The sequence below is a fragment of the Panthera onca genome, chromosome F1, assembly GCF_046562875.1.
Source record: "Panthera onca isolate mPanOnc1 chromosome F1, mPanOnc1 haplotype 2, whole genome shotgun sequence".
NCBI lineage: Eukaryota > Metazoa > Chordata > Mammalia > Carnivora > Felidae > Panthera > Panthera onca.
In genome coordinates, this window is record NC_138355.1 from 34,435,367 (window position 1) to 34,506,832 (window position 71,466).

The 71,466-nt window shown below is 46.2% G+C and overlaps 1 protein-coding gene and 1 long non-coding RNA gene across 3 annotated transcripts; both read left to right on the top strand.

Moving 5' to 3' along the window:
• Window positions 1-1,219: 1,219 nt before the first annotated feature.
• SLC30A1 (solute carrier family 30 member 1) lies at window positions 1,220-9,113 on the top strand. The gene is made up of 2 exons (XM_060643902.3): window positions 1,220-2,589; window positions 4,254-9,113. Exons 1-2 carry the CDS (start codon window positions 1,980-1,982, stop codon window positions 5,153-5,155), a joined length of 1,512 nt encoding a protein of 503 aa, XP_060499885.1. The 5' UTR covers window positions 1,220-1,979; the 3' UTR covers window positions 5,156-9,113.
• A 9,691-nt stretch (window positions 9,114-18,804) lies between these two features.
• On the top strand, window positions 18,805-48,980 carry LOC132686244 (uncharacterized). 2 transcript variants are annotated; one of them, XR_013553256.2, is made up of 3 exons: window positions 18,805-19,638; window positions 39,025-40,938; window positions 43,115-48,980. It is a non-coding gene; the product is annotated as an uncharacterized LOC132686244 (long non-coding RNA). The 2 variants fall into 2 exon arrangements; XR_013553257.2 differs by having other exon boundaries at window positions 45,530-48,980.
• The last annotated feature ends 22,486 nt before the right edge of the window (window positions 48,981-71,466 follow it).

Sequence of the window (71,466 nt, forward strand, 5' to 3'; positions counted from 1 at the left end):
TGCTTGAGGTCTGTAGCCTAAACTGTCCTTAGATAATCAGTGACAGAAATATCTGCCTTTACACAAGGTCTCCTAGGGATGGTGGTGATAGGTGTAAATATTTACTGATATATTTACAAAGACTCAGTTCTCGCCGCTTGCGAGACTGCTCCTAAGGTCTAACTCCTCAGCTCGGTGTTGAGCAGTCCCAAGTTCATGCAGCACTCCTTTACGGATGCGGCCTCATCCCGGTTCTTTGACAGGACCCGCACCCCACCCCACCCCAACCCGGGAGTCCCGTACCCACGGGCTCCCCCTCTCGGCCCCTCCCTGGATGCAGTCTGTCACACAACGGGCGCGGTCTCTGGTCTCTTCTCCTGGATGCAGGCCGGTGGAAGCCCAGAGGGAGGGTCTCAGGCCACCCGCCAGGCGGGGTCTTGGCTTTGCGGAGACAAAATTACAGGGCAAGCCATTTAGAGAAAGGGACAAAGGTGTATCAAGCATAGAAGTGAGAAGGGAGCTACTCTCCGGACAAAGCAGCCGTCTCTCCTCCCAGGTGAGGAAGAGGACCCCCCCCCCCCCCTCCGACTCTAAAGAAAGGTTTTATAAGTTTTTCAAAATCAGCTAACGTACGGGAGGGGCTTATTCCTAAACTTCAAGTTTATCATTTACACCGAGCGGTTAGTTTCTCTGTTGTCTTAGGGTTGTGGAATTACCCACAGGGAGCAATTTTAAGAATGTCCAGCCTCTATGACTTTTACTGCCAGAGGGAGTCCGGTCTTGTGGTCTTCCATGAGTGGGATCTTGTGACTTTTTATGACCTGCTGACTTTTAGGTTAAGGGTCAGCCTAAATACCAAAATGGCTTTACTTAGGTCAACTTGTCTCCCCAGCCTCCCTTCCCTCCTGCCTCACCACGTGGACTCAGCTCGGAGGATCAAAGTCTGTTTGCTGCCCGGCCCCAGTAGGCGTGAGGGGTGCTGCGAGGACCCGCAGGGCCGAAGGAGCTGCCCCGCGGTGCTAGGGGACCCCGCCTGCCCTGCCCCTCCCCCTCTCCCCCACCCCCAGCTGCACGCGGCCCGCGCCCCCAACCCTCCCCCACGACGCCCGCCGCTGCACCCGGCCGCGGCCCCCGGCCCACGCCCGGCTCCCGGAGGGAAAGGCCCCGCCCCCATCTGTTGGAGCCTCGACACCGCCCCTTCCCGCCCCTCCGGGCCTCCATCCAATAGCGAGCGCAGATGGGCGGGGTGCGGAGGCTGTCGTGAGGGGGCCCTGGCCAATGGGGAAGCGTGCCGGGCCTGGTGGGCGGGGCGTCGAGGCCTTGTCACGCTCGGGTCCGTGTGAAAACGGGGGTTCCGAGTGCAAAGCAAAGTTTTTTTGTAAACCGTCTGCAAAGGAGGGGGGGCGAAGAAGGCGCCGGAGACCGGGCCGAGTGCAGCTGCCGTGGCCGCCGCCTTTTTAGCTCTTCAGGCGTCGGCTCCCGGGTCCGAGCCACAGCGGAGGAGACCAGCAAGGGAAAGACCTGCGCGGAGAGCCTGCAGATGCTCGGAGCCTTCGTAGCGCGGAGCTGCCCGTCGCCCGCCCCCGCCGCCCGCCTGCTCCTGCTCCTGCTCCGGCTCTTCGTCCCCGGGCTCCGGGAGCCCCAGCTCCCCGCCGCCGCCGCCGCCTCGGCCTCCGCCGCCCCTCTGTGGGTGTGGGGACTGCTGGGGCTGAGCCGGGCCTCCGCGCCGGCTCCGAGGACGGACGCCTGAGGAGCTGCGCGCCGCCGGCCCGCCGGGGACGGCCGCAGGCGCGGGGGCTCGGCGGCTTGACCCCCGGGCTCGCCCCCGTCCGGCCGCGGAGGCCCGTCAGCGGTTTCCCCAGCGGCCCGGTCGGGCGGCGAGAGACCCGCGCGGCCCTCCCGCCTCGGTCGCCCGGTCGCCGGTCGCCGGCCGCCGGCGACTCGCCGCCACCGCCAGTGTAGCCGCCGGGCCGCGCTCGGCGGGCCCCTGAGCCGCAGCCATGGGGTGCTGGGGTCGGAACCGGGGCCGGCTGCTGTGCATGCTGATGCTGACCTTCATGTTCATGGTGCTGGAGGTGGTGGTGAGCCGGGTGACCTCGTCCCTGGCGATGCTCTCCGACTCCTTCCACATGCTGTCGGACGTGCTGGCGCTGGTGGTGGCGCTGGTGGCTGAGCGCTTCGCCCGGCGGACCCACGCCACCCAGAAGAACACGTTCGGTTGGATCCGGGCCGAAGTGATGGGGGCTCTCGTGAACGCCATCTTCCTGACCGGCCTCTGCTTCGCCATCCTGCTGGAGGCCATCGAGCGCTTCATCGAGCCGCACGAGATGCAGCAGCCGCTGGTGGTCCTCGGGGTCGGCGTGGCCGGGCTGCTGGTCAACGTGATGGGGCTCTGCCTCTTCCACCATCACAGCGGCTTCGGCAACGATTCCGGCCACGGCCACTCGCACGGGGGTCACGGCCACCCCAAGGGGGCCCGCGGCAAGAGCAACCGCACCGGGAGCAGCGACAACAGCGTGACCCCAGGCGAGCAGAGGCCCGAACAGGAGGAGACCAACACCCTAGTGTCCAATAGCAGCAGCTCCAACGGGCTGAAACTGGACCGGCCAGGTGAGAGGAGAGAGTGGCCGCCGCAGGTGGTTGGGTCAGGGGAAACCGGGACCCTAGGCTGGCCCCGGGGCGGGATGGCCCGCACGCCCCCTGGTGCCCGAGCCGGCCGGCGCCGCGCCGCCTCCTCCCCTCGCCCTCCGGGTCCCACACCCGCGGGGCACACGAGGAAATAGGACCCCTCTCAGCCGGGTGCTGGGAGCCGGGGTGGGGGCGGGGGCGCGGCTGGGGTGTCGGTGGGGACTGTGGTTTGGGGAGTGGGAAAAGGGTCAGGAGGTGACCGTCAGCCCGCCGCAGTCCACAGCCGCACTTGGCCGCCCTTACAAGAGACTGCCTGCTTTTGGTTTTCACAGGATCAAAAGCGCTTCCTGATTAAATTTCTTGGCCCTCTTGGGAAACGGAGAGAACCCCCAGTTAGTTCATCCTTGGTCGGTGGCTACTTGAAACCTTGCCCTGCCCGAGCAGTTCTTAGGCCCTTTAAGCGAGTTTCTCAGTACGATATTCAGAGCCAGCTAGCCTTGGACTTTGCCGAGCTCCAAACCCTGGTTGGAGGTTTCTTTTATGAACAGCAGTGTGTGTTTCAGTTAGTTGTCTAAAATCGAAGCCTAATCCTGACAATCCTAGGTTTAGGACCTGTCTGGTCGTGTTTGACATTTCACTGAGGACTTTTCAAAATCATCCTAAAATAAAAGTGATGGCCACTTATTAATCTTATTTTTTACTGTATGCTTTTCATTCTAAACATTATTGCTCCTGAAGGTAATTTGGAAAATGTTGAAAGGCGATGGAAAAAGGAAATCAACCCAAGTCCAACTACCCAGGCTCAAAGACATTGACAATTTGGTGTATTTCCTTCCGATTTTTTTTTTTTTCATTTACATTTATTTGCTTGGTAGTATGATGCTACACAGACAATTGTTGCTGTTTTCAAGATGCAGGGTGTCGTGTTAATGACATTCAACTAGTACATTTGAAAAGGTTTAATAAACGATTGAATTTCCCCTCACCCATGCTCTTCCAGGTGTTATTGCAAAGAAAATTAAGCTGCTCTGGTGTGCATACAGTAATTCCTTTCAAAGATGGATACATTTGGTTTAAGAGCTAGTAGGGTTAGATAGTGGTCATTTATTGCGGCTTTTCCTGAAGTTTATGATTGTTGATGGGTTTGTGTTGTTGATTTTTTAGTTTCTGAACCCTCTCCACCAAGATACTCTATGGTTTACATTCATGATAAAAGTTTAAAAGTTAGCCACTACACCTCAGTGACAAAGAGTGACTAGAGCTGTGTGTCAGATCAGGCACCGTGGCATTTAATTTATGGGGGATCGCATTAAATTTTATATTTTCTGTTTATTTGTATATGCCAAAAAGTATAGTGGAATGTTCCCACCCCCACAGAAAAGATGAAATTTTGGGGGGAGGCGGGCAGATAGGAGAGTGGTTAGGAGGATGGGGAAATGTAGTGTCTTCTTAATAACTTGATTTAGCCCTGGCCATTTTGCCCTGGCTCATTCCCAGTATGTCAGTTTATATTAAACTGCCCTAGGCACATTTTTAAATCATATTTTATGAAAAATGTTCACCTCCTTGACTAAGATGGAGTTAGATGAGGATGTGTGTGTAAACACTTTAAATGTATTTGATACAGCAGTTTTCTTTCTTTGTAGATCCAGAAAAGTCCAGAAATGATGCAGTGGAAGTACAAGTGAATGGGAATCTTATCAGAGAACCTGACCATATGGAATTGGAAGATGATAATAAGGCTGGACAACTTAACATGCGTGGAGTTTTCCTGCATGTCTTTGGAGATGCTTTGGGTTCAGTGATTGTAGTAGTAAATGCCTTGGTCTTTTACTTTTCTTGGAAGGGTTGTCCTAAAGGGGAGTTTTGTGTGAATCCATGTATCCCTGACCCCTGCAAAACATTTGTAGAAATAATTAATAGTACTCATGCAACAGTTTATGAAGCTGGTCCTTGCTGGGTGCTATATTTAGATCCAACTCTTTGCATTGTAATGGTTTGTATACTTCTTTACACAACTTATCCGTTACTTAAGGAATCTGCTCTTATTCTTCTACAAACTGTTCCTAAACAAATTGATATCAAAAATTTGATAAAAGAACTTCGAGGTGTTGAAGGAGTTGAGGAAGTTCATGAATTACATGTTTGGCAACTGGCTGGAAGCAGAATCATTGCCACTGCTCACATAAAATGTGAAGACCCGGCATCATACATGCAGGTGGCCAAAATCATTAAGGACGTTTTTCATAATCACGGAATTCACGCTACTACCATCCAGCCTGAATTTGCTAGTGTAGGCTCTAAATCAAGTGTGGTCCCATGTGAACTTGCCTGCAGAACTCAGTGTGCTTTGAAGCAATGTTGTGGGACCCGGCCACAAGCCCCTTCTGGAAAGGATGCAGAAAAGGCCCCGACAGTTAGCATTTCCTGTTTAGAACTTAGCGACAATCTAGAGAAGAAGCCCAAGAGGACTAAAGCTGAAAGCATCCCTGCTGTTGTGATAGAGATTAAAAAAATGCCAAACAAACAACCTGAATCATCTTTGTGAGTCTTGAGAAAGATGTGGTATTTGACTTTTGCTTTAAACTGCAAGAGGAAAAAGACTCCATTGAAATTCTAAGTTTGCCAAGTAGTGTAATTGAAGTCCTTGTCTGGTCACACAGTTTAATTCTATTTTTGTAAGAACATAATGGGACTGCTTAACATAGTTCTATATTACAACTTTGTGATTATTAGTGCAGAGTACAGCTATGCTGTAACAATTTTGGAAAGCCAGTTTTAACACTATGTTACATTTTTGTTTAAAGTAAGTATAAACCTTATATAACATAATGACATTTGATTTCCAGTTTTTCCATGGTAAAAAATTAATTAGGGGGATAAATAAATTAAAATTGTTACTGGAATTTCTCTGCTTTTCTTTTCCCCCAGTATTATACTTTATTTATTAGAATTAGAATCACTAAACTTTGAAAATCATCAACAGGTTCGTTTCCTTTGATGTTTCGGGTAATATTTATTTGCCCTCTGAGATCATTACGTAGCATAATGGCAGCATGTTTTTAAGAATGACTCATGGATATTATTAGGAAAGGTTCCCCTTTTTCTTCACATGGGGTATTTACGATACTAAAGATCAGTTACTGTCCTGGATTCTGTCTTGCTGAGTATTATTCTAATAAACAATTGAAATAATTAACAAGTTGAACTATAGTTTACATATGATAGGGCATATGAGAGTAAGAGCAGGGAAGAAGGTTCACCAAATTAAATATATAGATTGTGGTAAGTTAATAGACTGCATTTCTAAATTATTCGGAGAATCTTAACTCCTATCTTCTTTTACCAAAGTTAGTCTAAAATGTGGACATGTTCACCAGCATCACTTTCTTTGAAAGATTGCCATTAGAACATTGAGCTGAAAGTTGGCTTACGAAATATATACAGTAAGTATTTTTAAGGCCGTTAAAGCTAACCTAATAATTACCTGTTAAATGGCAAGCTTATTCATGTAATCTTTTCAGTTGTAGATATTTACAAAAAACTTAACGTTAGTCGTTTCACGGTGACCAATCATGAATGGATCCAAACAGCTTTTTTCGAGCACAACCAGCAGTTCTTGTGCTTTGCCCAGAGCCACTGACTTAGGGGGGAGAGAAAAGAAATCTAAGGGTTAATGCAATTTGGATACTAAAGTCGTAGAAAGCAAAGTTAACGAAGGCAAAATTAATCATTAAGATTCTGTAGGTCATCCAATCTTGACCTATCTCGGATCTTCTAATAGTGGTCTATTTTGTAAGATTGCCACAGTATCTACACAGGATGTTCCTGGCTATGACATTGTTGCTGTGGGTTTCAAATCCATACACAAATATTATTTAAGGCTAGTTAAGTTATATTTTTCTTGACAGAGAGGGGCTATGCTTTGTGAAGAAACTAGAGTTTTGTCCTCAAAAGGATGAATAGGAGTGTCGGTTATCATGTATAGCTCTATTTTTCTAGAAATAAGGTATCCTGACTACTTCAGTAACTTTTATAGCTGACTACTTTTGGGGTGGCTGTCTTTTGGAATTTGAAATAATTCATTGTTGAATGGGTCTTAAGATGAAGGCATCGGCATTGGGCAGTTAACTTTTTAAAGGGATCTTTTGTGGTAGATGGTGTGTTTTTTTCTAGTATAAGCCTATTGCTGGCAATGGGCCTATTTAAGAACAGCCGATTTTTCCAATGAGAATGAGGTAATTTTAGGAACACCGTTTGTAAGTTCACATTTGCTATAATGGGCCAAAACCATAACCTGCCAATTTGCAATACATCTTGATCTTTTAATACTCTTATCTGATAATTGTGTAATTCAATTCCTAAACTGGAAGTTACTTTGAATTTTGCAAAACAGTTTTTTAAACATGAAATTTGGGAATCTCCTTATTTGGGTAAACGAGAAAGAAAGCTTGAAACTGTACTGTTGTCATGTACATTCCTGACTTAACACTTAAAACTACAAAACGTTTCATTAAGATCTTAAAACACTCTATGTTACAGAAACATTTTGGTAACAATGCATACAATAGGATAATTGGTAAAATACATTCAGTGGGGTTTTCTTTACAAATGCTCTATTGGGTCTTTCTTAAAGGTTGTACAACGTATAAGACATCAGCTAACTGAGTTTTTGTTTCTGTTTTTGTTTTAATGGTGTACAGGCATGGAACAAGGGCTTTTTTTTTTTTTTTTCCCCCAAAAGTGCTTTGGAGGTAAAAGCCTTTAGATTTCAGTTATTTCACTTTGCATAATTTTTAAGTAGCTTATATGTAACAAAGTGGTACCACAGAATTCTTTTTTCAGAGGACTTTGTCATAATAGCAAAATCAGTGGGCACTGACTCACCTTTTGAGTTTTAGCAGAGAATTATTTATTTCTTTACAATGCACTTTCTAACCCATTTTTAGCATTATCTTTTAAAAAATGCTTTTATATTTAAATATTGTGGAATTTAAGTGTCTTTTCCAAAATAGCTTATTCCTCCCTGAAAGAAAATGAGGGGAATACCCTGAATTATTAGGAGACTTAAACCCAATATTTAAATATGCTTTTTATAGCAATGCATCAATTTTAGGAGGTGCATCTCTCCTGCTGGCTCTTTTATATTTGAGCAAGATCAGTGTGTTTAGAATATGTGTTTAGAAACTTGTCTGTTGTCTCGGTTTCGTGAAAAGGAGGTGCTGCATGTGCCTGAATTAAAACCAACGCAAATTTTTCCAAGCCAAATGCCGCCTTAGTGATGAGAGTGATTTCATTCTCCACTGTCACCTTATAGCTTCTATGATTGTTTAAAGGTTTTTTTTGAAGGGCATCTGCATGGTAAAAATATGGACCAGGACCTTTTAAAAAAGTCAAAAAAGGACAAAAGCTTTGGTGTATGAATTTTAGCGTTTTAGAAAACAATGTCTGGATAACTAAGGTATGTAATTTGAATAGGAAAAATTTCCATCAAGAGCACCTTGAAAAATCTCAATAGGTAGAAGACTATGGTTATAACATGTTTGTATCTTGTTTAACATGCCCAGTTAATTTTGAATTTTTGAAAGTTTGGGGGGAAATGGCCTATGGAACCTAGTGTGAAGTATTTAGTAGGCTAACCGGTATTGAGTTGAAGATTTTCACTGTTTATAAGCAGATACCGTTTGAATGATATAAATGTCATTTACCTGCTGTCTTAAGATGTTCACACATACACAAATATGGAGAATAATTCTACAATATGGAAATATTTATTTTAATAGAGTTTCAGTTAAGTCCTAAAACAGTGTTAAAACTCTTGGGAAGGTGGAGGTTTTTTTGTTGTTTTTTTCAGTGGAAAACTGTCAAATACAGTGGCCACCTGAAATGGGAATTGTAATAGCACTATTTTCATGTAGCGCTACCAATATTATGTGGCAATGCTATTCTGTCGTACTAACAAGCTCTGGAATATTTAGCGGTCCTTTTCACCGGCACAGGAGCCTTTTGTATGTCATTCACTTTAAACTTTTAAACCAAAAATTTTGTGGTCCAGTGTCTTTGGCAAAAAGATGCTGAAGGGAATGTAACATACAATTGTTATGTGGCTATATATAAAAAGACACAAATTGCCCTGTTATGGTTCTGCCTTGAAACAGCACAATGAAGCGTATCGATGTATTCTGTGATTCTTTATGAAACTTCCATGTTGTGTCGTTTTGTGTCAACCATAGCCTGTCCTTTGGGCCAGATGTGGCACAGTTAAATGCAAGTATCATCTCATTAAATGCAGATGCAGATCAAATGTCCTTTAGTGCTGCAACATTTTACCTGACTTTTTGTATGTTTTATGACTGTGCGTTGTTTTCCAAAGCTGTTCCTACCTCACCATGAGGCTTTATGGATTGTTATGTATTATAAATGTTCTTTATGAGACAGACTACTGTGTTTCTTCTCATTTATTAAATGTCAAGTAGAAAAATAAACTAATTTTAATACCTACTTCATCATTTTGTGCATGTGGCCTCCCCTCCTATACTAGGCTGGGTTATGTAGACTTAAGGTGTTTCAAGGGAAATTGCAGCTTAACTTAAGTGTTGCTAGTGCACAGACCAGGTTATAGGATGGTAATGGGGAAGGAAAAAAAACGTGGGCAAAAATTGCAACCGAAATTGAAGGGCTAACACTGCAAAGGCTCACTAACATGAAATATTCAGTGGCTGTGAAATGTTTTTGTTACAAATATTAAGCTCACACGTTATATAATTATAGGTTAACCTGCCTCTTTTGGTACTTGCTATTTGTAAGCATAGTTACTAATATGGATTATTAAATGTTTTACTATTACATGATCATCCGGAACTACTAACCCAAGAGTACATTAGTACATTAGTTTGGTTATATGAGTTCAGGACTGTGATAAATGTAGTCTCTCATACAAAGAATTTCTTTAAAGAACTTGTGCTTCTGGCTGGGAGATAAACAGATGAAAGTTGCATAAGAAAAAATCAAATTGGCAATAAATGGCAATAGATCATAGAATTGGTAAATACAGTAATACTCCAAAGAAGGGATGAAGATCTTTGGGAAGGATTCATGTACATGGGGGCTGAGAGACAAGGGCATGAGATAGTACAGAGGGCTGAGGATCGAGAGGTAGGAACTTGCTAAAGGTTGAAGTGCCATGTGAACCAGTTTGAATTTGGTTTCTAGGAATGGAGGAAGCCATCAATATTTGGAGAAATGAGAAGGTGGAAAAGGACACAGATTAGCTTTGGCATGGCGAGTAGACAGTGTGAGACTGGAAGTCAAATCAGTTCATTAGGTATTCAATGCTAAGAGAATGAACTAGTTCCCAAATACCCTTGCCCGCATGTACGTATGCATACCACATTTCAGTTGATTTCCAAACACATCCTTTGTTTATACCTTAACTCAATTTCTGAAATCAAAATGCACAGATATAATCAGTAGTATCTTATAGCTGTTGGCCAACTTATTTTCTTATCTGAATGTCATCTATTAAGGGTTCAGGAAAGAATTCTCAGGCAATGTGGTCTTTCAAGAAGTATTTGCCAACATTCCCTACAACATAATTTCATGTACTATGCATTGCACATCTGGATGAAAGCTGTTGCTTTTGAGTTAAATGAAAATAAAAGTCATGGACATTTTTTAATGAATTTTGTAAACATTTCTGAGTCTTCAGAATTGACCATAATTTTTGCTCCCCCACTGTAGGCTATGTAGCTTTTTTTTTTTAAGTTTATTTATTCATTTTGAGAGAGAAAGAGTGTGAGTGGGGGAGAGGGCCAGAGAGAGGGAGAGAGAATCCCAAGCAGGCTCTGTGCTGTCAGTGCAGAGCCTGATATGGGGCTTAAACTCATGAACCATGAGATCATGGCCTCAGCTGAAGTCAAGAGTAGGCTTAACTGACAGCCACCTGAGCGCCCTGAGCCCTTTTTTCTTGTAAATCAAGGAATTTATGGCACTTTGTTGCATTTGCTTATTTATAAACTTGTTTACCTTTTAGATTACAAACTATGGTGTCAGAGCTGTCGTCTCTTTATCATCTATCTATATCATCTATCATCTGTAATTATTTATTATTTGAGAGAGAGAGTCCACAGGTGGTGGAGGGAAAGAGAATCTTAAGCAGGTTCCACACCCAGCCCAGAGCCCGATAGGGGGCTTGATCCCACAAAGTGTGAGATCATGACCTGAGCCAAAATCAAGAGTCCGAAGCTCAATTGACTGAGCCGCCCAGGTGCCCCTATCTTTATTTGCTCAGGATTTAGCACAGGGACTGGCACACTGTAGGAATTCAAAGGTGTTAAATGAATATTGAGGAATGGTGGGAGTGGAACAAAAGAATACTATTCATAGCTAAAATATACCTAGCACTGAAAATATAGTAATAATATTAATAGCTATAATATTCTGGGCTCTTATGAAAATATACAAAGCAACACATGGTTTCATTTAATTCTTTCAAACCATTAGGCATATTTCATTATTCCCATTTTACAGACATATTCAGCACCTTACCCAAAGTCCTCTAGCTAGTAAGTGATGGAGCCAGAACTGGAATTCTGCAAGGAATCCATCAAGTAGCTTGCTTTCCCATCACTTTGAATCACCAACAACTAAATAAGTAGATTCAAAATGAAGAGTTCTTTTTTTTTTTAATTTTAAAATAGTAAACACTACTAAGCATAAACCTTTATTGAATTAAGAAGATCTACTGCTTATAAGTGACCAAGTAATGCAAAAGAAATGAAAGCACACCAAGTAATTAATACTCATCCTATAATTCTGTTAAACTGTTTCTAAAATTTCTAGTGTGCACAGTGAGTGGACTATAAAAATAAACAATACTTATGTCACAATTGAGTAAAAATCAGTATGTCACAAATAATAATTTGAAACATTGTGACTCAAATATAAACTTCTGCAAAGATTTCTAGTCTTAAATCTGATATAATTTTATTGATTGATTGATTTTAATATGAAATTTATTGTCAAATTGGTTTCCATACAACACCCAGTGCTCATCCCAAAAGGTGCCCTCCTCAATATCCATCACCTACCCTCCCCTCCCTCCCACCCCCCATCAACCCTCAGTTTGTTCTCAGGGTTTTTTTTATTTTTATTTTTATTTATTTTTTTTTTTTAAATTTTTTTTTTCAACGTTTTTTATTTATTTTTGGGACAGAGAGACACAGAGCATGAACGGGGGAGGGGCAGAGAGAGAGGGAGACACAGAATCGGAAACAGGCTCCAGGCTCCGAGCCATCAGCCCAGAGCCTGACGCGGGGCTCGAACTCACGGACCGCGAGATCGTGACCTGGCTGAAGTCGGACGCTCAACCGACTGCGCCACCCAGGCGCCCCTATTTTTTTTTTATTTTTTAATATATGAAATTTACTGTCAAATTGGTTTCCATACAACACCCAGTGCTCATCCCAAAAGGTGCCCTCCTCAATACCCATCACCCACCCTGCCCTCCCTCCCACCCTGAAGAGTTCTTTTTAATTTTCATCTAATTTGCCTTTCCAAATAGAAAGGCAAAGGAAATGAGGAAAATAAATTTTAAAGCATTTGCTATTTATTTTTAAAAATTATAGTAGTTACCACATGAAGAACCTTTCTACCTAAGTTAGGGACGCCTGGGTGCCTCAGTCAGTTAAACAGTCTGACTCAGCTCAGGTCATGATCTCACAGTTCGTGGGTTCGAGCCCCATGTTGGGCTCTGTGCTGGCAGTGTGGAGCCTGCTTGGGATTCTCTCTCTCTCCCTCCCTCTCTCTCTGCTCCTCCTCTGCATGTGCTCTCCCTCTCTCCCTCTCTCTCTCTCAAAATAAATAACCTTAAAAAAAAAAAAAAAAGAACTTTCCTACCTAAGTTAGGTTTACTTACATTATGGTTTAGTGTCTTTTTTTTTGTTTTTTAATTACATTGGGGAGAGGAATAACAATCTTTTTTAGAATTCAGAGCCTCTCCTGGTTTTACTCTAGCCTTGTGGACAACTGCTAATCGTTACAAACTAGTGGCATTTTCACCTAAGTTATCATATAGCATTGTTTGAGGTATTAACTGCTTTTGCTAGAATACAAAGAACTATAGCTTAAATATCCTTTAATGCTGAAAGCAGTAGGCCTCTAGGGGAATGAGGAGTAGAGGTGATTGAAGAAAGTAAATATGGATGAGGAGGAGGAGACACAGAAGAGGACCATCTGCGTTTCAACAGGAATGCTGTGAGCATTTTGGTGAGACAATTTATCATAGTTACAGGAGTGTCCCATGCACTGAGTTTAGAGACCCTGGCCTCCTTCCTCACATATGCAGGTAGTTCCCCCTTCCCCCGCCCATCAAGACACCCTAACTGTTTTAAATATCCCCAAGGGAGGCAGAATGCCCCCCCCCCCCCATGGGAAACCATAAAAGGCTAACCAGTGAGAACTCCTCCAGCCTCTCCCACATGATCCAAATGCTACATCTGGTCTCCTCCTCTTACATAGACTGTTACCACAGACTCTTCCTGTTTTGTTCAAATTTTAGTTTCATCCTTAAGTCCAGGAAACATGCTTCCATGCTGCATGGTCACATAGAAAGTCTAAAGGTGTGATTTCTAAGACTTCTAACCATTGATAGGACCAGGTAGACAGGAGCTCCTCTGATCGTTTGGGAAGATTGTTCTGCTCAGGAAAGCAGTGCAAATGTGGCCATCTGAATTGGTCATGGAAGCCCTTGGCTGTCTCTTTTGAAATATAAAGTAGAAATGGGTTTCTGGCAACCTAAAAGGGTTTAGAATCAGTGATTTTTATTAACGTGCAAATTTAAATATTCAAATAGAAAAACTGAGAATGGTTGCACTTATTTTTTTTTTTCTAATGGTGACAATGTCTAAGACAATATTGAACAAAATTTATCAGGAATTTTTATAGCCTGAACCAAGAGTGACCTTCAATGGCACCTGCCCTGGGCTCTTGCATCAAGTTTTAAATTCCTCTGGAAAGTGATAGTGATGCAGCAGTATCTATTGATGAAGACATTGGGTCCTGAGTTTCTACACATTTTAAAAGTCATCGAGCTGAAAAAATTAGGTAGTATATTATGGTAGAATAATGATCCCCTAAAGATGTTCATGTCCTAATCCCCAGAACTTGTGAATATGTTACTTTACATGGAAAAGGGACTTTACAAGTATTATTAAGTTAGGAATCTTGAGACAAGGCGAGGGGGTGGGGGGGGGCGGTTATCTTGGATTCTACATGGACCAAATATACTCATAAGGGTCTTTAAAGGAGAAGGCAGGAGGATCAGAGTTAAAAGATATGATGACAGAAATATGGGTGACAGAAGTAGGGTTGGGGTTAGAGAAATTGGAAGATGCTATGTTGTTGGCTTTGAAAATGGAGGAAGAGGTCACTAGCCAAGGAATGCAGATGGCCTCTAGCAGCTGGAAAAGGCAAAGAAACAGATTCTCCCCTAGATCATCCAGAAGGAGTATGAATCTGCTGACACTTGTATCTATTCCATAAGACCTATTTTGGACTTAAGACCTCAAGAACTATAAGGTAATACATTTATCTTATTTTAAGCCACTAAGTTTGTGGTAATTTGTCATAGCAGCAATAAGAAATAAAGGTAGTGTATGTATATTAGTGTGAAACTATAATTTACACACTAACTTTGTGTATTTATTATTTTGCTCTCACTGGAGTTACATTACAGACTAACTTGTAATTAAATTTTATGAAAAAATGGCTAGACACTATAAAAGGTGATGTAACTTTTTGTTTTATGCTCATGCAGTAATTCACATTGGATAAGTAAGTTAATGAAACATTGCTCTGCAGGTAAGGAGATGCTCAGGTTGAATATATGAAATACAGTGATGGATTTTCTTTAACTATACATATGATCTGACTTTGTATGTTGAGATACCAAGCTTTAGGGATAGATAATTCTTTAAGGGATTTGGCGGGCATCCAGACTTGCTCATGTGTTACCACAAGACCCAATCTGAACGAAAGGAGAGCACATGGTGAGTAAAACAACCTTGTATGAATTAAAGATGTCATTCTGAGTCCACCTGAGGTAACTATAGAGTGGCATTCACCACAGCAGCCGCCATTCTCCTCTCCTTACATTTCTCTCTTTTGTCCCACTTGGAGCCTGGTCACTCCTTCTTTTCTTCTTCCTCCCCTCTCCATTCTCTTTTTCCTGTTCTTCCTCAGCACAACCCCTTATTAGGCATATGACCTTGGGAGGTTGGATACCTCTTGGAGTCTCATTTTTCACATCTGTAAGATGGGACAACACATCCTTTATAAGGTCCTTGTGAGGATTACATGGGACAAAAACTAAAATGTATCTAGCACATTCTGTGTTCTGGCACTGTGCTAATTTAGCCCATGTAATCCTTACAAGCACCCCATGAACCAAAGGCTATTATTATCTCTTTAAAGATGGGGAAACTGAGGATAAGAGAATTGAGTGACTTCTGGTGAGTGGAGGAACCAGGACTGAACCCAGCTCTGGCTCAGGCAAAGTCTGTGCTCTTGGCCATGACATCAACTCTACTGAGAATCAGCCCAGTCTCCCATCTGCGAGGATCTTCAAATTCAGCAGTATGCAAAGCCTTTAGCTCTGGAGTCAGACCGCCTGCTTTCAAATCCCAGACTCCACACTAAGACACTTAAACTTTCTGCCTTCTTTTCCTCATTTGCAAAATTATAAGAATAGTATTTCTTTTGGAGGGTTATTTTAAGATTAAATGAATTAATACAAGTAAAGCACTTTGAACTGTTTCTGCTCCTTATTTTAAGTGCTCAGGAAATATTAGCCGGTCATTTTATTCCCTTCCTATTTCTTACTTTCCTTCTTCTTTCCTTCCTTCTCTTTTCTCCTCCTTCTTTCTCTTCTTTCTTTTTCTCTCTCTCTAAGCCCAATTTGTGACCCTTAAAACCTTGATTAATCCCTTTCTTAACTCTTGGGCTTATACCAGTTCTCTTCATTGGCACCACATTTCTCTCCATCTTTCAAAGTCATTAGACATTTTTTCCCCTTCTGGTGATGCCTAAAACAAACACCACCTGCAGGAGACAGGAGTATCTGGAAGATAAAGAGATGTTTACCTGTAATCTCTTCTAAGGCTGCTATGGGGAAAGGAGGGAAGGTGGGAAAATAATTGAGGGTCAGAACAAGAAAGACAATTCCAACAATCACACAGGCCACGGAGAGAACGGGTGTGAGGTGCTTCCATTGGCTGCCGTGTGTCACATGTGCTGTCTGTTCTCTCGCTGGGGAGCCTGGTGGTGATTTCTGCTAAGGGCAGAGCTTGGACCCAATAGCTTGGAGATCTTTCTAGCTGAGATGTGGGGATTTTCTGAGAAGTCCTTGTGAGGGGCAGCGGTATGGCACAGAGAAAAGAGTCCTTGGTGAGTTTCCACTGCTCTGACCCAGCAAGCCGGGCATCACCACCTGCAGTTCTAGGGAAGCACATCCAAAGGAGGTAATAACATTCACTGTGTGTTTCTTCCTCTTCCTCCTCTCCTCCTCCTTCCTCTTCCCCTTCCTCTTCTCCTCCTCCCCTCCTTCTCCTTTTACTTCCCCTTCTTCTTCCCCTTCTCTCCCACCCCCTCCTTTTCTTCCTCTTCTTCTTCTTCTTCTTCTTCTTCTTCTTCTTCTCCTTCTTTCTCTTCTCCTCCTCCTCCTCCTTCTCCTTTGCCTTCTTTTTAAATCAATGGATAATATAATTTTTACTTTTTTTTTTCTAACTGGATTGTTTGAGTACCTCTGAGTGTGCAGGCAGCGAGCATGTTGGGGTAGGTCTGGTGAAAAAACTCCTGAGTCAGCAGCTAACACATATTTTTTTTTTTTTTTTTTTTTTTTACTGAACACCACTAGTGCTGGGGGTGGGGGCTTTAGCTGCTGAAGTGTTTTAAATTGTGTTTTCCCTCTCTTAATTACAACTTAGTGACAAGTCACATAAGGAGCACCCATTTGAAACAGAAGTTAATGAGCAGCAAAAAAAACCACACACAATGATTTTGCATATTTGCTTCAGTATCTGCTTCTCTGCATCACTCAGTTGCATTCGTTAATAACTATTATTTTATAGAACATTCTAGTATCCACACTCCTACAAAATCCAACGTACAAAAGAGAAAAGATGGTGCTGATTCCATCCCAAGAGGTTTTTCATTTATTGGAAGTCAAGACTGCTCTTGCCCACAGTATGGGATTTGTGGAGAAGGGCTTGCAAAGAGCAATCTGAAACTTGTCTTACATCATCGTTCAAAGCACAACACGAGCATTTTGTATGTATTAAAAAAAAAAAAGAGCTAATTTTGTGAAGTGTATAAATTAGGTTTTGAAAGCCCTTTTTGTCTATTTTTGGTGCTGGAACACAGGGAAATATTTCAACTTGTATTTTAAAACTATGTGTGTGTATATGTAACTATATGTGTCCACAAATTTTTTTTCTTGCTTAAATAAAAAAAAAATTCAGTTGAACAACATATGCCACTTGTTAAGCAATGGAACGATTTCAGTGATACATTGATTTCAAGTAAAAATATTGTTTCCTGTAAATCACTTATTCCACGTAAAAGTGACAAAGTACCAGGGCCCAGTGCCAAATAAGATCCTGGTGGCAGGAGGGCTGAGAGTACATGCACTTGAATGTGAAAGGCTGCAGCAGGTCATAAGGCTGGTAGGGCCACAGGTGTGGGTTGTCCTGGGTTCTCAACTGTCCTGGTTCTTTTTTTTTTTTTTAAATGTTTATTTTTGAGAGAGAGCAAGACAGAGTGCGAACAGGAGAGGGGCAGAGAGAGAGACACACACACAGACTCTGAAGCAGGGTCCAGGCTCTGAGCTGTCAGCACAGAACCAGACTCGTGGCTCGAACTCACGAGCTGTGAGATCATGACCTGAGCTGAGGTTGGTTGCTTAACCACCTGAGCCACCCAGGCTCTCCAGTCCCGGTTCTTTTTCAGTAGCAGGAGCAGTACCTCCGGGATAGTGGTTGGGAACAACTGTGCCTAGGGCACAGGCAGGAGGGTAAGTTGAGGAACAGTGTGGGCACCTTCTCCCCATCAGCACCCAGCATCACTCTGCATCCAACGTGGTGGTTCGCTTGTGGGTTTCAGAGACACAAAAATGAAGGTTGGAGTCCTGTGACCTGTCCGTTTCCTGTCTTCATCACCCTGGGCACGCCACTTTGATCTGCTTGGGGTTAATGGGATTGTTGTGGGGATTAAAGGAATAGTGCATGTACAGTCCTTGACACAGAGCCTGGTATTAAATCAATTTTCGGACATTATTATCAGACCTCACTGCCATCCCAAGAGGCAAATACTCTCCCTTGACCAACCACCAAATGAGGCTTAGTGGGAATAAGTTTTAATCTAGATTACTTCCTACACTAGATTAAGTATCTAGTCTGGGCCTACCTTCAAATAGGGGTCTCCAAAGCTCTAGATTTTTTCCCTGAATGCCACACTTACACCTTGTAGGGGTTTTCCAAGATTTCTCTGTTCTCTAAAGCCCAGATGGATTTAGTCATTCAACAAGTATTTACTGAGTGCTTATTAAACAGCAGACGCTGTTCTGAGTGCTGGCCCTGTAGCTGCGAGCGCAGACACAAATCTCTGCCCTTGTGGAGTTTACAGTCTAGCAGATAAGATAAAGAAGTACGATGTATATTATATTAGCTGATGATAGATTCTAAGGAGAAAAGAAATAGAGCAGGGATGAGCGCTATGGGCGTGTTTGTGTGTCTGTCAGAAGGAAGGAGTGTTGTCGTCAATATTTTAGATATAAAGGCCAGAAAACCTGAAAGAATGAAAAAGAGATTTGAGTAGAGAGCTAAATGGGGTGCAGGAGTAAGCCCCTCAGATTTCCGGGGGAGAAGCCTTCCAGGCAGAGGGAATAGCAGGGTAGGACCCTGAGGTGGGGGTTGCTCAGCTCTTGGAGGACATAAAAGCATGCCCTGGGGAGGGGGGGAATGGTCTGTGCACCTAGAATTATTTGATCAGTCTGAGAATCAGCTTTCTTCCCCCAAAACCTGTTTTTCTAACACTTGGACTTCCCTTTAAGGAGTTGCTGCCCCTTGGTTGGGTCACTAAAGCCTGGGGTTGAAGCAACCCTGAGGAACAAGGTTGGCTTAGTGGCCGTCTGATTTGTTGTGTAATAGCATTGACTTCCTAGGTGACTCAGCAAGGTTCTGTGCTTCAACGTCAACTCTGGGGATGATGAGCTCCAGCCCCAAGGCCTCTCGGGTCTGGAGGATTCCCCACCCCAGGACCAAGGAAGGGGCTATTTCTTCGAGGCTGACCTTGATGTCGCTTTGCTGCCTGGACTCCTGGAGCTTTGAGCAAATGCTTTGCCCCTAAAGTAGACATCTTCCAGCTTGATTTTGCCTCCCTGGAAAAAAAGAGAGCCTGCTGAATGCGGTGGGTGAGTGAGAACATGGACTTTGGAACCTGAGAATTGGTTTAAGTGCTCGCTCTGGCATTTACGAGTTATGTAGCCTTGAGCAAGTGATTGACCTGCAAAATGAGGACATTCTTCCTGAAGTCTTAGGAGACTGAATTAAAGCGCAGTGATGTAGGAAGTGTGCCTTGCACAGTGCTGGCAATTGGTAGAACCTCAATGAACGGTCGTATGATTATTTTCATCCTCTTGAGCATTCCTGAACTAGCAAAACAGCCCCCCCCCCCCCCAGCACTCTGTCCAATTCCTAATCCTTATCCAAATATTGATACAGTTGTGGTCCCTGTACATCCAGAATCACAACTGAAAAATGGGTGGCATGATCTCCATATGCAAAGTAAACTTGCACTGGGGGACTAGGCTGGGAGTAGGGGCGGAGCCACATCAGATCAGCTGGTTGAATTCAATCAACTTTTGATTCCCTGCCCTCATCTTTTGTAGAAGGAGTTGGATGTCTTTCCCATTTGACCTTAGAATGTGTTATTCTCCATGTGCCCTTCCTTAGGCTCCTCATTTACAGATGGATTCTGGTGAGTGGAAACCTGGTTTGAATATAGCAAGAGAGATCACGATTTCAGAAAAATCTACGTCGTGTGTGTTTTAAGAATGTCGATTCACTATGTCCTAACGGTCTGGTTTGTCATCCAGATTTTTAATATTTTGACATGTGTAATTTTGTGTTTGCAGAATTATCTCCTTTTTATCAGATACTTCTGTGGATTCCACGGAGTCAAGATCCAAAGGCTTTCCCCTAGAGTTTTACTTTCCCCATATATACAGGGTTTGTAGGGGTAGAGGGGCGGTCACTAGCCTGGGATTTAACTTTTCTTCGGGGAGACCCATGTGGGGCAGTGGAGGTCACTGAGTTAGTGCTAGTCAGCAATTAAAAGCCTCCAGACACAAGAATCTGCATTCCAGCTGCCATCCCCTCTGTCCTAAGGTGCCTCTCATCAGTGTGGCCAAAGACATCTACTCAGCTCTGGAAGTTTAAAAAATAAACTTATTCTTTTTTTTTTTTAATATTTATTTATTTTTGAGAGAGAGAGAGAGAGAGAGAGAGAGAGAGACAGAGTGTGAGCAGGGGCAGAGGAGGGTCAGAGAGAGGGAGACACAGAACTCATAGTGGGCTCCAGGCTCCAGGCTGTCAGCACAGAGCCCGACATGGGGCTCGAACGCAGGAACCATGAGATCATGACCAGAGCTGAGAGTCAGATGCTTAACCAACTGAGCCACCCAGGCATCCCAAAAATAAACTTATTCTTAATTATACAATTTATATCCAGATTCATTCTCCTAGTAAACAATTTAAATGATACTGACAAGGTTCAAGGACGTTTCCCTCTGTTTTCAAGATTTTGAAAAAATAGTGGATTTTGAATACCTCAAAGGTTTTCACTTTCTATTGCTCTAATCCTATGGTTTTGTTCTTTGATCTAATCACCATCCCCTTACGATCTTCAGTTTGGTGTGTGTCATTCAAGACATTTTGCTATGTGCACGTGTGTGTATGTACATATCTATGTGTTGATAACCTATGACTGTGTGTGTATATACAGGTATTAAGTTAATATGAGTACTATATTTACATAGGTATTCAAGCCATATTCATATATATGTGTATGCATATATTACTAACATATAATTGTATTAATTTATGCAGGATTATTTTCTGTGGAGATTGTTTCTCAACTGAATCAGTTTGCAACTTGCTTCTTTATGCAGCAAGATGCAGTTCATAGAGATTTACTTCTCCATTTGGAGCTACTGCATAGTTTCTGCTAGTGATCAGTTTATTTGGTCAGGCTTCTGTTGATGAGTATTGAAGGAGGTCTAGTTTTCCCCTCTTGGAGACAATGCTGCAATGAATTATCTTCATGTTTTTTTTTTTTTAATGTTTATTTATTTTGAGAGAGACAGAGACAGCGCAAGTGGGGGAGAGGCAGAGAGAGAGATAGAATCCCAAGCAGGCCTCACGCTACCAGCGCAGAGCCAGACGCAGGGCTTGAACCCATGAAACTGTGAGATCATGAGCTGGAACCAAGAGTCGGATGCTCAACTGACTGAGCCACCCAGGTGCTCCTGCAATGAATTGTCTTTAATTGCATTTCCTTAAGCACATGCGTCTGCCTTTCTAGAAGGCTGATTTTAAGAAGTGTCATGGGGGGTATATACAGTTTAAACTTATTAGATACTGCTGAATTGCCCTTCAAAGGGCCAATTTAAATTCCCACTGACAGTGCATGAGAGTACTTGAAAAGTTTTCATATTATTAAACTAAGATTCTTACCAAAACTTTGTGGTACTTCCAATTTGGCTTTAATTTGCATACATTTGAAAACCAGTAGATTGGAGTGTCTTTTCATGTCTTTATTGGCCACTGATATTTCCTCTTTAGTGAATTTCTTTTTCAAATTCTTTCCGTAGTTTTCTCATTTGGGTTGGTTATCTCTTTTGCATGAATTTGTAAGAGTTTTTAAAATATATTCTTTTTGGGATGAGCACTGGGTGTTGTATGGAAACCAATTTGACAATAAATTTCATATATTGAAAAAAAAATTAAAAAGTAAAATAAAATATATTCTTTTTGGGGGCGCCTGGGTGGCTCAGTTGGTTAAGCGGCTGACTTTGGCTCAGGTCATGATCTCACAGTCGGTGAGTTTCAGCCCCGCAACAGGCTCTGTGCTGATGGCTCAGAGCCTGGAGCCTGTTTCAGATTCTGTGTCTCCCTCTCTCTCTGCTCCTCCCTGCTCACACTCTGTCTGTCTGTCTCTCTCTCTCACAAATAAACATCAAAAAAATTTAAAAATAAATAAATAAAATAAAATACATTCTTTTTTTAAAAAAAGTATATTCTTGATATTATTTGTTTCTCCTAGGCTATTGCTTATTCTTAAATTTTGATATTCTTGTGGTATCTCTTCGTACACAAAGCATTTATATTTTTGAAGCAGACAAATTACATTTTCTCTTTATAGTTTTTGCTTTTTAAATCTAGTTTCAGTAGACATTCCAAGCCCCATGTAATGAAAATTTGTTATCATGTTTTATTTTAATATATATGCATATAATTCACACATACATACACATATGTAATTCACATGGAATTTATTTTCAGGTATAAAATGTATTTTTTTAAATGGATAGGGTTCAAATATACATATTATACACATACTCAATTTATATATATTCAATTTTGATTGAGTATTTTAAAGCAACTCACAGATACATTACTCATTATTATATATTATTTTTTAAAGCCTCATCAGTTCAAAATTTAAATAGAAGTATTTATATATTCCTACCTCACAAGGCTTCTTAAAAAAACATAACAACATAGAATAATCATACCTGACAAAATTAGGAAAAATGTCTCATATGTCATCTAATACCCAGTTTAGGTTAAATTTTCCTTGATTGTTTAAAGATATATTTTCATGTTTGAACTGGGATCTAAACAGATTGGTGGGTGTGTTTCTTGATTTTCTTCTAACCTGTAGGAGTTCTGTCTTCCCTCACCATTTTTATTTTTTATGAGTGGTAAGGAGATATTTTATGTGTGATATTCTTGGCTTCTATATTTTTTATTTATTCATATCACAATACAGATTGCTAGGGTTTTTTGTTTGTGTGTTGGTTTTGTTTTTGAGGTCTTGACTTTTCTTTAAAGGCTTAAGTTTTTTGTGTGTTTTAAAAAAATTTTTTTTAATGTTTATTTTTGAGAGAGAGAGAGACAGAGTGAGCAGGGGAGGGGCAGAGAGAGGGAGACACAGAATCCAAAGCAGTCTCCAGGGTCCAAGCTGTCAGCACAGAGCCTGATGCGGGGCTCAAACTCACCGAGTGTGAGATCATGACCTAAGCCAAAGTCGGACGCTTAACCGACTGAGCCACCCAGGCGCCCCGTTAAAGACTTAAATTTTTAAGTTTTAGGTTCACAGCAAGTTAAGAGGAATGTGCAGATTCCTCGTCTACTCCCCACCCCCAAGGCAGAGCCTCCCCCATTATCAACACCTCACCCCAGAGTACATTTGTTACCATCAGTGAATGTATATTGAAAGATTATAATTACCCACAGTCCATAGTTGACCTTAGGGTTCATTCTTGGTGTTGTACATTTTATGGGTTTGGACAAATATATAATGCCATGTATCCATCATTATCCCTTCACTTTTTCATGCGATTAATTTAGTAAAAAAACTGATCATTTGTCCTGAAGAGTTACCCGTGTTCAAGGTGTGTGTCTGCCTCCTCACAATGTCATTTAATGTCTCCAGTATTTCCTGAAAAACGGTAGCTAAAGTCTTCATTAGATTCAGGTTCAAATGTTTTGGCATGTATACCATGACATTTTTTTTTTTAAATGTTTATTTATTTATTTTGACAATGGGCCGGGGGGCAGAGAGACAGGGAGAGAGAGAATCCCAAGCATTCTCCACACTCAGAGTGGACCCTGACGCGGGGCTGGACCTCACCACTGTGAGATCCTGACTTGAGCCGAATCAAGAGTCAGAGGCTTAACTGACTGAGGCCCCCAGGCACTTCTATCATGACATTAAAAAAAATTTTTTTTAATGTTTATTTATTTATTTTTGAAAGAGAAAATGAGAGAGACAGAGCATGAGCAGAGGAGGGGCAGAGAGAGGGGGAGACCCAGAATCCAAAGCAGGCTCCAGGCTCTGAGCTGTCAGCATTGAGCCTGACGTAGGGCTTGAACCCACGAACTGTGAGATCATGAGCTGAGCCAAAGTCGGATACTTAACCAACTGAGCCACCCAGGCTCCCCTATCATGACATTTTTTAATGGGGTAACTGGTGTATATGAAAGGAAGTGGGTTTTCTGTTTTGCTTTCTTTATATCCTAATTTTTATTTGACTATCTTGCTAAGTTCTGTGAGCAGTTATAATAGTCTGTCAATTAATTTCTTTATATTCTTTAGACAAATGACTATATTATCTGTTAATAATGGCATATTTTTCTTTTCCAGCATTTATACATTTTATATATTTACTGCATTGGTCAGAGCATCCTATAAAACGTTGAAATGTGGGGCACCTGGGTGACTCAGTTGGTTAAGTGTCTGAGTCTTGGTTTTGGCTCAGGTCATGACCTCTTCCTGAGTTCGAGCCCTGCATTGGGCTCCACTCTTGATGGTGCAGAGCCTGCTTAGGATGCTCTCTCTCTCTCTCTCTCTCTCTCTCTCTCTCTGTCCCACTCCAGCTCATGCTCTTTCTCTCTCTCTCAAAATAAATAAATAAACTTTAAAAATAAATAATTAAATAAAATGTTGAAGCAGAGGTAATACTTAGTCTTTACTGACTTTAGTGGGATTGCTTTAGTGCTTTACAAAAATGTGCCACCTTTGTTAAGTATTTTGGTTAATGCCTTTTAACAAGTTTATGAAGTTTTGTTAGTTTTCTAGGAGTTTGTTAAAAAATCATGAATGGACTTGAATTTATCAAAGGCTATTGTTTATTGTCTATTGAAGTGGTCATCTGATTTTCTTCTCTAATTTTATTAATATAGGAAATTATACTAACAGATTCTGTATGTGAACTACCTTTGAGTTCTCAGTTCAATCCTCACATGGTCTTCTAATACAGTGCTGATCACAATGTTGGTTTCCCAACATTTTCTTTAAGATTTTTGCATCTATCTCATAAGTTATATTGGCCTTTAAATTTCTTTTCTTGTGATATCCTGTTTGGTTTAAGAATCAAAGTTAAGCTAACATCTTAAAATGAGTGAGTGGTTTTCCACCATTTTTCCAAGCTGTGGAAGAGGTTATATCAGGAATATTCATCTCTTGAAGTTCTGCTAGAGTTGTCCCTCATAATTATTAAATATATTTTCTATCTATAGTCATATGTCTTTCATTTTTCTTAATGTTTAGTTTAATTGTTCTTTTTCTCTTTCGTTATATTTGCCGAAATATCCATTACATTGAGCTTTGCAAATAGATCATTTAGTTTTAGACACAAGTGCAAATTTGTTTTTAAATTATTAATTTTTAGTTTCAATCTTATTTTATTCCTTTTTTCTATTTCAATTGAGTTTACTTTGTTTCTCTTTTATTAGCTTAGTTTTTTTTTTAAGTTTAACTCATTTGTTTTTGAACTTTATAATTATTTAATGTGTATTTAAGATTATAAATGTTCTGACTGCTGGTTTGGCTGAATCCTTGAAGATTTCAATATGCACTACTCTTATTCTGTATCATTTCCACGTTATATGTTACCACTATTTTGACTTCCTGTTTAATCCGAAGGTAAGTAGAGTTGGGGAAGCTATATTTTTGTATGGTTTCAGATTTATTTTATTATAGTTACTGAATGAGACTGTATGAAGTCAACATTTTAGAATGTGCTGAAATTTCTTTTGTGGTCATGATCATGAAATTATCAAGTTCTGCAAATTTCATGTGTATTCCATTTGTTTGTTGAGAGAAATTTATTGAGTTGTGTTATTAAAACCCTCCCCATACCTGTAATTACTTTCTGTCTGCTTGATTAGTCATTTTATGAAAGAAATGTGTAAAACTCTCCCACTATCACAAATATTTGTCACTTTCAGTTTTACTTTATATATTTCAATCTTGTGTTTTAAGCATATCAATAATCATCATTATATCTTCTTGAGAGATTGCTCCTTTTATTAATATAAAACATTTCTTTTTATCACTTTTAATGCTTTGAATTCTAGGTAGTCTGACATTTATGTTGTTACAACTACTTTCATCCTCTTTATATTTGCTTGATATATCTTCTTCTATTTCTTTATTTTTTCATTTTCCTGTGTCATTTTTTTTAAGTGCATCTCTAGTTTAAAGTCTATGGCTAGACACTTTCTAAAAATCCAGCTCTAGATTCCTTTTTTTAATGGGCAAATTTAACCTGTTCATATTTATTGAGACTACTGATGTATTTACAGTTAGGCATGCCATTTTGTGTATGTTTTATATTTCCATACATTATAGTTTTGCTTTTGCTTTCTGCTTTTTGTTCCATTTAATTTCCTTTACTTGTTAGAAAGTTTTACCTTCTACTTATATTTTTGTAGGTACTTCAGTCCCTTTAAATATTTAACACATAATATTAAGCATACTTAAAAATATTTTTTTCAACGTTTATTTATTTTTGAGAGAGAAAGACAAAGCATGAGCAGGGGAGGGGCAGATAGTGAGGGAGACACAGTATCTGAAGCAGGCTCCAGGCTCTGAGCTGTCAGCACAGAGCTGGACACGGGGCTCAAACTCACGAACCGTGAGATCATGATCTGAGCCAAAGTTGGGCACTCAATCGACTGAGCCACCCACGCGCCCCAGCATATTTTTTTTTTAACCATGGCTAGAGTTCAATCTTTTTAATTGAAATACAGTTGACATAAAATATTACATTAGTTTCAGGTATACATCATAGTGATTTGACAATTATATACATTACAAAATACTGTGATAAGTGTAGTTACCATCCATCACCATACAGAGTTATTACATTATTTTTAAAAAAATTTTTAATGTTTATTTTGGAGAGAGAGAGACAGAGACAGAGTGCGAGCAGGGGAGAGGCAGAGAGAGAGGAAGACACAGACTCTGAAACAGGCTCCAGGCTCCAAGCTGTCAGCACAGAGCCCAACATAGGGCTCCAACTCAGGAACTGCGAGATCATGACCTGAGCTGTTGTCGGTTTAACCTACTGAGCCACCCGGGCGCCCTGAGTTACCACCACATTATTGACTGTATTCCCTATGCTGTACTTTTCATTCCCATACAGTTCAATTTGTCTCTAGTAAGTCCCTTGAACAGGAAACTTAGCACGTCTTTACTTTTCTCCTCTCTCATTCCACTGCACAACCATCCACGCTAATATTTTTTACAGTGTATTTCTTTATTTTGATAAAATATATATACCATAAATTTTACCATTTAACCGTTTTAAATGTGCAATTCAGCAGCATTAAGTACATTCACGTTGTTATGCAACTATCACTACTCTCCATTTCCAGAAATTTTTCATCATTCCAAACAAAAACTCTGTACCCATAAGACCATAATTCCTCTTCACCATTTTCCTCCAGATCTTGGTAACCTCTATTATATTTTCTGTCTGCATGTATTTACATATTCTAGGTCCCTTATATACATGGAATCATATAGTATGTTCTTTTGTGTCTGGCTTATCTCACTTAGCATTATGTTTTCCAGACTCATCTGTGTTGAGTCTTTTTTAAAGGCTTTTACTTTTTTAAAGGCTAATTAATATTCCATTGTATGAATATACCACATTTTGTTTATCTACTTCTCTGTTCATGAACATTTGGGTCATTTTCACCTTTTGTCTGTTGTGAATAATGCTGCTATGAATATTGATGTGCAAGTATATGTTTGAGTCTCTGATTTCAGTACTTTGGTGTATACACCTAGAAGTAAAATTGCAGGATCATGGTAATTTTGTGTTTAATCACCAAAATTGGGGAAATCACCAAAATATTTCCCATAGTGGTTGCACCATTTTACGTTCTCACTAGCAATCCTCCAGGATATCAGATTCTCCATACAATCCCCAACACTTAGTATTTTCCATCGTTTTGATGATGTCCATCCTAACGGATATGAAGCAGTATCTCATTGTGATTTTGATTTGCATTTCCCTAGTGGCTAGTGATAGTGAGCATCTTTTCATGTGCATATTGGAATTGGCATATCTTTTTTGGAGAAACGCCTATTGCAGTCCTTTGCCATTTTTCATTTGTTTGTATTTTTGTTGTTGAGTTCTAGGAATTTGTATATATATGATTTTCTCCCATTTCATGGTTGCCTTTTACTCTTGATAAGTGTCCTTTGATGCACAAAAGTGTTTAATTTTGATGAAATCCAAGTTATCTATTTTTCCTCTTGGTGCCTGTGCTTTTACTGTCTATCCAACAAATCATCACCAAATTCAGTGTCATGAGGGTTTTCCCCTATGTTTTCTTCTCTACTAATTTTGGTTTTCACATTTAAGTCTTTGATTCATTTTGAGTTAATTTTTGTATATGATGTGAGAAAAGGGTCCAATTTCATTCTTTTGCATGTGGATAGCCAGTTTTCCTAATACTATTTGTGGAAAAGACTGTCCTTTCCCCACTGAATAATGCTATGGCCTGAATTGTGGTCCCCCACTTCATATGTTGAAGTCCTAACACCCAGTACCTCAGAAAGTGAAAATATGTGGACAAAGGACCCTTATGTATTCTTTATTTTTATAAATATTTTTATGTTTGTTTATTTATTATTATTTATTAATTTATTATTTATTTATTTATTTTTGAAAGAGAGAGAGAGTACAAGTAGGGGAGGGGCAGAGAGAGGGACACAGAATGTGAAATAGGCTCCAAGCTCTGCACTATCAGCACAGAGTCCAACGTGGGACTCAAACCCTCAAACCCATGAACCATGAGATCATGACTTGAGTTGAAGTTGGACACTTAGCCAACTGAGCCATCCAGGTGCCCCTGGACAAAGGAACTTTAAAGAGGTAATTTAAGTTAAATGAGGTCATATGTATGGACCTTAGTCTGTAAGACTGCGTTTGGAGGTAGGGTCTTCAAAGAAATGATCTAGTTGAAATAAGGCTGATAGGGTGAGTCCTTAATCAATATAACGGATCAGATGTCCTCATAAGAAGAAAAAGAGACATTAGGAATATGTTCTCAACAGAGAAAAGGCCATTTGAGAAGATAACAAGGAGATAGCCACTTGTAGGCCAAGACAGAAGACTTAGGAGAAATCAAACCAAATTTAGTAATATTAAATTTTCCTATCCATAAACATGGGATGTCTTCCCATACCATCACCAAGGGTAACTATTCATGTTACCAGGCATAATTACCAAACTTATCAAGAGCTTAGTTCTAGAAATTTTTTTTATTTTGGTTTTTGTTTCACTGTAAACATTTATATACACTTAAATATATATATAAAATACACAAAATACACATATATATGTACATGTACTTTTGGTGTGTACACACACATAAACACATGTATTTCACCTCACTACTTTTTTTTAAATATCTATTTATTTTTGAGAGACAAACTGTGAGTGGGGGAGGGGCCAAGAGAGATAGAGACAGAATCTGAAGCAGGCTCCAGGCTCTGAGTTGTCAGCACAGAGCCCAATGTGGAGCTCGAACCCACAAACTGTGAGATCATGACCTGAGCCGAAGTCAGAGGCTTAACCAACTGAGCAACCTAGGCACCCCTTACCTCACTACTTTTTGAAACTCATTCGTCATGGATTCATATTTCTTCTTGTTGGAATATATCTGTAATTGTTTTAGAGAGAGTCTACTTTGGCTGGACATGGAATTTTAGCTTCTGTTATTTCCCCTTAACATTTATAGAGGTATTGCTTGTCTTATATCCAATGTAGCTAGTGAGGGCTCATGTCAATCTGAGTTTCTTTCTTTTGTAGGTAATCCTTTTTTCTCTCTGGAAGGATTTAAGATTTTCTCTTTGGTGCTCTGAAATTTTGCTACCATGTATCTAGATAGAGTTGGCTGAGAGAAGAGGGTCAGGGCACAGGGTACAGAGGGGTTCAAGCCCCTATATGTCTTAGCTGCTTTCAGTATCCACCTCCTCTGAGGGTGGGGTCCTCTTGGTAGCACCCTTTCCTTTTTGAGAACAATGACCTTCTCCATAATCTCGTGTGCTTTCTGCCTTTTAGGGACTCCACACAATTTCTGGCCCAGAAGAGTTTCCTCCTCTTGTTTCTGAGTTTGATTATAGATTTATTTCATTTTTATTTTTTAATTTTATTATTATTAATATTATTTTTGAGAGACAGAGAGCAGGGGAAAGGGGCAGAGGGAGAGAGAATCTTAAGCAGCCTCCATGCTCAGCATAGAGCCAGATGCAGGACTCAATCCCACCACCCTGGGATCACGACCTGAGCCAAAATCAAGAGTCGGACGCTCAACCGACTGAGCCACCCAGGTGCCCCAAATTTATTTTATTTTTAAATTGTATTTTTCAAATATAAAAGCTAAAGCAATCAAACTTTTGGAAGAGAACATAAACTATCTTTACCATCTTAGGCTAAGTAAAGATTTCTTAAATAAGACACAAAAAGCATAAACTAAAAAAATTGATAAATTTTACTCCATCAAAATGAAAATCTTTTGTTCTTTGGAAGACATTCTCAAAAAAATGAAAAAACAAGCCACAGACAAGGAGAAGATATTTGCAAAACAAATACCCGATAAAGGACTTATGAGCAGAATATGTAAAGAACTCTTGAAATACAATAATTAGAATCAAAGAGCCCCCCTTTTTTTAAAAATGGGGCAAAGACATGAGCAGACCCTTCATCAGAGGAGTATGAATGGCAAAGGGACATGTGAAAAGATGTCCAACATCATTAGAATTAGGGAAACACAAGTTAGAACTACAGTGAGGTACCCCTACACATTGGCTGAAATGGCTAAAATTAAAAAGTGCTGGTGACAGTCTAGAGCAACTGGAATTCTCCTTCACTGCTGATAAGAATGCAAAATTGTACAGTCACTTTGAAAAATAGTTTGGCAATTTTTTTAGTTTTTTTTTTTTTTTTTAACGTTTATTTATTTTTGAGAGACAGAGAGAGACAGAGCCTGAGCAGGGGAGGGGAAGAGAGGGAGAGGGAGGCACAGAATCCCAAGCAGGCTCCAGGCTCTGAGCTGTCAGCACAGAGCCCGATGCGGGGCTTGAACCCATGAGCCGTGAGATCATGACCTGAGCCGAAGTTGGATGCCCAATCAACTGAGCCACCCAGACACCCCAACAGTTTGGCGATTTTTAATATTCATACAACCAGCAGCCCTACCCTAGGGTGGTCTCCCAGGAGAAATCAAAATTTATGTTCGTGCAAGATCTGTGTGTGAATGTTTATAGCTGTCTTATAAGTAAGTGTCCAAGGCTGGAAGCAGGCAGTTGGCGAATAGATGGACAAGTTCCGACACGTTCGTGTGGTGGGCTACTTCTCAGAAATCAAAAAAGAGCTTCTGACTCACACAACACAGAGGAATCTCACACACATTAAGCCACAAACAGAAGGTTCACATTGTCTAATTCCCATCAAATGACATTTTGGAAAAGCCAAGCTGCAAGGACAAACATCAGATTTGTGGTTGCCAGTGGCTGAGGGTTGGAGGAAGGGGAGGACCGTAAAGAGCACCGCAGGACTTTGGCGGGGGGGGGGGGGGGGGGGGGGACATGAATGTTTTACATCTTGATTGTGGTGGTGATAACGTACCTGCACGCACTTGTCAGAAGGTTGCAAACTATACGCTTTGAGAAGTGTCATTTTTCTATGCAAATGATGCCTCAATACATACTGACGTTTTAAAAAAGTTCGGTGTTTTTTTCTGTGATTGTTAGAACTTGAGCCAAAAGGGAGAGTGGTAGCTTGTGCTCAGTTGGTCGTCTTGAAATGACACTCAGCCCACGAGTTTTAAGCAGCACAAACATCAGCATCCACGTCAGAGCTACCTGGGTCAGTGCTGCTTTCTGTTGGTGGTTGTCTGGACCAGGGTGACCAGCCGTCCTGGTTTGCCCAGAACTGAAAAGGTGTTTCTTGGGACATGAGACTTGAGTGCTAACATTGAAAGGCCTGCCTGGGCAAAGGGGGAGGAGTTGGTCACCCAGCCAAGGCCTGTTTTTCATTCCTTTTTAAATCCACCTATGGTACCGGGCAGGGGAAGAGGCCCAAACTCGTTGACTGATGTGTTGTTGAAGAGGTGTTCAACAGGCTAGTGACCAGGTCCAGGTGCCGTACAAGCTGTGTGGCCCTCAAGGTCATCATGAGTCAGAACCGACCTTGGCAAACCCCAAATTCCTGCATCCTGCTAGAGAACCATTGCCCCCAACAGGCTCAGTCTGGGGGTCCCGTGTCAGCCCCAAGACATTTCCTCTGTTGGCATATAACCCAACCTCTTAGCAGTTCAGTTTCTCCATTTATTAACTCAAGCTGGAGTTAAGAGTTAAGTTTGCTGCATGTTTGTTAGTCTTTGCAAAAGCCGTGGGAGGAAGGTACTGTTACTCTTGTTTTACAGAAGTAGTTACAGAGGCTCCAGGAAGCTAAGTACCTTGCCCAGAGCCACATAGTTATACAAGGCAAGTTGGGATCTGAGCCCCTGCCCTGCTTGTTCTAAGCTCAGATACTGAGGCACTTTCCATAATACCAGGCTAACATTCCGAAGTGGACAGAAGGCACTCAAGCGTCAGTTTTCTGTCTCACCTTCCTCCAAAAGGGAAGGAAACTTTTCTCCCCACAGGTGACTCTATCAATCAATAATTATGGTTCACTGTATTTAGACTTTCCTGAGTGAGAACTAGGGAAAGAGGAACTTTCCTGGGGGCAGGAGAGAGGGGAAATGGTGGATGGTCTCCTGCTCCCGCCGGGGCAGGAGACAGAGGGTCCCGAAGAGGGGTTGCTCTTGGTCTGCGAGGGCTGATTCTCTAGTCTGGCCCATGATCTTTCAGGAAGCTCTCTCCTCTCTGGTTCCCCTCTGCCACCAACAACCGTGCATTTGCAGGATGCCTCTGACCCGGGATTGGCCTGTGACCTGTGGTTAGTGACAAAGCAAACTTGGCTACACAGGCTCAGCCTGGCGCTCTCCCTAAGGCCCTGTGGCCTCATTAGGTGGTATGTGCCTGGCAGGCACTAGAGCAGGACATGGGAGGTCAGTAGCTGGCAAGAATCCTGCAACCCAGCACACGAGAAGGTAGGAAAGAATCCCAAACTCCTGAGTGCCTGGGGAGGGAACATTCTGCCTTGCTGGCTGTGATTTTCCTCCCCCCTTCCTTGGCAAAGTGAAGGAATTAGGTGCATCTCGGCAGCAAAGTCAAAATTAATTTTGCTTCCCTCTGCAATGAGAGTCCAGCTGAGCTGGACAGGGAGGGGCCCTAGAAAGGTATTTCCACCTTGGCCTGACATTAGGTTAGTAGAAATGGACTTTTTGTTCTTACTGGTAGGTTATTAAAACCCTCAAGGAATGTGCAGAAGGCAAATTTAGTTTGAGGAGCCCAGCAGGCCAGGGAAATGCTGAATAAATAGTGCAGCTGTTTGGGTGACTGCAGTGTTGGTGACAGGGAGCATTTGAGTGAGGGCTGCCCCAGGGCCACACCTCACGGCAAAGGGGGGGCGGGGGGGTGCTCCACCCTGAGAGGGTCTGCAGGCTGCTTCTGCTCAGCCCCAGTCCCTTCCCACAGTTCCTCCCCTACTCTCTGGGGGCCTGAGAAGCTCACTAGCCTCTTGTCCTTGGACTTGATCTCCACTGAAATCTCTCCGGGTTGAGTGCAGGAGGAAAAGGGAAGTTGATGCGGGGTGACAAGGGAGGTGGGAGAATGCCACATCCACTACGTTCTGATAATCTCTGGAGCAGTGAGCCTTTGTAGGCCCCTCCAGTGCAGGAGGGCCTGTTGCTTGTAAAGGGTTTTACTGAGCTGCTGACTCAGAGGTACAGGGTTGATTGCCCATAATCACAGCCCCGTGTGGTATTGCGTCTTGTCCAAATGCAGAGATCTCTTTAGCCCCACATTCCCCTTGCCCCTTCTAAGTTAGAGTAGCATCTTCTAAAATGCAAATCCCCCTATCTCCCTACGCTCAATTCCATAAAGGCAAGAATCACCTTTCTAGAGGAAGTGTTCTCCCTCTTGGAACCCAGGGGAGCTTTTCCAAGCACAACTATGATCATGTCAGCCCTCCCCCAGATCTTTAGCAAGACCTAAAAGCCCTGCTGATCTGGCTCCTGCCCACCTCTCAGCCCCACCTAACAGCCATGACCTCCACACCTACTCATTCAATTAATGCAACAAATAGTATTGAATGCCTGTGTGCTAGGCATGGATATATGCATTGAGGATACTCACGTGACCCAAATAAAGTCTCTGCTTTTGTGGCATTTATATTCTAGAGTCAGGAAAAATTTAGAGCAAGTTGGCTGGCAATAAAGCATTAAGAAGAAAAACAGAACAGGGAGGGGAAAAAGGGGTCCTACTTCAAAAGGATGATCAAGGAGGGGTGCCTGGGTGGCTCAGTTGGTTAAGCGTTGGACTTTGGCTCAGGTCATGATCTCACTGTTCATGAGTTCAAGCCCCACGTCAGGCTCTGTGCTGACAGCTCAGAGCCTGGAGCTTGCTTCAGATTCTGGGTCCCCCTCCCCCATCCCTCCCCTGTTTGTGCTATCTCTCTCTCTCAAAAATAAATAAACATTTCAACAATAGCCAAACTATGGAAAGAGCTTAAATGTCCATCAACCGATGAATGGATAAAGAAATTGTGGTTTATATACACAATGGAATACTACTTGGCAATGAGAAAGAATGAAATATGGCCTTTTGTAGCAACGTGGATGGAACTGGAGAGTGTTATGCTAAGTGAAATAAGTCACACAAAGAAAGACAGATACCATATGTTTTCATTCTTATGTGGATCCTGAGAAACTTAATAGAAGACCATGGGGGAAGGGAAGGAAAAAAAAAGAGAGGGAGGGAGCCAAACCACAAGAGACTGTTAAAAACTGAGAATAAACTGAGGGTTGATGGGGGTGGGAGGGAGGGGAGGGTGGGTGATGGGCATTGAGGAGGGCACCTGTTGGGATGAGCACTGGGTGTTGTATGGAAACCAATTTGACAATAAATTTCATATAAATAAATAAACACTAAAAAAAAAAAAAAAAGAGAGAAGAAAGGCCTTGAAGGAAGGATGGCCAGGATTTTAAAAGGATGGTCAAGGAAAGTCTCACTTACAATGTGTCATTGTAACAAAGGCCTAAAAAGAAGGCAAGCCAGACATATGAGGCAAGTACATGCCAGGCAGAGACCAGCACATACAAAGGCCCGGAGGTGGGAGCATGCTTTCCATGCTCAAGAACAAGGAGGACAGTGTGGCTGCAACAGAAGGGGATAGAAGACGGGATCAAAGAAGAACCCAGGCATTTGCACTTTGGTTCTTATTCTGAGTGAGATGGCAGGTTTTGAGCTGAGAAATGGCATGACTTTGACTTAGGTTTTAAATGGATCCCCGCCTGCTTTTTTGACAATAAAATGAAGGAGGGAAGGGACAGGATTGGGGAGACCAGTTAGGAAGCTCTTGTCAGAATCCAGGAGAGGGATGAGGGAGGCTTGAACACAGTCCCTGTGGTGGAGGTGCTGAGTGGTGGCCAGAATCTAGATGCTTGGCAGGGCTTTCAGGACTGGGTGTGACAGGAACTGAGGAGTCAGAGATGACTCCAAGCTTTTGGCCCGAACAACTGGAAAGATGGATTGACCACGTACAGAGATGAGAAGACTATAGGAGAGCAGGCTTTGCAGGTAAGAGCAGGAGTTTGGTGTTGAACATGTTAAATTTGAGATAAATATTAAACCTCCCAGAGAAGGTATCAAATAGGCATTTGGATGTTCAAGTACGGAATTCAGGAAACAGATCTAGCTGGAAATGTGTATTTAAGAGTCATCAGCTATAGGACGCGTTTAAAACCATGAGCATGGCTGAGAATTGTCCTTATTTAAATTCGGGACCACCCACCTCAATGGGCTCTTAAAGAGACCAAGGAGTCCAAGGACAGAGGCCTGGGGCACTTCAATGATTTGGGGTCAGGAAGATGAAAAAGAGTCAGCAAAGGACACAGAGAAGGAGCAGCCAGTGAGGTAGGAGGAAAAACCAGGAGAGGGTGGGGTCCTGGACGCCAGGGGAAGAAAATGTTCCAAGGAACATGTGACCAGCTCAGTTAAAAAGTCCGGAGGGGCCAAGTGAGATGGGAATTGGGTATGTTCAATTCATACCCAGTTCAAGTTCAATGAGAATCAATGTGTTGGCCAGTAATTGGTCACCTTGAGGTGATGTGTTCTGTGGAGAAGTAAGAGGAACAGACTGATGGAAGTGGGGTCAAGAGAGAATGGAGGATAGGAATTGAAGACAGTGAGTACAGGTACTCTTTTGAAGAGTTTTGCTGTAAAGAAGTATAGAAATGGGGTCAGTAGCTGGTATGGGACATGGAATTAGGAGAGGACTATTTTGTTTTTAAGGTTTTATTTATTTATTTATTTATTTATTTATTTATTTATTTTGAGAGAGAATAAAGAGAGAGAGACAAAGCCAGGGAGGGGCAGAGAGAGGGAGAAAATCTCAAGCAGGCTTGGTGCTGTCATCACAGAGCCCGACGTGAGGCTCAAACTTGCTAACCGTGAGATCATGACCTGAGCTGGAATCAACCAACTGAGCCACCCAGGCACCCCGAAGACTATTTTTGAAAGATAAGGGAAATAGCATTATGTCCGTAGGCTAATGGGAGTGACATGATAGAGGGTGAAAATGTGATGATGAAGGAGAGAGACACTGTTGGAATAAGGTCCTTGGGTAGATGACAGGATGGGCTCTAGTTTCTAAGGAGAGGGTCTGGCTTCAGCAAGGAGCACTAACAGTGTCCAGAGTAACAGGAGGAAAGTGTAATATCTGGATACAGACTTAAGTTGGCAGATGTGGTAGGAGCATATGAAAGTTCTCTGGCAAGTCTTCTTAGAGAGTGGGAGGGCGAATGAACAAGAGAAATTAGATAGGATTCCTGGGGAGCCCTAGGTGTCCACCTGACCTCAGTTGGCTGTGAATTTACAGTAAGGTCAGTTACCATCGTTGATGTTTTCTAGACACATTTAGCTGTTGTGGTACAGGTGTTAAGTAGGTGGAGAGCTAGATTTAGCCAAAGCTGGCATTTTTCTAGAAGAATACAGTGAAGGAAGAGGGGGCAGGGCGTTGAGGGTATTAAAATGAGTGCCTATAGTGATTGACTAGATCATCTAATCGGGGTGAGAGGGGCACTGGGGAGATGGAGGGAAAAGGAAGGATGGGTAAGTCTCAGGAGATAGAAGAATTATTGGAATTCAGGTACCAGAGGGAGTGAATTGGGAAGACAGGAGACACGACATTGAGATTATGGGGGCATGATCACAGGGGTGAGCAGCTGAAGTGAAATGGAAGACAAGATGACCAGAAGTGATGAAGGAGATGAAGGAGAGGTCAGTCGTGCCTTGTGTGCTGGATCGCCCATTGACCTCAGTCCCCCTTCCCCTCTGCGCTCTCCCCAGTGCTGTCGGAGCCAGAAGCCCAGAAACCACATTTCCCAGAATCCTCAGCCAATAAGCTTCTAGGTTTGTTTCCACAAATGAGAGGCACTTATGATAGACTTGGAAGTAGAAGAGAAGCAGAAATATTATTGTGTCTCTAGCAGGGCAGTGGTGGACAATTACATGAGCTTTGGGTTCATAGATAGAAGATTTGTAGCCGCCTGTAGGTGCTTTCTGTCACATCACCTGCCTTCCTAATAGAATCAGATCACTGTGGAAGGTTTCCTGTGTTTCTTGAAACTTCCTGAATCTTGAAACCTGGTATTAAATTTGAATTCTATGGCAGCTTCTCTGACTTGTCTTTCAGCCCTAGCGTTTTGTTGTTTTTAAACATTTAACTTCCTGTATTAAATAGTTCGTGCTGGAAATACCTAGAGGGGTTTCTGCTTGCTTGCTTTCTTTATTGTTTTTTAATATACCAGATTCCTCCCACCAGAGAGCTTTTGTACCTGCTGTCTTCCCCAAACCCCTATTCAAAATGCTCTGCTCCAGTGCCCCTCTCTTTACCTACTTACCTTCAGCTCTGGGCTCAGTTGATCCTTCCTAATGGACATTGTTCCAATTACCTATTGCTGCATCATGAACCACCCCAAAATATATAAACAACACTCGTTTTACTATGGTCAGGAATTTGGAAAGGGCACAGTGAGGATGAATTTTCTCTTGTCCACATGTCTGAGGCCTCAGGGTGGAAGACATGAACAGGTGGCTGGTTGAGGGCTGGAATCATCTGGAAACATCTTAACTCACATGTTGGAAACATCTTAACTCACATGTTTGGTGCCCGGACCGGGATGGCTCAAAGGCTGGGCTCAGTTGGGACTACCAACTAGAGCCCCCATAAATGGCCTCTTCATGTGGCTTGGAAGTATGTGGGTTGGACATCCTTACAGTATGGTGGCCCCAGGGCAATTGGACTTCTTACATGGTAGTTTGGGACTCTGGAAGACAGAGTTCCAGTGAACAGAGCGGAAGGGCTTTTATGTTCTAGCCTCTGACATATTGGTACTTCCACTGGACTCTGTTGGCTGAAGCAAGCACGAGTCACCCGAATTCAAGGGGAGGGACATAGACTCTTCTCCATGGGAGGAATGTCAAAACCTGATATGTTTCTGTCAGTATTCTTCCCTTAGTTTGTATGTATTCATTATGATGAGCACATAAGTCAGGCGAGCAAAGCTGGCCGTGTGTAAGAGACTTTAAGGGCTAGTGAGCCAGAGAACGTTCACGCTCTCGAAAGTAACCAGCCACCTCTTGGCACTGGCTACTTGTTGCCCCAAGGGAAGGCATACCCAGTGCTGCTAGAGTCCCAATTTTTCAAGAGGATCCAGAACTCAGGGTGTTTATGTAAAAGTTTCCAATTTTAAAAAGGCTGTGCAGGCCAACTGCCTGGAACGTAGTAGGCTCAGTAAAGAGAAGAAATAGAAAAGTATCTCACACGCCCACCACCATGCCCACTGCCATTCCTATCCTGAGTTTCTGCTGATAAAGAGAAAAAATAAAAATACCTCATAATGTGGAGTGTGGGTGGGACGTTCCCACCCCTTGGTCAGGGTGCTGTAGGAGATGATGGAGTGAGACAAGGAAACCAGGCTCCTACGTGGGCCTGACACGTGGTACGATCCACACAGCAGCTCAAGGGGCAGGTAGGTCACCGTGCTCTTCCTTTGCTTCGTTTTTCTTCTAAATGCTGAAAATGATCTGAGGTACGTAACTAATTGTCTGGCTCCTCTCACGCAACAGGTTAAATCTCCTTTGTTTTGTTCACTCTGTGTCCAGGGCTTGGAGAAGGTCCTGCCATAGAAGGTGCTCAGTGGATTCCTCCTGGAGGAATGTCATGCGGGTGTTACAGGTGAGGCTCAGGGGGCCAAACACCTGGGGACAGGTCCCAAGGTAAGTGAGGAAGCTGGGATTAAGAAATACACGTACACACACACACACGCACACACAATTTGGTGCAAACTAAGACTACCATTGATGCCTCAATATGGAAGCTGTTCCTGATACTCTAGAGCCATGTGTTTGAAAACGTTTGAGCAATTTAAAAATGCATTTGTTAAAATCAGTTTCCCTACAGGATATTACAGGAAAGAAGGGGATTAAGAGATTTTGGTAATCCTTGGGAAACATTGCAAGCTTCATGATTCTCATCTATTTCAGGCAAAACTGTGAATATTTAAAAAAAATTTTTTTAACGTTTATTCATCTTTGAGAGACAGAGAGAGACAGAGCATGAGCAGGGAAGGGGCAGAGAGAGGGAGACACAGAATCCGAAGCAAGCTCCAGGCTCTGAGCTGTCAGCACAGAGCCCCAAGCAGGGCTCAAACTCACAAACTGCAAGATCATGACCTGAGCCCAAGTTAGATGCTCAACCGACTGAACCACCCAGGTGCCCCCCAAACTGTGAATATTTAAATATGTGATGTAAATGCAGAGCCTGGGAATGGAGAGAGGGAGGAGCAGGGTTTTGGAAACCAAGCAGGGGTGAAGAAGGGCAGCTTGGCTTCCCTAAATTTGCCTAGAGGTTCATAGCAGCAGCAGCAGCAGCAGCAGCAGCAACTACTCTGTTTTCCATTCTTTTGTTCATTTTAAAGACATTTGTGGGGTGCCTGGGTGGCTCAGTCAGTTAAGCATCTGACTTCGGCTCAGGTTATGATCTCATAGCTAGTGAGTGTGAGCCCCACATCAGGCTCTGTGCAGCTCAGAGCCTGGAGCCTCCTTCAGAATCTGTGTCTCCCTCTCTCTCTCTCTGCCCCTCCCCTGCTCATGCTCTGTCTGTCCGTCTGTCTCTCTCTCTCTCAAAAATATATAAAAAGAAAGAAAGAAAGAAGAAAGAAAGAAAGAAAGAAAGAAAGAAAGAAAGAAAGTAGAAAGAAGGAAGGAAGAAAGAAAGAGAAAGAAAGAAAGAAAAAGAAGAGGGTCTCTCTTTCTTTGTTCCTTCCTTCCTTCCTTTCTTTCTTTTCAGGGGGAGCTCACCTGGCTCAGCCAGCCGGGAAGGCAGAAGTTTTGCAGTGTAACAGAGGTGCGGGGTGTGGTGCCAGCCAGCACAGATACAGCACAATGTCACCTCTGGAGAAGATGGCCTCAATAAGCAGCTGGTCGCCGGTGACCCGCCGTCCTCCCACACTGCCCACTGATGTCAGAGACGCTGAGGACGCAGTGGTGGTAGCCTGTTTTGACATCACTGCCAACAGCATGCTCACAAGAGACCTGGAGAGAGAAAGTGAGCCCTACGCAGAGAAGAGAATATCCTTCCAGCCTTTTTTCTGCGGAACTGGGCTTTGAGCCAGACTTGCCTGACCCCAAACCCTTTCGCCCTCCGTGAGTTTTGCAGATGAGCCTCAAGTCTTTTTGCAACACCAGTGGATATTTTTCCCCGATAAACGTTGCTCCTTTCGCAGACAGCAATAAGTTAGGACAGTTTCTGGGGCGCCCCCCACCCCCACCCTGATGCAAGTCACACGCACCGTGTCTTCTATCTGCTTGCAATCCAAGGCAGAATTCCAGTAGCAATTCCCGGCGGCAACACTTCATCTCAACGCCCGTCCATTAAGAAGGACGCTGTCCCCTCCCCCCACCCACCACGCACTGGACGGCCGCCTGCACCTTTAACAGTGCTTGGCACACGGTGGGCCCTCAAGAAGTGGGAGTTCACGGAGCAGTAACCATGATTCAGCACCCACTGGGCCGCAGGTACTAGATTCTCTGTGAATAGATTCTCTGACAGCAACCCTCAAAGGCAGCCACAGGTCCTACTTTACAGATGAGGAAATTAAGGTTTGGGGAGCACAGTAGACTTGTCCACACTCACAAAGCTGGTTAGCAGTGGCGCTTGCATTTGAATGGAAGTAGCCTGCCTCCATAGCAGCTCCTGTGGTATAAACCACCCTGGGGGTGTACGTGTGGGGGGCGGCAGTATTCAAGTTGCTTGTACCCAGTGCTGAGGGCGTCCAGATCCATGCAAGCATCTTGTGGTCCATGTGGGAGTGGAACTGGGAGGCAGCTTCCCCGGCAGGGAGGGGTTTGGAGAAGCTGTGAGGAGGAGTGAATGAGAGAAAACAGGTCAGGGCGGTAGGTGGGGCACATTGCAGGCTAGGTGACACGGGCTCAGCTGGGCCCCTTGGGTTTGGAATGGGAGGGCGATGAGGGAGGCGCCATATGCACAGGTCACGGCTGGGCTCAGCCCAACCCAAGCAGTTGTTGTTGTTGTTGTTTTTTGATGGACCAGCCAAACTTGTCCTAGCAGCTTCCAGGCTTTCTAAGGCCTCCCCTGCCTTGTTCCTAAGTTACGGGGCTAAGAAAATAGAACATGTCCACCTGGCCAGCTTCTTAGCTGGAGCCTCAAGAAGTTCTAGCACACAGACAAGCAAAAGAGGAGAAAGGGATAAGCTGTTCATTAAGTCATGGAATATTTATTGAGTGCCTACTATGTGCCAGGCGCCACTATTGGTACTTGAGATATAGCAGCAAACCAAAAAGATTGATGCCTCTGCCCTCGGGTTGCTTCTCGTGGGGAATGGGGAGACAGTCCATAATCACCGTAAGAGATAAGTAAATTAGATCTTAAAGACAGTGAAATAACGATTAAGTGAAGCAGAAAAAGGGGGACCAGTAGTGTGTGTGACTGGGGCTGAGGTTGATTCTGGCTGCAATCCTAACACGGTGGTCAGGGCAAGTGAAGGAGTTATCCATGTAGTTCCAGAGGAAGAGTATCCCAGGCAGAGGGAACAGCCAGGTCAAAGTGCAGAGGCAGGAAAGTGCAGGCTGTTGTGTTTGAGAGCAAGAGCTAGAGAGAAGGGGGTGGGGCAGGGAGGTAGGAAGAGATGGGGATTGGCAGGGTCCAGAGCAGAGAATGGAGGCTAGCTCTGAGCACAGACGTGATGCGATCTGACTTCTATGTGTAAAGGACACTCCCACTGCTGGGCAGGTAGAAGGTGGAAACAGAGACCAACTAGGGCCTGGTGGGACCCGAAGGTCACAGGGGAGGGCAACTTGGAGCAAGGGAGATACCGTGGTGGTGGGGGAAGAGGTTGATTTCGGGTATAGATGAGGGAAGAGCCAGTGGGATCGCCTGCAGATTGGATTTGGGGACGGAAAGAAAGAGAGGAAGCAAAGAAAGCCTCCGGGTATTTGACAAGAGAAGTTGCAGTTTCCAGGGGCTGAAACCGGGAAGGACAGAACAGAGAAGTTTCTTTTTCTTTCTTTCTTTCTTTCTTTCTTTCTTTCTTTCTTTCTTCCTTTCTTTCTTCCTTTCCTTTTCTTTCTTTCTTCTTCTTTCTTCTTTTTTTTTAATGTTTATTTATTTTTGAGAGAGAGAGAAAGCACAGGTGGGAGAGGGGCAGAGATAGAGGGAGACACAGAATCCCAAGCAGGCTCTGGGCTCTCAGCTGTCAGCATAGAGCTCCATGCGGGGCTCAAGCCATGAGATTGTGACCTGAGCCAAAGTCTGATGCTTAACGGACTGAGCCACCCATGTGCCCCATGGTGCAGGTTCCAGAGAGGCCTGGGGAGAACTGGAGTAGCCTCAGATCTACTTCATCTGAGATGTCTGTCACTCCAGCTGGGCATGTCGGGTAGGCAGGTAGACAAGAGAAAGGTCTGGACTAGAACTGTTTGAGGTGTCGTCCTTTAGACAGTGGCCATGAGCCTGAATGAGGTCATGAAGAGTGTAAGTGCGGACAGAGAAAAGGAAAAGGGCTGGGCCTTGGGGACTCTGAGAAGCCCAGGAGAAGAGAAGGAGCAACCAGGAAGGCAAGAGGAGAGCCAGGAAGGCTGGTGTCCTTGAGGCCAGGTGAAGAGAGAGCTTTCGGGAGGAGGGAAGGTCCAGTTGTAGGGGGTGGCACTGAATCCAGTCTTGCTGTCTTCGCAGGGCCCTGAGCTCCCATTCCCCACCCCTATTCAATGGGAGCTACAATGTCCACTAGTGAGGGGTGCAGTGAAGATGAAATGAAATCGTGTCCTGGAAGCAAAGGGCATTTTGAAAGCTTTTATCAAATGGGAGTTTCTTTCTGGAGGAGAATTCAACCATACGATGATGATAAGAGAAATAAACTCATAATGACCATAATGCTGCTGCTGCTTATTTGTGTCTCAGAAAAAAATGTCTAAGGCATTGCCCTTGTCATCGGGCAGCAGAGCGGCAGTCGGGAGGACCCCCGCGGAACAACGGGCAACCAATAGCGCCTGCTGGGCACAGGCTGGAATTAAGAGACCGAAAGGCCAAGGGAGGGTTTCCCACGGTCTTGGACTTCACAGAGGGTGGGCCCTGGGATGTGGAGATTTGGGTGGGCGGAAGGGAAAAGATGTCCACCTGAAGGGAAGGGTGTCCCGGAGGTACAGAGCAGGAACTGATGGGGGCCCTCAGCACAGCACTGCACCCAGCTCCCCTTGGGCACGCAGCCACTGGGAATGGCATAAGCAACCCCAGTCCTGATGTTGTAAGACCTGCCTCAGTGTCTTTGCGCCTGTCACCAGTTCTCAAAACCCCACAGTAGGAGCAGTGAGGCCAGGTGCCTGGGAGGTCCCACTGCTCTGGTGGCCAGTGGCACATCCTGGCATGGGAAGACCAGGGGCACCCTGCAGACACTTCAGGCACAGACATTATCACAGGTGCCAGTTTCTTGGTCCTCTGTCCTCTCCACTGGGCTTGGAAACCTTTCAGCTCCTCCCCTGCTAAAGCCTCCCTCAGGCTCAGATAAGGAGCTATTTTTGCTATCCACCCCTCCCCCACCTGCCCCTCGGGTCCCCTGAGGCCTGATCAGAGCTCTCAGAAGGGGATTCCTGAAAGGCCCTGCACTTCAGGGGACCGGGAGGGGCCACCGGCTATCCGTTTAGGAGAGGACGGTGTGGAAGCAAGTGACTCAGAGGAGCCAACAAGATGGAGAGGGAGAAAGAGGAAGAAACAGGTGCAGGGGAGAGAAGGAGTGGGGGTGGGGGAGCAAAATGGGACCCGCAGGGGCCTGGGCAGGGATGAGGAGAAAGCGGAAGAGGGCTGGAGAGGAGAGACAAGGAGGGAGGCAGAGTGCAGGCCCCCAGCAGCACCCAGGCTGAGCCCGGGACTGAGAGATCACTGCATGTGTGGGTGGCTGAGGCCAGACGGCAAGCCACCCAGATGCCCAGAACAGAGGGTGTCCTCAGCCCTGCCCCTGAGCACGAGGCCCTCTGATGCCCTCCCCTGGGCCCCCCGGGCTCACAAGTCCAGCAAAGTATCAGGAGATGGCAGGGGTCATGCAGAGGCTTTCTGTCCCTCCCCAGCCTGCCCTTCGCGGGGTTGGGCCTCCCTAGCTCTGGATCTTTAGGGGTATTGATGGGGTGCAACAAGCAAGAAGTTCTGGGCTGAGAGAGAGGGAGCAGAAGGGATGCAGAGGTCTAGAAGAAGGTGATGTAGAGGGATTCTGAAAAAGTGCTAATTTTGAAAAAAAATGAAAATAGAGATTTTTAAAACATCGCGTCCCCTGCTAACTGGGGCTCCTAAGTACTAAACGAGGTTTACTACAGCAGCGTGTGTTTTGTGGGTTGGTCACATTGTAGCTTATCTGTGGAGCTGCTGACAGTAGAGGGGATCAGGAGGGGTGAGGCGGTGAGTGTATGAGAGTGTGCAGGAGGGTGTGTATGTGATGGTGAGTGTGTGGGGGTGAGGGTGAGTGTGCGTGCCTGTGACTCCTCGGACTAGCCGTAGCAGGGTCCCTCGCGGGCCTGAGACAGGGTTAGATGTGTCTGGCTGGGGGGCTGTCCTACAGAAGTCTTGTTCCCCAGTCCCTGCAGCCGCTGAGGAGGACTTGCCCCGGGAAAGAGGTGGGTAACCGCACTCCCGACGTTAGGGGGAGAAGTGACCCGCAGCCCATCAGGGGAGGGGACAGACAGCCCAGCCTGATACTCTCCAAGCACTAGAAAGAGGACTGCAAATAAAACGGAAAGATGTTCCCTCAAAGACTCTGACCCCATCCACCGTCGCCCCAGTCCAGGGCCCCTGACACCCCCGCTCCAAGCCGTTGGCAGCAGTGGCTGGTGGCGCCCAGTGGGGAGCACTGGGGAGGCGAAAACCCTGGTGGAAGCATCTAGGGGTGGGGACAGGCAATGGGGGTGTGAAGAGTTGGAGAGGTTTGAGGCCTTGTGAAAAGGAGGCACAGCAAAAATAGAAGCCAGGGACGGTTTATCTTGGTCCGTGTGCACGTAGCACGGAGACACTGGGGGAAAGTCAGGGACACGCAAACGGGAACAATTAAACGCTATCCATTGTTTTCACTAGACTAACATTTACTGAACACATATTTGTCTGTGCCAGGCGCCGGGACCACTAAAATGAACGAAACACAGGCCTGCCCAGTCCTTCGGAATTCACCACGCAGTGAGTAAGATGAGCGTAAAAATGTCGTCGTGTATCATTCTTAAGTAGTGATGATGATGATAAAAGCAGTAGCGTGCTGAGCACTAGCACGTCCCGGGCACTGATGCAAGCATTCTACACATACTCGGTGTTAGGACTGAAGTACGAACGAGATACAGATACGGGAGGCGTCCAGAGCAGAGGCCTTTCTGCAGCCTGGGGCCCAGGGGTAGAAGTTCATTGTCCTCACTCTTCACCTCAGTCCTGAGGAGAAGCTCCTCCAGGGGAGAGAACAGCATTTTCCGCAGGGTTCTAGAATGGGTCAAGGAGGGCATCTGAATTCCCAGCAGCCCTCACCCCCACCCGCTGCTCTCCCCGCTGGCCAGTCTCTGACCTTCCTCCTGTGGGGCTGGCCGGGTCAGACTTGTCTAGACCAGAACACCCATTACCCAATCTCTCCAACCCATCTCTTCAACTGACGCCCTCGGGGCCTTGTGGGGAGAGCAAACCTTGGGAGGACTGGGGAGGCCGCAGAGATAGTGGCAGATAGAGGCTTGAGGGTAGGGATGGAGGGGCTGCGGGGCTGGTGTCCAAGGCTGGGGGGGCTGGACAGAGGACGAGCCAGCCAGCTCCCTGGTGCCCCACTCAAGAGCAGTCCCTTTGGGGAAGGCAGGGCTGGTAGCTCAGAGGTGGGTGGGGACAGCAGAGAGAAGTGGGAGGTGCTGGTATTTGCAGGGCTCAGCGTAGGAGAACAAATGTGTTCCCAGACGGTGGCCCACCCACCTTTTCTTCCCATTTCTGGTTCCATCCTGTATCTTGGGGGGCCACCAGTATCACCAGTGCCTATGTAGACAGCCCCACCCGCACACTGACACATCGCCAAACAGCAATGGGCGTCCTTGGGCCCAGGGAAAGGTTGTCAAGTTTGGGACATACTTGCATTAAAACAGTATTCCTTGTGTGTCTGAAATTCAGATGTAACTAGGCTCCCTGTATTTTATCGGGCAGTCCTAATCAGGGGTGTCCCCACCAGCCATGAGGTCGGCCCTCAGGAGGCCCAGGGTGGAAATCCTCACAAGCCCTGCAAGCTGGCTCAGGGCCCATTGGGCAGTGACTTTCGGGGTCCTCGTGCTAGAGTGTGGCTGGGGAACACAGGCTCTGGGTGGGTACTTCTTGGCCCTGTAGTCTTTTTTGGCCATTGAAGAGTCATGTCCGGGCCTCCTAAAGCTCAGGAGCTAGAACAGGGGCCCCTCTGCCTGCTTACTGGCTGTATGGGATGAGCCTCAACCCACCTTCAAGTGAGAGCTCACTTCAAGCAAGGGGCGTGCCAGGACCTTTACTGGCCTCCTCGGTTGGTGCCTTTACGTCTAGATCCTCTAGATATTCCAAGTCCCCGGGAGGCAGTGACTTCCAACGTTGGGAGACCTATGTGATAGATCCGCTGAAAGCCTGGGTAAAACACAGGTCACCCAGTTATATTTGAATTTCACACGAACAATGTAATAATTTACTACAAGTATGTCCCATTCAATATTTGGGACAGACTTATACTAAAAAACGATTTCTTGATTATCTGAAACTCAAATTTAATCCGGTGTTCGGGTTTTGATTTCATCTTTCTTTCTGGTAAATCTGAGAGCTGGGACATTGGAGTGCCACAGCTAGGATCTGGCCCTAGCTGCTCTGCCTCTTGCCCGGTGAACCTCCCCAAGGGTCACTTTTCCTGTCCACCCCCCAGGGCTGATGGAAAGATAAAATGAATAAGTGCCTGGCATAAGTGACAGTTGTTATTGTTGTCCCTGGCCAAGGTCCCACCGCTAGAAGGCTGCGGGGCTGGTAGCTGCCCTCCGGCCTCCAGGCTCAGGTTCTCAGTCTTCTTGAGAACACTCCGCAGCCCGCTGCACGCTCCTCGGACCTGAGACCACCCTGCCTGCAAGGACCCAGGCAAGGGCGCCAAGAGAGGCTCGAGAAGGAAGCATGCTCTGGTTGGGAGATCTCAAATTCCCTGATGACTGGAGAGGAGTCGTTGGGGACAAAAGGGAAAGGGAGGAGCTGACATTTATTCTGGGCTCAGTGTATGTCTGGCGTTTTGTAGTTTCTAATTTAATCCTCACATTCCTGGTCATTTCTCTTTTGCAACTAAAGATGTATTCATAGGACCAGAGGAGACGGCCCCTGATGCTACTCTGCTTGTACCCTGGTTCTTCCGGTGGATGTCCCCTTCCCAGTGAGCCCTTCCCTGACCACCATGCTTAAAATGGAAACCCTCCCCCATGGCTTGGAACTCTATTCCCCTTCTCTCCTTCCTTCTTTTCCAAAGCACCCTCATCAAATACAGTAAAATATTGGTTTGCAAGCATAAGTCGCTCCAGAAACATGCTTGTAATCCAAAGCACTTATATATCAAAGGAAATTTCAAGAATCATTGTTGTGATCGCATAACTACTCATATGGCAAGACATCGCTTGTTTATCAAGTTAAAATTTATTAGAAATGTGTGTTTGTCTTGCAGAACACTCGCAGACCAAGTTACTCGAGAGCCAAGGTTTTACTGTGTATTAAATAGGTCTCCCTCCCCTTCCAGAATGTAAGCTCCACGAGAGCAGATTTTTCTGGTCTGTTCTGTTTACTGACATGTTCCCTGTGCCTGAAACAGAGCCTTGTACATATTGGTTGAATGAATTCAAGATAATAAGAATAACAGCTAACATTTATTTTGTGCCTACTTTGCCCCTGGAACTGTTCTAAGTACTTTGCGTAAGTTCATTTACAAAAGTTCATTTACGTATCCTCATCCTCATATCACCTCTATGAGGCACAGAGCAGGCACAGAGAGGCTAAGTAACTTGCCCAAGGTCACGCAGCCAGCGGGCAAGAGTTATGCTCTGGTTGGCCTGAGTTCCTGGTGGAGGATCTTTTACACGCTCCACAGGTGTCCATCACCCTGGCATCTGCTCCTCTTGTGTGGCCCATTGGTGGCACCCCTCCCACTCCTCTGTCACGCTGGATTGTGAATGTTTGTTTACTGCTGACGTGGCCCCTTCGAGGGCAGGGGCCAACCTCCTTCACGTTTGTTTCCTCAGTGTTCTGTACGGTGGCCAGCCCATCGCAGGGCCTTCTCTCCATTCTCCCAGCTGGGGTTGGTTTGTACTATGAGCCTGGGGGGTGGGACGCACAGGTATGATCACTCCCCACCCCCATTTTACCACTGAGGAAACAGGCTCAGGGCAATACAGTGATTTGTTGCAGCAGGAAGAACAGACAGTAACCAGACTGCAGGCCACCTGCGTCAGTGCTTTCCTGGCCACCGCCCCCTGGGGTGGGGATCCGCACTCTACAGCCCCACGGATTCTGGCTGCTGCCCAAGGCTTTGGTGGGCACCTGTCTAACCACATGTCAGAACTGGGCAAAGGCAAAATATTGGTGTGGGGTGGGGTGGAGTGGGGTGTGGTGGGGGTATGGGTGGGTGGGGGTGGTAGGGCAGGGGTGGGGGTGGGGGGGTGGTAGTGGGGGTGAAGTGGGGCGGGGGTAGACCAGAGGATCCAGCCAGGTTCTTTCAGTGGGGCTGTGGGGGCTGTGGGGGCTGTGGGGGCAGCTTCTTGGAGCTGGCGTGGGTGAACGGGTGAGGTACGCTTCCAAGCCTGCGATGCGTGTCTACCGGGTGTGCTTTCAAGCACACAGGATGCAAAGCAGGGTATATTTAGCCCGTGGTCGCTGCCGTGGTATGAGCCTGCTGCCCCGTTCCCCCTGTTGGGGAAAACCCTTTGGAAGCTTTTCTTCTGACTGAGGAATGTGTGTGTTCTTCAGTGTTGGTGGCACAGGGTGTGTACGGGGTGGGGGTGGGGGGTGTTGTCCAGAAAACCTGAAGACTCATGGCTCAACCGGGGAAAAAAGGTAACAAGTTCCCAGGAAGAAATAAATATACCTCAGCCAGAAGCAGATGACGGTCCTTATATCTGTCCTTTTCCTTGGCACCTGAGGGTGTTGTATGGACAGATGCGTGCTAAGACCTGGGAACGGTGAGGAGAGGCTATATTTATTCATTCACTGACTCACTCATTCATTCATTCACTCATTCATTCAAAGAGTGTTTATTGCACTTCTGTTACGCACCCACCAAACACTGAACTAAGTAAGTGCTGAGACTATACTAGGGAAAACAATGTACCTGTTCTCATTGAACTTGCAACATTTAAAGGAGTCTTGCTGGTATGTAATCATTCTTGGCTGTCAGTGCTCTGAAGGAGAATTACTGGATGCCTTGAGAGGGTAAAATAAGGAATTTCAGTCCAGGAGTCAAGGAGGGCTTCCTGAAGGAAGTGGTGTTTAAGCGGAGTCCTGGAGGGTATCTAAGAGTTCATTTGGCAACTTGCTGAGAGAAGGGAGAGAAAAGAGCAGAGCAGCAAGCATCCCAGGTCCTGGCCGGGGCACATGCTAAGACCTTCAGGTGGAATCAAGTGTGGCTTCTGCAGGCCATGAGTCAAGGACTCCATAGTGGCTGGTGTCAGAACTCTAATCTGATCAGGGGACACAGCCCCTGCCCACAAGCATCTCCTTGTCTGATGGAAAAACAAGGGAGTTCGATCATGAGAACAGCTTTCCTGGCAGCAGAGATGTGAGGTCTGAAGCAGGGGTATTTGCCACGGAGGAACAAGTGAGTTTGGGAAGTCTTGCTGAATATGGCATGTCTCTGGTTTTGAAGGTGGGAAGTTTCCTGATTTGGCAGAGGGTGTAGGAGTTTGAAGAGCTGTGTGCAAGGCTGAGGAGTGGGAACAGGCATACTTTAGATTCGAGTGGGAGGTGAGTGAACGTTTTCAGTTTGGATGCGTATATTCTGTCTCTCCAATTAATTCCAATAACTACTACATATTTCCCAAAGACTGTGTGCCACGGAAGCGCTGATCTAGCTTCTTTTACCCGTACAAATAGCCCTTTGAGGTAGACATGACCATCCTATTTCACCGATGAGAAAAAAGGCTCAGAGGATTAAGTGACCTGTCCACAGTGACCCAGAGAAGAGGCGGCAGGACCAGGAACCAAACAAAGTGTGTCTGTGTTTGCCCTTCCTAATGACCTGACACTTTAGTGATAGTCCCTGACTGCTCTGGGGGGTCCTTCATATTAGCTAAAACCATGTTTAGTCATTTGCAGGCTTTGACTGGTGGCATAACTGTGGTAGTCTGACCTGTTGGCTCACACCCCACCCCTCTTTCCAGCCTGCAGAGGAGCAACTTGGAGTTCTTTATTGGAAAAGGCAAAATGCTGGAGGATGTGAGGCCTGCCCCAGATCCCAAAGGAAGTTGGAAAGAATCTGAAAACGATCTTTCCTCCACCCTATAACCACTGTCCACCAATCTTGATTGGTATCACCAAAACTAGGCGCTTTTTTTTTTTTTTCTGTTTTATTGCTATATCCCCAGTCCTCAGAATAGAGTATGGCACCTACTAGACATACAATAAATTTTGTTGAAATCAATCTCTGTGGGTGGTGCGGGTGTTAAGGGGAATTTGACACACACAATCTCTGACCCCTGGCAGATCATCATCTAACTGAACATCATGTGACACACACATGCACATACATACACACACACACACACTCACATGCTCACAGGAAACCAGTCTCGGACCTAGCTAAGACACAGGAACAGCTGTTCTCTCCCTGGCCACATACAATGAAATAGTATTTACCTATAATACGATGGACTCAAGTGAGACTTGAGCCTGCCCACTAATTTTTCCCAGCGGTGAAATTAATCAGAAACAAAACACAAACCAAATAAACCAAAACAATATCGTCTAAAATTTTTGTTGCCTTCTTTTTTGGCAGGGAGCAGGAAGGGTAGGTGGTGAGTGTAACTTACCTAATGAAGTTGGCAAATCTTGAGTATACAGCCAGATGGATTTTGAAATACGTAATGTATATATACACGTGTGGAACCTCAACCTGGATAAGTGTATAGAATATTTCCAGCACCCCAGAACTTCCTCATGCACTCTCCCAGAAAACACCCTGCTCCCGGGCAGAGGTTACTGCTATATTTCACTTTGCCTATTCCTGACTTTCACAGAAATGGAATCATATGGTTAGAGTCTGGCTTCTTTTGCTCAACAGAATGTCTGTGAGGTTCGCGCTTGATGCTATATGTAGTGGTTTCCTCTTTTTAACTGCTGTATAGCATATGTAATGCTGCATAGCAAATCTAATATATAGAAATCATATATGTAGGTAATATGAAACAAATGTATAAAATTATATACATATTGATTATATAATCCATTCATTTATCCATTCTCCTATTGATGGGCATCTGGGTTGCTTCCAGTTTGGAACTATTACAAATAGAATTATAACGGACATTTCTGTGCATGTTTTTGGTGAGCATAACCACTAATCTCTATTGCTTATATACAAAGGGTGGCACTGCTAGGCTTATGTTTAACTGTAGTGTGTTTGTCAGCAAGTTTTCCAGGTTGTACCAACTTATACTTCCACCAGCAGTATGTGAGAGATTGGAGGGTTTTTAAGGTCAGGAATGGGATCCTTCTTCCCATCTAACTATCCTGGCCATTTCCCACAAGACAGGACTAAAAGATTGGGTAGGATTTTAGCCAGGATCTCCATGTTCTGGTGAAGCTCTCACCAGAACCTTAGGGGAATCAAGGCTTCCTTGTGGAGCCAGGGAGTCTGGGGGTGGGAGGCTGGGAGGGGCCAGTGGGCTGGGTGAGGATCTGTTGGGTAGGGTTTCTCCATAGTTAGCCCATGAGACAGTCCAGGTGTTCTGAGAGCTGCTGTGTGATGCCCCAGTGGATTGTGCTGGTGTCCAGGTGACATCTGTTAGTGGTGACATCTCCAATCTGCCTACAAGTAAAAGGTGAGTGGTTCTATTTATTCTGGAATAAATTTATGGCTGGAGATCCACCTACCACAGTAGGTTGTCTGCAGTCTTGTTCCCTCTTTCCCAATTTTCCACTCAGCTCCCTACTTCCTCCCTTCTACAAGAATTTAATAGCTGCATCAAGGAAATGGGTCAAGCACTCTGGTCCCAGGGAGAAGGGAGAGGTGGGCAAGATATTCCCTGATGTCTGTTGCCCCATTGAAGAGGCTGAAGGACTAAAAACCTTAGACTCCTGTGAGAGGAAGCAGTGACTAGACCTGGAAGGATTATGTAGAGGGCTGAACAGAAGATGGGCTTGTCCCAATTAACTTCAAGAGGCGCCTTCCAGGGACACTTACCCTCTTGTCGCCACTGAGTGGCATGGTGTTGCCCATAAAGTGTCCAGAGTCAAAAAAAAAAAAAAACAAAAAAAAAAAAACCCAAAAAAACAAAAAAAACAAAAAAAACAAAAAGAAAGAAAAAGTCAGGTAGTCCTCACTTGGTGGCTCACTTCTGCCACTATGACTTAAGAGCACTTGGGAGAATGAAGTAAAAGGTCCCTAAGGAGTCAGTCAAACCTGGATTCCTGTCCTGGTTCGGCCCTTTACTAACAGCATTGAGGCCTTGAGAGTGATACTGGAGCTTTCAGGCCTTAGCTTCCTTGTCTGTAAAATGTGGCTGGTCTGCTGATTTAACAGAGGAGGCACATACAACATTAGCAAAAGGCACAGGGTGGGTGCTCGCCAGGGGCTCCTTCTCAAGGGGCGAGGAGAAGTCAGGTGTGGGGAGGAAGTTGGTTTCCCAGGGAGCCCCTGCCTGGGCTGATCCAGGAGGCTGCCGGTGTGGGGCTGGGGAGACCATCTGCCTGACTTTATCCAGACACCTTTTTGACTCAGAATTCTCTTTCCTGAGAACAAACAGATAAAGGGACTTGGAGGTCAGCGAATGGACCAGAGTTAGATGTGAATTGGAGGGGTGGACGCCAAGCTAAGTTGCAAAAGTCTTTGCAAGGAAGAGAGAATTTCATCACTTGGTGTTTGGGCATCTATTTGTTGCCGTAGGAATGACATGCCAGGGGGAGGGTCACTTAGGCCCACTTGTCTCCCACCCTTGGAGGCCAGGCCATGAAGAAGGTGCGGCTGGTGTGGAAGCCACAGGTTCAGTCCTCTATAAGTACTGCATTTAGGGGGCAGATCTGGGTCCTGCTCACTGCTCACCGTGAACTTTGTAGCCTAGCCAGGCACAGGGCATGCAACCTTTTCCCCAAGGCTCCAAGCCTGGCATTCTTAATTTATTCCACCTTCTCAAAAGCCTTGGTCTGACCTGGGGACCCACCTCAAGTGGCTTCCTTCCCTTGACTACAGAGCCTTTGAAACTGGCTGAAGCATTTCCTGTCCCAGGCCGAGTCAGGCTAACGGGTGGGCCAAGCTTCCTCCCTGCCCCGCTGCTGTCTCAGGCCTGGCTTGAGTCAGGGCCAAGCTTGGGAAGGCAGTAGGTACGGGGGCTTTCCTTCCAGTTCAGGGAAGGGGCTGGGGACAAGGAAAGGGCTGGGGACGAGGCAGGGCCTGGCTGAGCACGTACCGCTGGGGTCAGGCGTGGACCAAGTATGGGGGCAGAGGCACGCAGCCGGGCACTTGGAGAACAGGGGCGCAGAGCTCCATATCTGTCCCTCCAAGGCAGCCTGAGATAGCTCCCTGTGGGCGCAGGACCCACGGCAGCTCACTAAAAGAGCCAGTGTAGGTAGCTTTCAGCAATTGCTTTCCATTTAACTCTCCATATGCTAAGTTCTAAATTTGGCTATCAGCTCAAGGCTGATACCCACTTGGCTTTTGCTTCCTGTTTTGTTTTGTGTTTTGTTTTTCGACAAATAAAAATCGTAAATAATTAAGGTGTACAACGTGATGTTTTGATATGTGTATCCATTGTGAAATGATCGTCACAATTAAATGCCACTCGGCTTCTTTATCAGGAATCCCACTCTCTGGGCTCCAGGGGCCCCTACCTTAATGATAATATTGCAATGGCAGTCGTGATCATAGTAACAGGGGTTCAGCCAGGCCATCCCACCGGAAGCAGAGAACACTCTTACCCCTTCCTGTCTGGACAGTCTTTGGGCTTTCTGGCAAAGTGCCAAGGGGTCTGAGGCTTGGGATGGATTCCCATGCCAGGCCTGTCCTCTTCCATTGTCCCCATCACTGTTTTAGGGTCTGAGCCCACAGAGAAGTCCCTCCTGAAGATGCTGCAGCCAAAGTAGCAAACATCTTGTTTGACAAACTACCAGATGTCAGGCAGTGCACTGGGAGGGAAGTGGCGAGGATGAGGGAGGGTGAGGGGAGGGGTGAGGGGAGAGCAAGCAGTAGAAAGGTTGCTGAGGCTGTTGGGTGAGGAGAGTAAGTAACCTTCCGCTTCAGGGCCTGAAGGATGGTGGGACCCTGGGGTGGGGGTGGAGGGACAGAGGATGAATAGGTGGGAGATGTACTGATTTGCATGCTATTTTTGCCGGGCATTTGCATGCTCTTCATGGACTGTCTAGAGCACAGCACAGGGAGGTTCCCAGGGGCCCCATTCTCTCTCCTCCCTCCTTCTCTAAGGTGCTGGGGTCTGCAAGCCCTGGACGGGGAGAAGTGGACTGTGGTCCCCCTGGACCACATCCTTGTCTGGGCAGGGGTTGCAGGGGTGGGGACCATGTCAGGAGCCCTGAGTCTGAGCAGAAGATGGGACCCCCATGGTGGGGAAGCCGGGGTTAGGAGACGGTGTGTGGGAGAAGGGGAGTGTCCCTACTAGGAGAAGCCGGGTGCAGGGATGCAGGGTGTCTCAGGATGAGGAGCTTTCTGGCTCCAGGCTTGTTCCTAGACCAGGGCCCCAAAGGAAGGAAGCCAGATGAGGCGTCTCCTCCCCAATCCTTATGAAGTTTTGTTTCCTGCAGCAAAGCCGGCTTTGACATCAAACGCCTTTCTTTCCCTGTGGTCCTGCACACCCACCAGCCTGCCCTGCTCCAGCCTCCTCCCTAGACCACCTCTGTATTCACTCCTGGGGGTTCCAGGCAGGAGGGAGGGACCAGCAGGGAGTGGGCCCTGAGTCCCTTCCTTGTGCCTTCACAGTGGCTGGCTGGGCCCAGGATCAAACAAGAACAGGGGTCCTGAGCAGGCTTTTGGGTGGACCTGGGGTGCCTGAGCCCTAGCTGGCTTCTGACTGGTCCAGGGTGGTTAGTTCCGGAGGGCCCTGGGGCAGGACTCTAGGTAACCTGGGAGGAATTCATCCCCACCCTGGGCTGTGAAGATCCTACCTCTTTGTACTTTTTCCTTTCTGGCTCTCAGTTTTCTTTGCTCACTCTCTTGCCAGCTATTTGATTTTTAAATTATGAACATATGATTAGCACCCTGTAGCCCCGTTAGCCTTTCCAGAGCACTTTTCTCACTGATAATCCCCACCTGTGCAACTGCTGCCGACAGGCCCACTCCATTCGGGGGTGGGGAGGGGGAGCGTCTATCTCAGCTCCTGGAAACAAGTCTCCACCCGCTGAGGGGCAGACAGGGGGCAGCAGGGCAGCAGGAGGGCAGCAGGAGAAAGCACTTAGGGCTGGGGAAGGCTTGGTGCCCTGGTGAGGCCTCCGCCGGCCCCAGAAAGCAGGATGGTCAAGCCACACCTGGGGAGAGCCTCTCCTGGCTGTTGACTCAGCTCCCGGGGAACGGCTTCAGTTCATCTCTCCTGAGGGGAGGCCGGCCTAGAAGAGGCAGGAGACAATTTATTCCACAAAAGAAACAACCTCGCTGCCCGGCATGCCCGCAGTTTGGCGGACCCAGGCGCTCTTTGCACACACATGGGCTGGAACATGCCCAGGCTATGTGCACGCTCACAGAGGCTGGAAGGCATGTGTGGGATCTGTCCACACTCACAGAGGCTCTGTGCGTGCCCAGTTTAGGAAACACCAGCCGACTCTAGCTAGGTTGTGCTCCAGTGTTGTTTGACTTCAGGTGAAGTTCCATCTTGTCCTCATTGGCGCGATGAGGACACCGCTCTGCTATCGTGCACCTTGGAGTTCCCGTGACCCACCCCTCTTCCATTTTACACTTGACAAAACTGAGACCAAGTGGGGTGAAGCGACTCATCTAAGGCCATACAGCTGAGAAGCAAATTTTATTTTGAGTTACAGAGTTTAGAGTTTGGAGGTGACAGAGATTTGGGGGGTGACTTGAAGCCGGGAGCTTGCAGGAAAGGGACACAGGCTTTTCAGTCCTAAAGTCCTGAGCTCACGTCCAGCTCCAAACGTGTGTCCTTTGACGAGTTACTGAACTCCTCTGAGCTCCAGCTCCCTTTTCTTTATCTTTTTATTTTTTAATGTTTTAATTAATGTTTTAATGTTTTAATGTTTAATCTTTTAATGTTTATTTATTTTGAGACAGAGAAATTGGGGGAGGGGCAGAGAGAGGGGAAGAGGGAGAGAGTCCCAAGCAGGCTCCAAACTGTCAGCGAAGAGCCCTACACGGGGCTCAAACTCACAAACTGTCAGATCATGACCTGAGCCGAAGTCAAGAGTCAGAGATGCTCGACCATCTGAGCCACCCAGGCACCCCTCCCTTTTCTTTAAAGTAGGAGTCATCAAACCTATCCTGCAAGGTTGTTGCAAGGCTTGGGAACCATGTGGATTAGGAGCCTGGCACGCAGCAGGAAAGCAATCGACCACAATACTATTTCATGCTACCTAGCATGGGCCGGGCTCTAGACTGGGGTTGCTGGGGAGGCTAGGGTGTCTGGGTGGGTAGAATGTGGGGTAAAGACAAGAAAAACCGGTATGTTATGGGACTGGTGTTATAGGGAATACTGAACAGAGACACATGGGTGGTGGTGGTGGGGTCTGGGTGGGGCCACTAAAGATTTCCTGAATTTTAAGGATGAATATAACTTACCTAGGCAAGGAAAAAAGGAAAGAACATTCGATTCCATTGAGGGCGGAACCCTAAGGACAAAACCCTAAGGACAAAGGCCAGGGAGAGTCTGATGTGGTTGATGTGGCTGGAGGGACCTGGAGGGTACACAGGGAGGTGTGGACAGAGGAAGGTGGCTTTGGCCTGAAGGGCTGGGGAGTCTCTGAAAACAGACATATGTTAACACCAAGAGCTCTCAACAGAAAAGCAAATTTAGAAAGTAATGAACTTCGCTTCGATTTACTCTTTTTTAAAAAAAAAAACATTTATTTATTTTTGAGAGAAAGAAACAGAGTGTGAGCAGGGGAAGGGCAGAGAGAGAGACACACAGAATCAGAAGCAGGCTCCAGGCTCTGAGCGGTCAGCACAGAGCCCAACGCAGGGCTCGAACTCATGAACTGCGAGATCATGACCTGAGCCAAGTCAGACATTTAACTGAATGAGCCACCCAGGCACCCCTCGATTTACTCTTTTCTTCTCAAAGAGTTGCTTCATTGTTTGCTACAAACCTTTCACTTTTAATGTGGGTGACTGGCAAATGACAGTGTGGGCACCGAACTAGTTTCCTTGGGTAAAAAGAAGAAATTCAAACCTACCTGAGAAACGCAAGTACCTACCCATTTATCAATGGCTTCATAAACCACTGCTTTGGGTCTTTAGCCTGGAGAGCTCCCTGAGCCCCACAGCTAGAGATTTGCTCTCCTGATGTTACCAATGTATTGCACACACGGAGGCTGGCGCTTGTCAAAGCTGTGTTGGGTGAGGGACACCTGGGTGGCTCAGTCGGTTAAGCGTCTGACTTCAGCTCAGGTCATTATCTCACGATTCGTGAGTTTGAGCCCCGTGTGGGGCTCTGTGCTGTCAGCACAGAGCCTGCTTTGGATCCTCTGTCTTCCTTTCTCTCTGCCTCTCCCACCCTGGTTCTCTCTCTATGTCTCTCAAAATAAATAAATAAACTTAAAAAAAAAAAAAAAAAAAAAGCTGTGCTGGATGATAGTGGGTGTGGGGGAAAGACTTTTCAAAGTGTTTTGTTAATTCAAATTGATTCAACAAATATTTGCAGGGCCCTGTTCTAGATGTTTGGGGATGAGGGCTGAGATACAGTGAGGTTCCCTCCCACATTCTAGGGGCCTACGGTGGAATCACACTGGCACTTTGTGGCTAACACCAAGTTTTCAGGTGAGAAATGCTCAGTCATCCCAACAAAGCTCGCAGAATAATGAAAGCCTGGCATTTTCAAGTCAGACTACACCTGGGCTTAAAGCTGGACTATTTGAAATCAGGCAAGTGACTTTGTCTCTTTCACGCCATCACGAGTAAAGTGGAAGGACCAGAACCTACTTCATAGGTTGTTTTCCAGGATTAAACAGGATGACGAATGTGAAGTGCTTGGCATCAAGACATACACAATAAGCCCTCAGTAAATGGTCACCACTGGTATCAGTGATCTTTGGGACAAACTCAAAAGCTGAGTGAGGGAGCAGAAAAGAGGCTTTCTTATGGTGAGGAGGCTGGTAATGAGTTTAAGGGGAAATAGTCCAGATCATACTTCAAAATCATTGGAGGGAAGGTTTCTCCAAGGCCAGGATTGGGCTTTGTTCATTTTGTATCTCCAGTGTCTACACACATAATAGACATTAATAGTGAGCCCTGAATGAATGGTTCTTAGCTCTTGGTCAGGATCCAGGAGAGAGAGTTGGGTGGCACACTGTTCCAGGAAGATACTGTTTCCATGGCCAAGGAAGGTCAGTGGAACCTGGGACATCATCAGGAATTGGGTCATTTGTGAAATAAGCAAACACAGCATGGAAGCCCAGTAACACATTTCTGGAAAGAGTGCAGAGAGCAGAGAGTTCAGGAGATACCAGTCTGGGGGCAAGGAAGGAGAGGAAAACCTTGAGGCAAGTACCCTGGAGGGTCTGTGGCAAGAAAAACATCCTTGTTCCACAGTTCACACCTTTGGCCTTAACCTTCATCAGAGAATCTGCCTGACTGTGTACCAGCAGCTTATGCAGTTCACTCTTGCATTCAAACAATGGTGAGGGGCCTCAGTTTCCCACTCAAGAATAGGAATCTAGGGTGCTCAGGATGGTCTTCGATCTGACCAGGGAAGAGGCAGCCAAGGTCACAACAAGAACTTCCCAACGGCCAGTCTAACAGAGCTGGGAACACTCCCAAAATTGGGATGCTTCTTTCTCTGGTTTTGTGGGGGAGGGGGTGGACAGGGAGGATTCTGGGATGTTTGGGCAATGCTTCATCCTCATATGCTCACAGATTCAGAGAATCTTATAGCTGGACAGAGCTTTGGTCTGTGCCCCATAAAACACTGAGGACAGAGTCCCAGGGGCAGGCAGTGATTTGATCAATGAAGCTGGGACCAGAACCCACACCAGCTGGTTGTTTCATGGGTCGGTGCACACAGTTTGCAAATGACTCACACATATTATCTCCGAGCTCCTAACTGAAACAGCCAACTGCCTACTTGACATCTCTTTCTGAATGTCTTAAAGGTTCCTCCAGCTCAGTGTGTCTAAGAGTGAACACTTAATCTTCTCATTCTGGTTCCTGGCTCCATGACTGGTGGCTCCACCTACCCAGTTGAGCAAGCCAGAAAGAAACCCACACACACTCTCTTTCTCACACCTTCTGTATCCAATTGGTTACCGAGTTCTGCTGATTTTATCTCCCAAATACTTCTTTAACCACCCTCTCCTTTTCTCTACTTCCTACATCATTACCCTAATGTAAGCTACCCTGACCTTTCACGTCTTAACTACCGCAATAGCCATCTACCTGCTAAGGGCACCCGAGCCCATTCTAGACCATCCCTCACAAGGCCGTCACATGACCTTCACAGAGCACAGATCTAGATGTGCCACGCACACACACACTAGCTTGGAGGAACTTCAGTGGCTTCCTTTCATCTTTAAGATAAAGCCACAATTTATTAACATGACTTCCAAAGCCCTACATCGTCTGGCTCCTGCTTGGCTCTGCCACCCGCTCGCATGTCATATGACACATGCTCCTCCTTCCTCCACACTAGCTACCCTGACTTCCCACAGTCCCACGCCATAGCCTCTCCAGCTTTCCTGTTCCTCTGCAGGAACAGTACTTTCTTGTTCCTCTGCATCAAATGCTCTCCTCCCTCCCTTGGCCTGGGTAATGCCTTTTCATCCTTGAGATTTCCAGCCCAAACTCCATTTTGTCAGGAAGACCTTCCTGAGTGGGTCAGGACCCTCCTAGGTCACGTTCATGTAGCAATTGTCACAGCTCACGTTTTACGTTAGCTTGGTGAGTATTTGATGAAAGACTTCTCCTCACTATCCCATAAGCTCCATGAAAGGAAAGACCGTGTCTAGTCATAACTCAAGCACACTGTTCAGTGCCTTGCACATGGGAGGCACCTAAATATTTGCTCACTGAACATGTGAATTAATGAATGCTCCATTTTTTCAGACTTTCTCCAAAGATGACACGATGAAGAAAAATCACCACTTTTTGTCCACAGATGGTCTCCTGTGCCTCTTTCTGAAACAGGATGGGGGGTTCGACAGTGAGGTACACATGAATTTGGTTGTGCCGTGAAACTTACATCCTGGTAGTTTCTTTTGTATTTTCCTAAAGAAGATCACCATGTTCTGGTAAGTGTGAAGAAAAACAGACTCAAGTGACATGTAAAATATGACCCTACTGCCATTTTTAAATGCATTGAAAATGAGTAACAGCAAATAGTAGGATACAAGTGACCTTCCTTTCTTTTTTTTTTTTCCATTAAGTATTATTACTTGGTAGAGAAATAAAAAGTATAAGCACTTTTCTGAATGTATTCACACACACACACACACACACACACACACACACACACACACACACACTGGTTTAAAAAATGGAAGGTCATGTGTTCAGATACCCAAGAATGGAAACCATATTTCCCCTCAGCCTGGGACCTTTCTGAAAGCAGAAAACATTTCACTTCCCCTGCCCCACCCTCTCCCCATTTCGTCCAGCACTCTCAGTTTCAAGTGATGGAAAACCAACTCAAATTAATTTAGGCAAAAAAAAAAAAAAAAAAAAAAAGAAATGTAGATGCTTCCATAGCTGGACAATTCCAGGCATGATGGCTCTCAGAGCTCAAGGGATTGGTCTTTCTCTGTTCTTTGCCCTGGCTCTCCTCCCATGGTGGCAAGATGCCACCTGTAGTCCCAGACTCCTATGTTGTACCAGAAGAGACTGTTCTCCCCCCAGGAAAAGTCTTGATGCTGATCCCTGCACCAAGAGCTGTGGCCAGAGTGGGGGTGGGGTGAAACCTCTTACTGGCCAGGCAATAGCTTCTGGTGATGGGACCTGCAGGAATCTTATAGGCTACAGGTGGAACACCTTTGCCAGAATAAGGGAGAAGGGATGATGGACAAGCAAAACAAAAAGCAACTAGCACACCCTGAGCACCCAGCTCTGCCCACGGTACGTGCTTGACCCATAGCACTGATTGGCTGACCTCCAGCTGGAACCATCTGGGGAGGAGACATGAGGAGGGTCGGGCAGCAGGACCTCGCTAGGTCCCACACCAGCTGCTGAACTTCCATCTACTTCCATCTACTTCCATCTGTGCCAACAGTCTCTTCTGAACAACCAGAGAGAGAAATTCTGAGTCTATGCACGTCCCAGAAACTGATGAGGAGGTGGAGAGCAATGTTTGCCAAGTTGCATGGAAAATTGCCCTTGAGCTTCTCCAAACACTGTATGCCCAGGAGGCCGAGCTTGATAACCAGTAGGACTGGGGCCCAGACTGGCTAAGCGGGCCACTCAGGATGGCCGGGAGTAGCTGGTGCCCTGCTTCCCTCCCAGCAAGCAGGGCCCACAGGCTGGCAGGTGCTCTGTAAGTGCGGATTGAGCTCTCAGGGATAAACCTCTTATGCAACACGTTGAGGGTGTAAGATGAAGAGGAAACATGATTTACGTGTTTGGGAAGTTCCTGGCCTGACGAGAGGGAAGTAACAAGACAAGATCGAGTCTGTACTTTGGGGCAGAGACACTGCGTGCTAGCCACCTCTGTGCCAGGGACTAGGTCTGCCCCACACCGTCTTTGCTTGCCTTGTCCTTTCTATTATTTCTGCCCTTGTGGTCCCAGCCCCTTTTGACCACACAGCCTGGTTCACTACCCAGTGCACCCAGGAGCCCCGGGCACAGCGCCTGCCCCTGATAAGAGAACCCCGCCTTCTCACGCTGGCCCAGCCCCACATCTGCCTGGAAGGTACCACCAGGCAAGGCTGGTACAGGCTCTCCTGGCAGAACCTCTGCTGGAGGGACAGGTCCAAAGGTCATTTTTCCTGGGCCCAAAATGAGGAATGAGATTGCTTCCTGCAGGTGCCACATAGGGGAGTCTTCTGCAGGCTTCACCACTTCCAAATACTCATCACTGAGGCCTGGAGAAGGCAGGCACAGGAGAAAGTTAACAGAGAGGCGGGGGTGAGGAAGCGAGAGCAGATGGAGGCGAGACCCTAGGACCGTGCCAAGGCCCTTGAGCTGGCCGGGCAGACTTGGGGCTACCAAGTCATACCCTGCTCACCAATTCCCGGCAGCTTCCACGGGAGACTGGGCCTGGCACTGTCTGAAGTCACAGCTCGCCCGTGAGCTCCAGGGCCCTGATGAGGCCCTCCGGGTGAGCCAGCCTCCTCTGCCTCACCCCTCTTCCTCTGTCCCCCACCCTGTAGCACACTCCTCTCTGCTCCCTCCTGTGTTATTCTTCCTCCTCCTCCTACTCCTCCCCTGAGCTGGCCTCCTCTCACACAGGTCAGGAGAGGCTGGTGCCAAGCCTGTCTGAGCAATTAATTGCCAGTGTTTGGTGTTTAAGACCGGCAGGCACTCCCACAGGGGTCCTTCTTGATCTTTCTGCTGCCACTGAGAAGACGGATTGTCCTGTTCCAGGCAAGTGCTTAATAAACATTTAATGAATGAATGAACACCTGTTATCTGATTTGAACCCCGCAGCAACCCTTTAAGGCAGCCCAGACAGTTACCGTGAGTGCCATCTACAGCTGGGGAAACTGAGGCACAGAGAAATTATATGCCACACATAGGTATGCAGTGGCCAACTGGGGTCAGAATCGTGTTCTCTCAGCACCCACAACTGCACTACTGCCCACTGCCTGTCCCTGTCACCCCCCTGCACCCTCTCAGCCACTCCTTGGGCAGAGAGCCTGACAGGCGAAGGCACAGGGACCATGTGGACTGATTTGCACCCCACTGGCTCTGGGCTGTGGGGACAGTCTGGGCTGCTCTCTCTGCTTCCTGTTAAGGTCTCCTCCCTGGGTCCACAGAATTCTCAGCTCCTCTCCCCCTTCACCCCACACCACTCAATGCAGGGACAGCACCCGGGATCAGCTTGCCCAGCACAGTCCCATCAGAGCCTCCACTGCAGTTAAAGCGAAACCTGGATGGACATGGCAGTGATCTTTGACCTGCTGGCCGGCAGTGCCAGATTAAAATGTTAAGTGACCTCCTTGACTTCAAATCTATGGGGGAATCAGAGAAAGTAGGATTCCCTGGGACTTGGAGGTGGGAAACACTAGAACACTTTTGCATCTCCACTGGTGGTCCTATGGCCCCCACAGCAGAATTGGGGGAACTCTTCTGGGGCCCAAGAAGACTTTAACCTCGGGAGTGGATGTCACAGAAGACCATCTCCAGGTGCTGGGGCTCCTCTGCCCCTCCAAAACCTACTACCAGTTCTTGTGTGCCAGTTTCTTTGCCAGGAGGCCCTGAATCTGGTGGAGGAGGGGTAATGATGTTAACTACATGCTTCTCATTGTCCACTAACTTGTCTGATCTTTTCCAGGACAATTGGGGGTGGTGGTGGCTGATAAAGGAGCTACTAGCCACATGTGGGTATTTAAATTCAAATCCATAAAAATGAAACAAAAAATTCCCCAGTTGCACATTCAGAGCACCTGGAGCGCTCAGCGGCTCCTGGGTTGGACAGCACAGATACTGGACATTTCCATAACTGCAGAAAGTTCCACTGGACAGGGCTGGGCAAGAGGCTGACCTTGGCTCCCTGAATAACTTCACAGGCCCCTTTTTGAAACTGGGCCTGCCCAGCGTAGGGGTGGGGTGTTGGGGGATAGGGCTCAGCTCACCCAGTCATCACTGCGAGAGTGTTCAGGCTTTGTGGGAAGGCACCACCTCCCCCACTCAAGGTCACGCCCCCTGGGCGGTCCGGGCGGGCGCCCCTGCCGGCGGGGAGCCGCAGGGCCAGTGCTGAGGGCCAGGGGGCGCGTTGCCGGGACGAGCAAAGGAGGCTGGCTGGCAGAGCGCGCAGCGCGGTGAGCCGGGGAGGCCCTCCTCCCTGGGGAGGTCAGCGCTGCAGGGAGCTGGCCGAGGCCGAGCACAGCGCAGGGTGACCGCACACCTGCGGAGGGCGGCCTGCGCTCCCTTCCTCCCCCCTACCCCCGGAGCCATCCGGACTGGGGGCAAGCACCCTGCTCCCTCCGAGCCCCAGCCGTCCCCGTTAACCTGAAGGTTATTAATTTTTTTCTCCCAGCTAGAGGCGAAAGTTCCACGGGACTCAGATGGGGTCAGAGCCTCGGAAGCCTTTTACCACGGGAGGCGGAGGCCTGGGCGAGATGAGGTCACGGGCACGCGGCTGGGGTGGGGGTGGAGGGAACTCCGGAGGAGGTGGAATGGAACCGTTAAGTTCTTTCCTCTCCTGCTCCCCGCACACCGCCCCCTCCTCGGCGCCCTCCTCCCGGGCCAGCTCCCCTCGGGGCGCCATACGCCGGCTTCCTCTTACCAACTGTCCATCCAGCTCCCGCCTCCCCGCGCCCCCCGCAGGGCGCTTCCTCTAAATGGCTGATTTCGTCTTCCCCATTTGCTGGATGAACAAGTTCAGAATGCTGGGGTGAGGTGCCCAAGGTGTCACAGCTCAGAGGCAAACCAAAGGTCTTGTAGACCCAGGCCCACTGTCGCTTTCTGTCCCTGCACCTGCCCAACTCGCGTCTACACCCCAGTCTACCAAGTGAGGGACTACAGGAGTAGAGGAAATAAGGGTCTGCACTTGCTCAGGAGCCATCACTACAACCTTAATCAGTCAGAAAATCCTGCCAAGGATTCATGTCAAGCTACATTATAAAATGCTCCTTTGGGCTGGAAGCAATTGTTAAGTGAGGCGCTCCGTCCCAGAAATCCCTCTCCCGACCCTGGAGCCATCCCATTTGTGGCTGAGACTTTAAGCTATTGGTTCTCAGGCCTTGCCTTTGCGGGGGTGGAAAGACCAGGGAAGGAACCCATTCACAGAAATGAGGATAAAAGCTTCTGAAATGAAGCTGGAAGTTCCGAGAAGTAAGATTAGGTTTCCCAATCCCTAGGGTAAAATGAGGAACGCAGGCGCCTGCGCACTCCGAGGCAAGACTGGGCCGATTCCATTCTATATGGGAGGTGCTGCCCTGATCCAGCATCATCCTGGACCCCTGGGCACAGCCTGCACGGAGGTTCGCGGGGAACCCAAGGTTCGTCCCCCTCCTCGCCACGAGATGTCGCTGCTGCTCACAGTTAGAGGGCATTGGGCTGGACCAACTCCGGATCTGACTTCTGGGATCAGAAACTCTGGGGGTGGACCCAGCCATCTGTGTTTCTAACGGACCCTCCAGGGGATTTTGCTGCACACTCATGATTGAGAACCACTGATATAGGTCATCCTGCAGGCCCCGCTGCCTCTGAGGTCTTGCTCCTCTGCAGGTGGTCAGCCTGTCACTAACCTGCAGTCCCCATCTTGCTACCTAACCTGGGCAGGACCTACGTTCTCAGAGCTTCCATTTCCTCTTTGGCAACCGGACAGGGCTTTTAAGAGGCCAGAGCGAGACAGCGTCTGACAATGTGTTTGCAGCGGCAGAGCACTATGCGGTAAGGGTGCGTCGTGGCCGCTGCTGTTTTATTCCCTTCATGACAAGCTCCAAACAGTTGAATGCAGCTGGTGCTGACGATTCCATCCTCTCTTTTTCCTTCTCTCAACACCCCTATTTCTCTCCCCACCCAGTATCCCCATTCAGGGACCCAGGGAAAGCCATGCTCAATGCAACATACAGCCTGCTAATAAAAGCTCAACTTTCATTGAGCACTCCCCATGTTCTAGATCCTGAGTTACCTGTTTTCTCTATTTTCTTTTGTTTAATCCTCACACAGCCCTATGAAGTAGGTGCTGTGAGGGACAATGACAAGGACACTAAGGCACAGAGAGATTACATCATTTTCACAAAACCATCTAGCTAGCAAGTGGTAGGGCTGGACTTGAACTCAGGCAGCCCAACACAGTGCTCATGTTCTCAAGGTTGTCCCCAAAACATGGTTCCCAGGCCCCTGTGTGGTGAGCCACGGTGTGGAGTGGTGGAAAGAACACTGGGTTTGGATTCACTTTCTAGCTCTGTGATCATGGGTGAATCACTGAACCTCTGGCCACATGCACCCCCTCAACAAGGCTGGGTCCTTCCTCAAACCAGCATTGACTTGGCATTGCCCTCAGATCTGTAGACCCTAGCAGTCTGCAATGGTTCCCTTGCTTTGCAATGTAAGAAGTTCCAGGTTTGTCTTGTACTTTTCCTGCCTGGACCTGGAATCAGCCTCTTCTCCAAGAAACCCTCATTAGTTTTGGGGATAAATGGCATTTCAAGATCACAGTCCAGGCCTTAGCATCCATTTTTAAAAAATTTAATTCGAGGGGCGCCTGGGTGGCTCAGTCAGGTTAAGTGGCCGACTTCGGCTCAGGTCATGATCTCATGGTCTGTGAGTTCAAGCCCCGCGTCGGGCTCTGTGCTGACAGCTCAGAGCCTGGAGCCTGTTTCAGATTATGTGTCTCCCTCTCTCTGACCCTCCCCCGTTCATGCTCTGTCTCTCTCTGTCTCAATAATAAATAAACGTTAAAAAAAATTTAAAAAAAAAAATAAATAAAAAATAAATAAAAATTTAATTCGATCGTGTGTTGCATGTATGTAAATATATGTAAGTAGATAATTTTATTAACCAACGTTCTGAATGCTTCTGTGCATCAGGCAGTTTCTGAAAGAAGGCAGATCAGACTTTACTTTTTTTTATGTAGGCTTTATGCCCAGCACAAGTGCAATGCACGGCTTGAACTCACAACCCTGAGATCAAGACCTGAGCTGAGATCAAGAGTGGGATGCTTAATCGACTGAGCCACCCAGTCACCCCTGGAAAGAGGGTGAATAATAAACAAACAAATTATTACCACCAAATTTCAGGACCCTAGAAGAAGTGGAGGAAGCTATTCTAGGGCACTCATGCAATGAGGCTTCAGTAAACCCTTGGGGACAGAGTGGCATTGCACGTGATGGGTAGAATAACCCGGCCTCCCAGCTGGAGCCTAACGCTTGGCTGCCTCAGTGTCTATTTGGCTGGTGAGAGAGAGATGTTTGAGTTCAGGATGATGCCAGGTAATGAGGGCAGGTGACTTCTGTTGCCATGGTTACCGGCTCAGGTGGCCCTGGGGACTACGGGTAGGGCAGGAGGAGTGCAGCTGGGTTTTCTGAGCAGCCTCTCTAAGTAGCCCCTTAGGTGTGGTGCCTGACTTCTGCATCAACAGGTAGAAGTCTCAGGGGCCAGCAGGGAATTCCGAGCACTGCCGTTGACCCTGCTCTGCCGCCACCCATCAGACAAGGGAGCTGGGGGCGGTGGAGCTTGCCCCAGCGAACGAGGACTGAGGAGGAATATGGGATAGGAGGTACAGCACCTATAGGTGAACAGCAGGGCTCTAAGCCAGGGTGCATGGGAGTGAGAAGGGTGTGCCTAGCATTGGCTCCATTTCTCAAAAGCCATGGTCCAGGCTCCATAAGAAGCAGGTTCCTTCCCTGTTTCGTCAGCCTGAGGGGGCCTCTGACCCTGTGCAGCCATCACCAGAACCACAAGTGACAGCTCCGACCTCTGGCGTAATGCAAAGGGACTGGATGCCAGTTTAACTCTGAAACTTTCAACAATTACTGCCTGAGCCTCAGCTTATCACTGGCACAGGAAGACACTAAGAATGCCATTGTGGGGCGGCTGTGGGACTTAGATGGGCTGATGTGTCAGCGGCCTTGAAGAGGCCTGGCTATGGTAGAGTAGGCCCTTTCTCCTGTGTGCGAAGCAGCCACTATGAGAAGATAAGGAGGGAGAGAACTGGAGAGAAGGTGCCCAACGGCATCTGAGGTATGGCTGCCAGTCTTACCCGATGCGGCCTTGACACTTGGGCTTGCACAAGCAAACAAGGGCCGGAGTGATGGTTTCCCCAAGTTTCAGGAGAACCCTGAGGTGAGTCTCAGCCTCCTCTGCCCCCATTCTCACAGAGTGCCCAGCCTGGGCCATGAAAACAGCATCTCTCCAGCCAGGGAGCAGACTCTCTCTGGATACTCTGTCAGGAACCTCAGGGTTTGGTCTGAGAGGTGATGATTCCTGGCAAGACAAGAGGAGACCCTGGCCGGGCCCCTCTTCACAGTCTGGAGAGCTAGTTCACCGCCCTGCTGCCTCTCACAGAGGGAAGATCTGCTTTATTGAGGTGTCTTTTGTTAGAGAGACCAAAGGAGTTTGGGGCCATGGGCTCTGCTTCTGAATGTGCCAGTGCAGTAACACAGAGAAACTGACTCTGGGGGTCCCCAAACCTGGAACTAGCTGCTGGCTTATTGAGGTGGCTAATCTCAGCGGTGCATCTCCTCTAATCCTTACGACTCTCCAAGGAAGGTATTATTGCCCCCAAATTATGGCTGAGGCTCAGAAAAGTTGGGACACAAAGCTAGGATCACACAGCAAACAAGTATTGAGTCTAGGTTTGAAACTAGAGAGACGTAAGTCTTTGAAGAGCGCCCCTCCTCATCCGTAAGGCCATCTGCCTCTATGCCAAGCTCCCACGAGGACAAGGATGGTTCTGGGCAACTCATCCCAGACACCAGAAAGCAAATGTTTTCTGAGGCTTCCTGAACTCAGAGAATGAGCGCTAGGATTCTCCACAGCCCCAACACTCAGGAACCTGCCTTGCCCTCCTCCCTGGACTCTGGAGGAGGATGGTTATTTGTTAAGAAAATGAAACAAAGGAAGTCAAAGGGTTTTACAAATAGACTGGCCTGGTGGGGTGGGGGCGGGGGGGGGAGCGGTATAGCTCAGAGGTAGAGCATTTGACTGCAAATGGACAGACCACTATGCAAATGCAACATGGTTGCAATTTACTTTCCCTGGTGGGCATAATGCCTCTCCAAGGAACTATGAGGTTGGGTTTCTGTGGTTAATCCTTCTTTAGTGAAGTCCTAAAGTAGATTGATCAAGCCCCACAATCACAGTCTTACACAACTTTCCGCCCAGTACAGTGTGCACCAAATAGTTTATTATTACACATTCCCTGAGAGATCTTTTCCAACTTTAGATCCAAAGGGACTCTTTTGTGTTGACAGATTTAACTGTTAGGTGCATGTTGGGTTTTAGCCTGTTAAGAAAACCAGGACAGGCAGAGAGTCTGAATTCTCTTACCCTTTGAGGAAATGGGTAAGCTCAAAAGAAGCCCTACAGTTCCCTCTGGGTTTCACATATGTCAAGAAAATAGTGTGAACTTAATGGAAACTGAAAAGCTATTGCCTAGAAAATAAATGGATAAACTTCTTTTTTCCTTCAAGAGTCCTTTTTTTTTTTTAATATTATACTCTAGGTTTTTTAAAAAAAATTTTAATGTTTATTTATTTTTGAGAAGAGAGAGACAGAGCATGAGCGGGGTAGGAGAGAGAAAGAGGGAGACACAGAATCTGAAGCAGGCTCCAGGCTCTGAGCTGTCAGCCCAGAGCCCGACGCCGGGGCTCGAACTCACGGACCTCAAGATCATGACCTAAGCCGAAGTCGGACACTCAACCTACTAAACCACTCAGGTGCCCCTATACCCTGGTTTTAAAGGGCAACGTAACCATAATTCGAACACCTTGGAAAGAATCCCTGCACATATGAAGTCATATTCTTCATCTAGGCTACTAAATTAATTCCAGCACAACACCAGGGGGTTCTTGGGTGCAATAAATTGGCCTTTATCCCCGCCTTTATCCACAAGTACACCCACCACGGTGGGCCCTGCTGTTTCTAGGCGAATTTTGGCATAATTATCATCTTACGGCGGGATAAAGTCTGGGAGGTTGATGTAACGTAATTTGTAAGTAGCCACTCCATTGGTAGAAAGCTAGATTGCTTCCAGTATGTGTCAGAACAAGCTTCGGAATCTTGGCTTTTCAATTCCTGTTCCCAATTTCCTCCCCAGGAGGTTTTCAGAGATCCCAGGCAGCTGGCACAAGGCACTCAGCTTCCACCCAGAAGTCAAAGGGGCCCCTTGCCCCAGTGAGAAGCATGTTGGGGCCTCAACACCGGCTTGTAGCCTGTGTTTTTGCCTGTCTGTGGTTGATTGGATGGCTCTGCTCTTCTTTCCTGACTGGTTGTTTGGCAGGAGGAAGTTAAATTAAGCTTTTGCTTTATCTTCTGAGAACCAAGGGCACAGGTGAAAGGAACTCTGGGGAGCCTGCTGCCACCTTCAGGCAATTTCCAGCAGCCAGCACAGGGTCTTACACAGCACAGGGCTCAGCCTCAGCTGACATCCTGACTTCTTCACCAGCCCTGGATTTCAGATTCAATCCCCCACCCCTCCTTGTCCCTGGGGTCCCTCGTTAATCAACTCACCAAGTACATCTATCTATGTGGAAGACTGCTGAAGCACCTTTTCCAAGCAGCCTTCCAGGATTATGAGAAGAGCAAGTAACATGGAATTCTACACAACACACACACACACACACACACACACACACAGTACTTCCTTATCGCTCCAGATAAAATACTTGTAACACAGAGAAAATGAGATGTGTTTGGTGTTCACGACCAAGGCTTAGGGCGTACATGCCCATCTGATTTGTGGATGCCACAAAGGCAGCAATGGGCAGGGGAGTTTTGGAGAAAATGAGCAGAGATTATCATCCTGACTTTGTTACCCACTCACTGTGCTGTGAGAGCAAGTTGCTTGACCTTTCTGAACTCATCTCAGCAGGTGTGGGAGTAAAGGGCATCTAAGCCCCTGCTGCTTTGGGACCCT

Excerpts from the sequence above, each read along its gene's own strand:
- SLC30A1 (XM_060643902.3), top strand. The coding sequence starts at position 1,980 with ATGGGGTGCTGGGGTCGGAACCGGGGCCGGCTGCTGTGCATGCTGATG. Across the intron at positions 2,590-4,253 it reads GCTGAAACTGGACCGGCCAG|ATCCAGAAAAGTCCAGAAAT; the intron begins GTGAGAGGAGAG and ends CTTTCTTTGTAG.